General features: G+C 32.0%; 6 protein-coding genes across 7 annotated transcripts; 3 read left to right on the forward strand and 3 right to left on the reverse strand.

Annotated features, from left to right (window-relative positions):
• The first annotated feature begins 637 nt into the window (after positions 1-637).
• On the forward strand, positions 638-9,859 carry LOC109338294 (histone acetyltransferase of the MYST family 1-like). Its single transcript, XM_019575495.1, has 9 exons — positions 638-1,016; positions 2,104-2,192; positions 2,705-2,767; positions 4,262-4,471; positions 7,502-7,570; positions 8,348-8,509; positions 8,850-8,943; positions 9,049-9,191; positions 9,459-9,859. The coding sequence occupies exons 1-9, from the start codon at positions 725-727 to the stop codon at positions 9,660-9,662; spliced, it is 1,326 nt and encodes a 441-aa protein (XP_019431040.1). The 5' UTR covers positions 638-724; the 3' UTR covers positions 9,663-9,859.
• Positions 9,860-13,815: 3,956 nt separating this feature from the next.
• On the forward strand, positions 13,816-17,036 carry LOC109338287 (protein RESTRICTED TEV MOVEMENT 2-like). Its single transcript, XM_019575483.1, has 3 exons — positions 13,816-14,007; positions 15,634-16,185; positions 16,463-17,036. The coding sequence occupies exons 1-3, from the start codon at positions 13,875-13,877 to the stop codon at positions 16,957-16,959; spliced, it is 1,182 nt and encodes a 393-aa protein (XP_019431028.1). The 5' UTR covers positions 13,816-13,874; the 3' UTR covers positions 16,960-17,036.
• A 1,202-nt stretch (positions 17,037-18,238) lies between these two features.
• Positions 18,239-21,813, reverse strand: LOC109338286 (UPF0481 protein At3g47200-like). Its single transcript, XM_019575482.1, has 2 exons — positions 21,702-21,813; positions 18,239-19,859 (listed from the first exon to the last, which is right to left on the reverse strand). Exon 2 carries the CDS (start codon positions 19,831-19,833, stop codon positions 18,457-18,459), a length of 1,377 nt encoding a protein of 458 aa, XP_019431027.1. The 5' UTR covers positions 19,834-19,859; positions 21,702-21,813; the 3' UTR covers positions 18,239-18,456.
• An 8,579-nt stretch (positions 21,814-30,392) lies between these two features.
• LOC109338291 (alcohol dehydrogenase-like 7) lies at positions 30,393-34,048 on the reverse strand. The gene is made up of 10 exons (XM_019575486.1): positions 33,846-34,048; positions 33,352-33,488; positions 33,171-33,217; positions 32,209-32,534; positions 31,895-31,977; positions 31,738-31,813; positions 31,554-31,618; positions 31,095-31,190; positions 30,783-30,947; positions 30,393-30,656 (listed from the first exon to the last, which is right to left on the reverse strand). The coding sequence occupies exons 1-10, from the start codon at positions 33,895-33,897 to the stop codon at positions 30,540-30,542; spliced, it is 1,164 nt and encodes a 387-aa protein (XP_019431031.1). The 5' UTR covers positions 33,898-34,048; the 3' UTR covers positions 30,393-30,539.
• A 1,446-nt stretch (positions 34,049-35,494) lies between these two features.
• Positions 35,495-38,464, reverse strand: LOC109338295 (prohibitin-3, mitochondrial-like). The gene is made up of 2 exons (XM_019575496.1): positions 37,551-38,464; positions 35,495-35,761 (listed from the first exon to the last, which is right to left on the reverse strand). The coding sequence occupies exon 1, from the start codon at positions 38,390-38,392 to the stop codon at positions 37,556-37,558; it is 837 nt and encodes a 278-aa protein (XP_019431041.1). The 5' UTR covers positions 38,393-38,464; the 3' UTR covers positions 35,495-35,761; positions 37,551-37,555.
• A 6,383-nt stretch (positions 38,465-44,847) lies between these two features.
• On the forward strand, positions 44,848-53,382 carry LOC109338293 (ceramide kinase-like). Of its 2 annotated transcripts, none has more exons than XM_019575494.1 (12): positions 44,848-45,190; positions 46,282-46,401; positions 46,490-46,657; positions 46,761-46,853; positions 47,999-48,091; positions 48,928-49,153; positions 49,442-49,535; positions 50,138-50,287; positions 51,311-51,412; positions 51,697-52,074; positions 52,808-52,874; positions 52,944-53,382. In XM_019575494.1, exons 1-12 carry the CDS (start codon positions 45,005-45,007, stop codon positions 53,079-53,081), a joined length of 1,815 nt encoding a protein of 604 aa, XP_019431039.1. In that variant the 5' UTR covers positions 44,848-45,004; the 3' UTR covers positions 53,082-53,382. The 2 variants fall into 2 exon arrangements, with proteins under 2 accessions (XP_019431039.1, XP_019431038.1); XM_019575493.1 differs by having other exon boundaries at positions 44,849-45,190; positions 46,243-46,401.
• Positions 53,383-54,278: the final 896 nt, after the last annotated feature.

The following is a 54,278-nucleotide window of genomic DNA, read 5'->3' on the forward strand; positions in this document are numbered from 1 at the left end:
AGTATCAAATAATACACATTTAACCTGAATTAAGAGAAAATATAATAAAAACATAATTAAAATCCTAGACCCTAGTCACATGCTCCATTTTTACACCAAGAACTTGTGAGATTTAGGTTAGACTTTGGATATGGTGTTTGGTCTCTAAATTAGTCCCTAAAACATATTTTACTTACTAGTATTAGTTCTTAAATATCCTAACCTATAAATTATATGATGGATGGCTAATATGATAAGAATTATATGTCCTAATAATTGTCTAAATTATTAGGAATGTTTGTTAACATTTACTAACTAAAACCACACTTAAAACTTGAATAACAAGAATCATAAAAGATAATGTAATTTGTGGGTAGTATAATTTTAAAGGGAGAGAAATATTATTATTTTTATACTATCATTGTATTATCAATCATTTATATTTTATTATTATTAACTTTTAAATATAAATAATGAAAATAATAATATATTGATCACATGTAAATATTTATACCGACATTTCATATATATTCTATTTTTAAAAATTAAAAGTTGAGTAAAGTTAAAAAACAATTAAAATACATTAATGCCAAGAAAAAAAATCATTTCCTCTAGGTTTTGTTTTGTTCCGGTGACAGTGACACCGTTCTCTTCCTCTTCATACTCCATCTTATCCACACATCTTCCATAAGAAAAATAAATTCAATAAAAAACAAAGCATCTTCGAGTTTTTCCTACACCGCCAATGGGTTCGCTCGAGCCACCGACCACTTCAGAAAACGGTTCCGCCCATCCCGCCGGCATGGGAAAATCTCAGTTCACCGACGGCGGCGGCGCAACCGTCCATCCGCCAGATACAGTGCCAGATCCCGATGCGTTGAAGCGGCGGAGATCGTCGGTGCTTCCTCTCGAGGTTGGGACTAGGGTTCTGTGCCGCTGGAGGGACGGGAAGTTCCATCCTGTCAAAGTAATCGAGCGCCGCAAGGTTCACGCCGTTGGTCCTAGCGATTACGAGTACTATGTACATTACACTGAGTGTAAGAACCTTTAATATTTTTTGTTCTTGCTCATTCTCAATTTGAATGAATTCACGGTTAGGGTTTTGGTTTTGATTTTGAAATTTTGTAAAAGAGCTGAGAATTGGTTGATGTATGTGTTGACTGAGGGTTTGTTAGAATGCAATTGATTTCATAAAAGGGTTTGTTGAGGTGCACAGTATATTCATACATTTTAGGGTTCTCTGTGAATTTGGATTTACAGAAACAGTACTTAGTGCTAAATACTTGTACAAGTGATGCTTGGTAAGAACTTGGATTCTTGCAAAAAATTACTTTTGAGTGTGGCAATATGTGGATTATGTTTTGAAGCTTTGTATTTTAGGGGTGTTGTATGACTGCCTACTTCTTTTCTTAGTTTGTTTTCCTCCTATTGTAGAAAAGATGGTAGAATTGTGTCTTAGGTGGTTTAGACATGTATGGAAGATATCAGTAGAAGCCCCCTAAGGGGAGTAGATCAAATAGAGGTTAGTCCAATTCCTAGAGGAAGGGGGATGCCAAAAAAACCATAGGCGAAAATATTAGGAAAGACTTAAAGACCAATGCTTTGTTGATGGACATGATTTATGATAAAACATTATAGCAATTGTTTGATCCACGTAACCAACCCCACCTAGTGGGATCAAAGCTTGGTTCTCGTTGTTTTCCTCCTAAAATTTGAATCTTTGATTTTATTGGTAAATATTGTTATTATGATTGAATACAAGAGTTGTTTGTTTTACCATTTTCTAGTTTCAAACATGACCCGTAATATATCAGTCATTCTTCCCCTTTATAGTTTGTTAAGCTTCTCCTATTTATTTTCTGTTTATGTTGGGGATTTGGAGATTAAAGAGGGGGAGAAACATACATTATACTTACTTTCCTAGAAACAGGAGTAAGATAGTGCCAGTGGTAAGTGGCATTTTCTAGTATTCTTAACAAGTACTAGAATAGAATAAACTTCCACTGTTTTTTATTAGGAACTGTCCTATGCCCTTCTGTTTCCGTGATGATTTTTAATATGGCACTGTTTATTGTAAGCAGGGATGCTAATAGCTTAGTCTTTTGTTTTTACCTTTTTTGGCAGTCAATAGGAGGCTTGATGAGTGGGTGAAGCTTGAACAACTTGATCTTGATTCGGTGGAGGCTGTTGTTGATGAAAAAGTGGAGGAGAAGGTAATTATTATATCTTTTCCGAATTGCTAGGCAGCACTTGTTTTGGATCCTATCTATTTCATTTGAAAGATGGATATGGTGGTTTTGTAGAAACTGGTGATGTAGTCTAGACATGTTAAGTGTTCTACAACCGAAACTACAAATGCATTTCCCTAATGGGTGGAGTCGACTACATGTATCACACAATGCCATTGTGTTGTGTCAACTATACAAAACCTAGTGTTAAGTTTTGTATTGTTCTTGATAAAACTATTTGTCTTCGTTGGTTTCTCTTTTGGTTGGCGGTGGATAGATATTAGAAAGTTCTTATGTCCTAACAACTTACAGTTCTTGGAAAAAAATTATTATTTCCATTGAATTAAATATACAGTTCTTGGAAATAAGTTCTTGCATGGACATTCTTGTCTTTAATATCATGAATGATACTTTCCTTCTTTAGTAAGTTTACATCTTATTTCAAAATACACACTATGATTGAGCTCACTCAGAATATTGAACATATGGTTTCTCAGGGAGCTTCAGGCTTGAAGATGACAAGGCACCAAAAAAGGAAGATTGATGAGACACATGTGGAGGTATTCAATGGTTACTTTTCAATTATAACATGGGCACAGGCTGTTAGACACAGATACAAAAGAAAAAAACCTGCTAGACTTTATGCCATTTTACTCTACCTTTTTATGCATTGAAGATCGAGTAGGTGCTATTTGAACCTGTGGTAATGGCAATTTGACATGAAAATAGATTGAATGCCACTAATTTGATAATTTATGCGCTGGCACAAATAGTTGTTTACAATGCTTTGGTTGAACTTGTTGGTACCAAATTAATCAGTAGTGCTGTTTTGAGGCACTATAGCACCAATGTGGGGCTGAGTGGCCTTTGGATCCTAGAGAAGCTGTCATGCTGCATATTTCCGTTGTGGCCTTGTGGGTGGCAGTTGTGGCTGAGATAGCGAGCAGATTGTGACTTGATAGGTGTGAATCATGGCCACTAGGTTGCAGCGATGAAGTCTGTATTTTTTGAATAAATCTCCTTTATATAGTTTTTCCCTCTCTTAAAGTCATCAAAATTCTACTATACCCTCATGTAAACTTGGCTAATCTCTTTCACCCTCACCATTTTCCACCAATTGAAGAGTTTCTGTTCTCCCATTGCTGAATGGAGAACAATCCTTAGGTATGCAGCTTGTCTCCTTTCTCACACAAGCACTCTTCTTTCTCCCAATACCCATTGCACATCACAGACTGGCCCTTCTATCCTCACGTATGTTGGTCCCCATCCCCATCACTGTTTCAGTTTCATCCAACAAGCTAGGCTACACTCATTCCACATTCTGCACTCTGTTTCAGCAACGTCCTGGCAAGTGCCATCCCACATCTGTTTCGGCAAATTTCCAGCAAACCCAGACCTGTTTCACTCAGCTTCTTGCTCTGTTTTAAATTCTGCACTCTCTGTTTTTCAGCATCTGTTGCCATGCTCACTTATGTTATGTTATGCTTTTTGTTGTTATCTATTATGCTTCAGATTAATGATAACTGGATCTTTAACCCACATATGCCCCCTTGCATAACCATGGCTGGTTCTGATTCTAATTCTAATTCTGTTTGTCTAGTCATCTCCTCACAATCCAGCAGGTTGGCCCAAATAATAGAAGCCTGGAATTATAAGATGAATTATGGTAAATTAATAGTATAAAAACACAACCCAGAGCAATGCTCCTTCACAGAATGTCATCTCTACCCAGACTAACACAACTGGAATTGCAGAATGATAACTTACTCTTACCCCGACTGCCTAATAATATACAAACAGTGCATAACCCCTCCTTTAACTGGTAACTTCCCAAATTACAAAACATAACTTACACATAACTGTCCCTATAGTCAGTAATACCCAAATTACTAACTCTATTTTTGTTTCTCCTATAATACACATACGTAATTGCTGGCCTAACTCTAGGATCTGCATTTCTACCAATACTTTATGCATTAGCAGCATTACTTCTGTTTGAAGCTGCATTTATGTTCTGTATATTTTAAATTCATGTGTCTGTTGTTGAATTATAGGGACATGAGGAGCTTGATGCTGCCAGTTTGCGAGAACATGAGGAGTTTACAAAAGTGAAAAATATTGCTACTATTGAACTTGGAAGATATGAAATTGAGACATGGTATTTCTCCCCATTCCCACCAGAATACAATGACTGTCTGAAGCTGTATTTTTGTGAGTTTTGCCTCAATTTCATGAAACGCAAAGAACAACTTCAGAGGCATATGGTAAGCTCTGCCTAAAATAATATATTTTCCCTTTATTTTGGAAAGTAGTTATTTTGTAGTGTGCTTCCTATCCATGTTTGAAGATGGGTGTACATCCTTATTAATGTCTTTGCTATATTTTGTATTCATTGCTCTTGTTTTTCCTTCTATCATTTTAATGGTTGCTCCAATTGTTGTTTTGTACAGTAATGTTATATTATTAAGTTATTTTAATTCTTATCTTACTGAGACATTGATCATATGCTTCCTCGCAATTCTAGAATATAGTTTGTTGAGATTTCTGTTTCTTTTGACCCTACTACTTATAATCTTACATAATGATACATCAAAAGGAACCAAGTCTTATCCTGTTATCCCACTAGGCCGGGGTTAATTAAAAGGATCGGTTGATAATCTAGCATAATGGTTTCAGAATCCAAAAATTTAATGATCTAGCATAATGGTTGTCATTTTAGTATCTTATTTAATGTTTTGTTTGAAATGCATTGGCTATTCTTTTGATCCCTGAGCCTTAGTTGTGCTTCTATGAATTTTTTCTATTGTAAGGCTTTTAGGAAGCACACAACTTCCAAGTAGACGTAAAAATCATAGTTCAATGAGAAGTGCACTGGCAATAGTTTAGAGGTACATCGTAGTATGTAGAATATAGTTCAGCAATAAGTGCACTGACAATAGGTCATAACTTTAGAGTTAAAATTTGGAGATCATACAATAGTGCAACTCTTACGGTTAGGGTATCTTGGTTTTATCAAACAAAATGTCAGAATGTAAACCATAGGATTCAAGTGATAGTCACATTGAAAAATCCTCGTTGGAAGAGCTAGCCCTATCATGCTATGTATGCTCCGGACTCAAAGAGGATTGTCTCTTGTGGAGGATACTTATGATCCCAAACCAAAAAAACCATAGGATTCAAGTTCGGTGATGAAATGGAGAAGTGCTTTAAGTGTTATTTGTGATGGGAAGGTGCCCTTTACTAGACAACTGTAAAACCTAAAATGTTGTTAGAATGTATGAAAGTATCTTAGAATATCTTAAATTGTCTTATAGAGAATATCCTTATTAGATATAGAAAGAATATATTATAGTATGATGATTATATCTTAGATTTGTTATAGCTTCTTAGATCTCTTAGGATTGAGATTAACTTATCTTATCTTTTATGATTGAGATTATTTTATCTTATATTGGAATTCAAATCCTTTTTTATGGTTTCACAGTTTCACCTATAGCTTTCATTGGTGTCTTCGTCTGCCTCTAATTATTGGGCTACCCTCCACTTATCATTGGCAATTTGGGCAAAGCCCATGGGCCCCGCCCGCCTACACTTATTGGGCGGGCATGGCATGAAAAATGTGTCCATCTGCCCTAAAATGCCCATCCAACATGCCCTTTCGCCCCCGGGCATTTCCGACGGGCAAAACGGGCGGCCTACAAGCATTATTAGATAACATATTGAACATCCAATATGTAAAAGTATATGTATTTTGTTAAATGTGAGAAAGTTTGTTCCATTTGTTATATATATATTTGTATATCAAATGTAAGAAAGTACTTTCATTTTCTTATTATGTATATGTATATGTTGTATTTTGTATATTATATATACGCATATGTCCTATTCATTTTTTATTTTGTATGTAGATTATGTACTATGCATATTTTGTATTATATATTACATTTATATTTTGTTTGTATTATTCCATTTGTATGATTGTTTATTATGATAAATATATTTTTATATTTGTATGTAAAATATATATTGTTTATTTTGTTTGAAATGCATATAAATTTGTATATATATTTTTTAGTTTTGTTTAGGGCGGCCCGCAAGCCCGCCCTGCCCATGTTTAGGGTGGGCAGGGCATGATATTTCATGCCCTATTTAGAAACGTGCATGGCCATGCCCACCCTAATTTAGACGGGTATTGTCTGGGCATGGGCAGGTGGCCCTAATTGCCAATACTCCCTCCACTTTATCTATACTTCTACATGGCCAAACCAATGAAGACAACTTTCTATTATCTTTGCTACCCCCTCTTTCTTTCCAATCCACTCATTTGTCCTATATTTTCTTGCGTGTTCACTTAGCTAATGCAACATTCTCATCTCTGCAATGTTGAGATTTTGTTCTTGTTTGCTTTTTACCACTCAATATCATTAAGCATCTGTTGAAATTGTAGGGTTTAGGTATAGAAGGAAATGAATGCTCAAAATAGCATATCTGTATTGATAATATTGTGAAGGATGATATGATTATGTGATACAAAAGACATAATACTAACCCATATTTATATCAATACTAGACTCCTAATTAAAATAAATAATAAAAGATAAGATAAAGTCTATAAGATCTATTAGGATTAAGATTACTTTATCTTATCTTTTATGATAAAGTCTATAAGTCTATTTTTTATTTAAACTATAAAATAATTAAATATATTAATGGAGAAAATTTGTTTTCCTACATAAGTTTTAGCGACTGAACTGCAGTTGTTCTCCTTATTCACCATGCATGAATGAATTTCTATTGATCATTACAGTTATGTCCGATGTAGCATTCTATTAGAATCCGTGAGCATTGATAAAATGTGAGTAGTGTCGAAAATGGAAGAAAACTGGTAAAATGTGAGTAGTGTAGAAAATGGAAGAAAACTGGAGAGTAAGAAAGAGAACTTTGTGTAGGAAAGTGTATGTTGACTCGTCAGAATTACATAAGCTGACTTATTGCTACATACTCTAATACATAAGCTGTTTTCTTAGCCATTTAAATTTACCTCAAATTAGGCTTGGTTTAGTTATATTTAAAATTTATTGTTGCTTTTATATGTCATTATTTGGTTGAACATTTTGAGGTTTATAAAATTGTAGATCATATGAAATAGAATGCCTCTATTAATATTTCTTACTCTCTCCACTTAAACAATAATAAACACAGAAGAAAGATGTCATAGCTTTTTATGCTCAATGCCAACTACTTACATACCATTGTTAACCCTTTTTACCCCCATTGTCTTCCTGTTCATGCAGAGAAAATGTGATCTTAAGCATCCTCCTGGTGATGAGATATACAGAAGTGGTACATTGTCAATGTTTGAGGTACATTTTTAAATCATGTTGTTCTCATCATTACGAGTTCTTCCTTTATTATTTTTCTCATTCTTTGCTTTCAGTTGTTGGCTTGCCCATTATGTTCAAGTTTTCGAGGCTATATTGAATTTTCAAATTCACATCTCACTTTTTTGAATTGTCAGATCTAATGTATATTGAAAAAAGAAAGCAAGCCTTTCTGTTAACTTGTTTGCTGATGCCCTATACAGTTGTACTTCATTTACTGAAACAATGCACATCCATGCACTATTTATATTCACAATTACTTATGATAAAACGTCAATATCTACACAAACCTTCATTTTACCTGGATGTGAATTGGTTTGCTAGGTGGAAACTACTTTCAAATAACTTACATGTTGGTTGTGTAACTTAATTCCTGTTGTCTAAATTTAAGCTTATCTATGGTCTCATGTCACTTTCATGACCCAACGGTTTAATTAAAGCCTCTGTTTTTTTCTTTTCTCATTTGAGCTTTAGATTTTGGGCTTAAGTGTAGCTAAACCATTAAAATAATAATAGTAATGATGATGAAGATAATAATCATAATATTGTAGTTACATCTCTTGAGGAGGATACCTTATCCTTGCCCTGGTTAGTTTTCCTCTCTATAACAATAATACTTATTCTTATGAAAAAAATAAGTAATGGCCATGTCTTATAAAAATCATGGGTGGGGTTGTTTTTTTCTTTGATATTTGTTCATATTTTAAGTCTTTGTTATATTTGTTGCATTTTAAATTACTATTGTATGTCCAAAAACAGGTTGATGGCAAAAAGAACAAGGTTTATGGGCAGAATCTTTGTTATTTGGCAAAGTTGTTTCTTGATCACAAGACCCTCTATTATGATGTAGATCTATTTCTGTTCTATATTTTGTGTGAATGTGATGATAGAGGATGCCACATGGTTGGATATTTCTCCAAGGTAATATTATTGTGTTACATTATTTAGATTTTAGGTTACCAATGAGATATTTTAAATTTTAACATTTTATAGCTGGCAATCCTATTTAACTTTTGTCTTTGGTCTAAAAGGCCTAAGACAACCTTTGAAGGAGCAGAACCATTTATCATGCAGTTTCTATGTAATATTATTATTTTCATTTTATGAGCTTCTAGCCTTCTACTTTAGAGGAGCTAAGCTTATCTTGTTCATTAACAGACTTTGTATTTCAAATATCTCATATCTCCACACTTCTATTCCTTATTATACTTATTTGTTTTATGTGATAACCTTGTTGATATGAGTACTTTTTATCCTATAGGAAAAACATTCGGAGGAATCTTACAATTTGGCATGTATTCTCACCCTTCCACCTTACCAAAGGAAAGGCTATGGCAAATTTCTAATCGCTTTTTGTAAGCTCTCTCCTTGTCAAATAAGCGTCTTCATATTTTCTTTTCATTTATATATTATTATGATAATGTGACCAAAAATCATTACAAAGTTCAAACGTTGAACAGCATATGAACTTTCCAAGAAGGAGGGGAAGGTTGGCACACCTGAAAGACCCCTTTCAGACCTTGGACTGCTAAGCTATCGAGGATATTGGACCAGGGTTCTCTTAGACATTCTGAAAAAGCATAAGGGCAATATTTCTATCAAGGTAATTATCATATTCACATAATCATAATCAACATTATTATCACATAGTTGCGTCATTGTTCACAATAGTACGAATACAATTTACTACTTTTGACATTCCATTTTCTCCTTCCATATCTAAACGATATAATTTCAACAAAAACACAAAAAAGTTGAACATGTAGCCATGTAGGAGCGAATGTGGTTTCCAGTGCATGATGATAATAGTAAAATGATGTTTACTTGTTGATTAATTTTCTATGGCATTAAAGATGTTGCTAATCTGCAGGAGCTGAGTGATATGACTGCCATTAAAGCTGAAGATATATTGACGACTCTTCAGACCCTAGAATTGATTCAATACAGGAAAGGACAACATGTCATTTGCGCAGATCCGAAAGTTTTGGATCGCCATCTTAAAGCTGCTGGCAGAGGAGGTTTGGAGGTTGATGTTAGTAAATTGATCTGGACTCCTTATAAGGAACAAAGTTGATCACCTTTAAACCAAAATGCTATGCTCTAACATGTTTTGTATATATAGATTTATAGGCTAAATTTCTTAGTTGCTTAAAACTTCCCATTTGGTATATTATGGGATAATGTATCATCTTCGGCTTGCAATAGGAACATTATAACTAATTGTCTTATGTGCCAAACCTTTGATATGTATAATATTTTGGTTTCTAATGATGACTACTAGCAGAAAGATTCATTCATTTCTGAATAATTCTGTTTTCTACTGTCTGACATTATAAATAACATGTAGAAGTAAGTATTTTTATGCTGTCAAGTGTCAGCACAGGATAATCTCATTATCCTATGAGGCACTCTGGTTTTTGTTTTCTTTTCATTCCAAATTTCTATTATTGTTGGTTTTGGATAAACAAAGTTATTTAGTAAGCCTTAAATATGTTTTTTTTGTCTTGAAAGTTAACTATTTTGGTTTTAGTTCCTAATTTTTTTAATATTTTAATCCTTAAAATGTTTTAAAAGTTTAATTTTAGTCCTTATTTGCACTTAAATGATGACATGACTCGTTATAATGTTGATGCATCATTACTTATTTCATCTAAATTTATATTTTGGAACATGTCTAAATTGATATTTTGGAACATGATCTAAATTGGTAAAATCCATTCATTTTGAGAGACAGAAGCATAATTAATCCTTTGAACTCTTTACAAGTATGTTTGTAGCTGTAGTCTATTGTGTTCTAATAGATTGCCATTGTTCACTAAACGAGTTTATTCTAAAGAAAAACAACATCCTTAAAAAGGTTATATGGCCTTCCCAACAGCCAAATCATCATGAGTCTGATGGCATGTGACAGTGCTCTCTAACCAAACAGTGAAGAAATTAGGTTCCTTTCTTGATTAAGAATATATTAAATTTTGGGGTCAGTATCTGTTGGGTTGCGACGAATAAAACTTGTCTCTTACCCGACTTTAAATATTGGTCGTGTTATTTTTTTGAACTTGAATTTGACTCTAGATTTGAAGTTAACCTGATTCCACATGTCTATTGGGTCAGCCTTTGAAGTTGATTCTAAACCCGATTAGATACAATGTATAATCATTTTAGTTCTCAATATTACTTATTATTATGAATATGTAATTTGATATATAAAATAATATAGAGTTTAAAATCTGTGTATTGACAGTGTGAAGTTTTTTTACATTGTCGTCAACATGTCATCCACTATTGATGTGTATTACTTTTGTTTGAGAGTCAATGATGATTAATAAATCAATGGTGAATGATTTACTAACAGTGTAAAAACTTACACTGTCATTGTATATATATTAAATTCAATAATATATAGTAGATATTTGTTAATTATGTATATACAAAGAAAAATAAGTGAATCAATGACACTATGGGCCAAAGAAATGACATTACTCTATACATATTTAATAGACAAACATATAATATGATAAATAAATGACTATAGGATACGTCGAGCCAAGTCATGCATATCCCTTGTCTTACCCTAAATATTGACTATGTCTAATTTTTGAACCAAAACCATCCACAGACCTATGAAACCCAATTATATTATGTTCGATTATAATCTGACCAATCTGGGTGAACGAATAGGAGGTCCTGCTCATCCCTAATAAAATTATTAATATTAAAATTTAATAGATTTTAATGATTTTGTAAAAGTAGATGAACTTTAATCAAGTCAAATTAAGCTAAAAAATAATAATTTCAAGTTGATCTTGGCTCCAGCGCCACATTATAGAAACTCAATTATACTCATCTTTAATAACTAGTGTTGGTTTAAGTGGTACAGACTTGATTTCCCTTAAGCAAGGTTTCGAGTTCAAGTCTCTTGGATAAAAAATATCAGTTGGGAGAGTTAGTCTCACATACATGTAGATATTCTTGGCTCGGACAGAATTTCTTCTAGTGCAAGGATACATGTGGGAAACAAAAAAAATTAAACTCATCTTCATCCGCTAAAAGTAGAAAAACTACGGTATTATATATATATATATATATATATATGTATATATATATATATATATTGTGTGTGTGATGATGAGAGATCGTTTATACCAAATTAAGTTACACTCAATATCATCCATTCATTTTCTTAAATCCAACGGATCAAATGGGTGAGTGAAATAAATGATGAGAGAAAAAGAGAAATCTTAAATAATTTTTAAGTTTCACCTATTTGGTTCGTTGGATTTAAGAAAATGAACGACTGAGATTAAGTATAACTAATGCAAGTGTGCAACTTAACTCGGGTATAAACGAATCTCTAGTATATATATATATATATATATATATTAGAATGAAAGAAATAGGATAATAAGCAAGGCTAAATATTCTCAACTTGTTCAACGACTTTAATTTGGTGATGGTGAACATTAGTGTTGTCCCCTCCCTGAGTATCTTGTAAAATTAGTGATATATATATATGTATGTTACATTATTTTTATGAAAAATATCTTACAAAGAGTATAATATCTATATACTATTAGTAAAAAGTTTTGTATATAGTCAACGAATTATTTATTATTCATTTGTATTATTTTGTTGAACAATCAATAATGATTGAAAAAGAGTGGTGGACGATGGATTGAAAATGTATAACATTTTTACACTGTATATAATTTTTCACAATATAACACATATATATATATATATATATATATATATATTTATTTATTTATTTAGAGCATTCATAATGATTGTTCTTAAAAGAATAAGAACATTTCTACTCTCTTATCCAATATGACATTTTTATTTCTTAAATTTTATTTTTAAAAAAAGAATAGTTCTTGATAAATAAGAACAATTTTATTCTCGGTGGGGCGAGATGACATTTATGTGTTGTTATGTACTTTATCTATTTTATGCATTTTATTTATCTTTTAATTTATTATGTTGTAATTTCTGTTATATTTTAAAATGATCTATAATATATTTTAACTAATGCAATATATTGTTTTATTTATTCGTGTCCAGGTAAATTAATTTTATAATTTACAACAAAAACATATATTTTTAGTTATAGTTTTTTATAATATATTATAGCGATTTTAATTTATTAATCGATAAATAAATAAATAATCTTATATTTTGTTATATTTATTCTAAAATATAAAAGTTTGAGTTAGATTGTAGATCTAAATAAGAATAAGAATTATGTTTGTCTTTACGTCAAAAATAGATATTATTCTTATTTTATAAAGAGTTATAATAAATTATAAAATAATATGTGAGACTTAAATAAGAATGAAAATTTTGTTTAATGATGTTTTTATATATTCCCTTTTCTATGTTTTCTGAATTTGTCCTTGATGATGATAGATAGGGTAGGCATTAGAAATCCTATGAAAAGCAGTGTTGTTAAAACTGTTTTATACCGGTCAGTTGAACTAGTAAACTAGTCATAATACCAGTACGATACAATAATTATACCGGTCATGTAATTGTACCGATCAAAATTGACTAAAATTAGTTATACCGGTCAGTTTTCAATTGAACTGTACCGGTCGTATAAACCGGTTTTTATTTAAAATTATTTTTTTAATGAAAATAAAAAAATAGTTTTTTATTGATTTTTCAACATTAATATATATATATATATATATATATCTAATTTCGTCGGTACGTGGTTTAATTAGTGAACCACCAGTTGAATCACTATACCACTGTATCAGTACTCTAAGCAGATTGATGACCAATATAATATTAATATTATTGATGAAAAGTCAAAAAGAAAAAAAAAAGATGGCATATATTATTCCTTAAATAGAAAAGTATAAAAGATAAAAAGTCAAACTATAAGTGTTCTAATTTCTCCACGTGAACCAAAACTGAAGTTGCCAAATTAATTAGCAACAAAATCTATATTGATAAGCAAGCCAATTTCTTTTCACATTGTGGACTATTGAAATTCTACATAAATATTATCATGGCTATGGCATTCCCAAGTGTATGAGCAAAACAAAGAACAATTGCTTTATTTGGCAAAGAAGTTATACCGAGACATGTGAAAAATCAAACCTAATTACATAACAAAACCAAAGAACACAAAAAAAGAATAGTCTCTTTAACAAGAAAACCTTAATGTATATATATATATATATTACCCAAATTATTATTTCACATAGGATTCTATATCTAAGGTGTTAAATAAGGGTTTGTACAAACCTAAGGGTACATAAGAATAAAGCATCAAAGGGTTATGGCTATGAGACAAAGATTACCCACTTTTATAACTCAACAACCTTCACTTCATCCTATGTATGAAAATGTTCTTCCTAAATCAGAGATGAAGGAAATAGAGGAAGCATATCTATTGCATATTCAACTTCCTGGTGCGTATACATATTTTTTTTTTTGGTTACATGCAAACCTAATAAATAAATATGTAATTAGGAATATTAGTAAATAAAAGTATAAAAGATAAACACTAAAAGTACAACTTTAGTGTATCATGTATACAATTGAAAAAATGTTATTATCATCTCCATATTATTTCTGCGATTCATATGTTGCAATTACGTGAATATATGAGGTTTTATTAAACTTTATGCACGTTGGTTAACCCTTTAAAATAAATTAAGTTAAACTGTTGTTAAAGGTGTTCACATAAGAAATATAAGAGTCCAATTTTTGGTAATATCAAGATTATCTCCCCACCCTTCTGGATAAGGAACTAATCTTTTTTGAGGTTTATGATCGCTTCTCTCAATAAGTATCGTTTTCATGGATCGAACCGTCGACATTTTGGAATCTTATATCACTAGATCAATACGTAATCTAATAGTTATGTGAATGTGATTTAACTAGGAGTATTTTATTAGAAATATATATTATTTTGATTCAAATCCAATCGGTAAGGATTAACTCAGCCTTTAAAATTGTGAATTCGATAGACATGAGTATCTTATTTACATTGACAGATAGTTTAATTCATTGTAAGGATTAAATAAAGTGATATTTCATATAATTAAACAATATAAGTTGTGGAAAAATATGAGCCAATGTGTGAGAGCTGATGTATTAGACCAATTTTCTTATAACAATAACTAAACCTTAATTTTATCAGCTAATAGTTGCCAAATTTAGGACTCGAGACAATGAGTGCAAATTATGATAAATGTAACATTATTAAACTCAATTGAACTGACTGGTTTGACCTAGAATGAACATTTAACTGGTTCGAGTTATTCATTTGATCAGTCATGAACTAAAATCATTATAAATCTGTTCAACTTGATTATTTTGCACATAAAGTCGGTTACTCGATCTGTCAAATCAGCCAAATCGACCGAATCAATCAATTTAAAAAATATCAAAACAAGATAAAGAACTTATGCTTTTAACTTATTTGTGATTAAGTTTTTTATTATTGAATTTTTGTTTGTAGTTTGTTAGCTTATGTTGTAACCAAATTATATTTGTTTAATTAAGATTTAAACTTATTTGTCCGCTTTTGTTGCGAAAAAACGTAAAAACTATGTTGTTTGACGATATTTTTTAACTTTTTTGTCGATTGTTTGATTAGGTACTTATATGATAGTAACATTTTTAAAATTGAAGTATAAAATTATTAAATAATATTAGATAATATTATAATTATTAAGATAAATTGATATAACTAGTCTTCTTAGTAACTTACTAATCCGATCATTGACCCGATTGACTCATCCCAAATTAATAACATTGATTTAGTATAAAATGTATCAGAATATAACATGTGAGTGATTGATGCAATTTTATATAGGGGTGCAATAAATTTTAGCTATTAGGAGAATATATACAAATGTGTACATTAATGCTATATGAGTGCATTCCTCTTTAGATAATGTTGGCTACATCTAACGACTACATAATGATACGTCATAAATCATCTTTTTATAATTCTAAATAAATACATTTTGCTCTCTAAGATACAATTTGTGACATGCATTTGAAGGTTGATGAAAATGATTGTGCAGGTTTTACAAAGGAGAGAATAAGGATCACATTTGTAGGCTCCTCAAGAATGTTGAGAGTTGCAGGAGAAAGACCAATTGTTGGTGGCAACAAATGGAGCCACCTCGACCAATCATATCCCATTCCTGAAAATTGTGAAGTTGAGAAACTTCAAGCCAACTTTGAGCAAGGAATTCTAACTGTTACAATGCCAAAGAAGCTTTTTTCACAAGTTACAACACCTAAACCACAAGTTAAAACAACCCAAGAAAATGTTCCAAACCCTTCAAAGAAACCTGTGGCTAAGGAATCTATTCCTCAAAAATCTACAACAAGTAGTGTGGGAGAATCTTACGGAGACATGAAAAGTCCTTCATTTCCAAGTACTGTGAAAGATTTGAAGGAACAAAAGGGTGTTCAGAAAGACACTCCTACAGCAAAGCCTGAAGATGATAAGAGATTGAGATATTTGGTCCCTTCAGAACCCTTCTTTAGGGATCCTAGACCTCAAAATGTTGAAGAGAAAACTTTGCAAAAAGCAAAAATAACAGCTGCTACCCCAAAACAACAAACAGGTATGATAGGGATGTTTGCCCTCTTGTCGATAAAAATGCGCAGCCTAGTATATGAGGCTCCCACTTATTGGGGTATGAGAGGGAAGATGTACACAGTCTTACCCTCACAAGCCGAGAGGTTCTCTCTGGGGTTTGCCTTCTTGTAAATATATTTTGTAAAATTAGTTGTGTACAACTGTTCGCAACCACAAATGCGGTGCAATGTCAGTTTTTTACTGTCTCTGTAACTGCATCGCGATTGCAATGACGGTTCTTATCAATGCATTTTGCCATGCAGGTAGGTCTGAAAAGGGGAAAAAGGAAATTGAGGCACAACCCACATTAATTATGGACTCCAGAAAGCACATAGATGAAAAGTTTGAAGAGGAAATCAGGCAAAAGACTATATTAGCAACAGTTAAAAAGCAATTAAGTGAAAAAGAAGAGAAGGAAAGTGTAACAAAAAAGGAAGTTAAAGAAGAATATAAGATGCCTTATAAGTCAAGAAATGTAGAAAAAGATATGGATCAGATGGCACTTTTTAAAGGAAAGGAAATCAGGACAAGAAAATATTCACCAAAGTCTTCTGTTCCAAAAGCTTCAGAGAAGGACACAATAGGGAAGGGAATCAGAGAAGTGGTTGCTTCTGCTTCAAAGATTCTCACAAGAATAGGAGAAGGAAAATTGAATGATGAAGAGAAACCTTTGGTTGCAAATATAGGTGCTGCAATTGTAGTAATTGTAGCATTGGGAGCTTATGTATCTTATAAGTTTGTCTCTTCTGGTAGAACCTAAAACAAGAATCATGGATGGTTTTAACTTTTAAGTATACATCATGGTAATAAATAATAAATAACTTGACACCTTTATTTATTTTTGTTATCAAGATTGACAAGTGACAAAAATTGTGAATGAATTTATGATGGAAAACAAACAATATAGAAATGAACACTAGACCAAAATCAATTTATGCAGTAAAATAGCTGCACAACAGTGTTTGTGTTGCATGCAGAAGTTATAATTTGCATGTAAAATTTGTAAAACCATTATTTACTTTCACATTTTAATTACTCACAACACTTTTATGGCCTACCTAATAGATTTTGGGCTCCTTCCTACGTGGAAAAAGACTAGTTTATTGAAAGCTCACTTGTACTACTTAACCTAATAGAGGGGGTCATATTAGAGATAGAGTGTGTATTAGGTTTAGGCAAGAGAGACAATAGAAAGGTGAGAGAGAAGATAAGAGAAATCAATACCGTTGGAGCTCAGAGCAATTGTTTTAGATTCATCACTACATCTCCGTTCACCGTTGGATCAGGGATAAAATTGGGCAGTAGGTTCACAACTACTGATACTTCATTATAAACAATTGAATCGGTTATAGTAACTACTCGTAAATTGAGGAAATCATTATTCGATGTATATACTATGTTTGAAGCAATTCATTGTTAGTACAAGTGTACAACACTATGTTCCATCCCACAGTCAAAACACATTGGATCGGCTTGGACCGTCCAACTAACAAAAAGTCAACTAGACAAAAAGATCCAAGGTCCTTACTAGTCAATCCGTCATATAAGAGACCATTGATATTTAGTAGCCTGACCTAGATTTTGGGCAAATAAATAATAACTGATAGGAAAATAATAGCAAACAAGCATTGATAACAACTAAATATCACACGAGAAATGCCAAGATTTTAATGGTACAATAATTAACCCTGATTTACATAGAAAGGTTAATGAATGACCAAGTTTTTAAGAAGAGAAATTATCATATCTAGTTCAAACTTACTGACTCACACATCCAAGATGATGGCCAATGTGTTTTATAAAAATGTATCAATATCTTTAAGGCATAAAAACCAACTCCAATACTACAGAGAAAGAGATTCAATGTGCAAGGTTGAATTAGGCATGCATCTATGTAAGATAACATAACTAACATTAGAGATAGCCAACACATTAACATGCATCTATTTAAGATAACATACCTTCCATTGAAGATTAAAGAAATTTACATTCATAGAAGATTTATATTCACATTAACATACATCTATGACAGGTTTTCTTGAAGTGTAAATGAATATAGGTAGGAAATCACAACCATTTATTTGGATTTGAGAGTTCATTTTCACCACTTTCAAATGGAAGAATGCAGTTAAAAGAGTGTTTTATACTCTCTTCTTTATCATGATTTATAGAACATAAACATTTCTTTTGCTTCTTTATCAAAATGAAAAAGGGCATTACAATACAAAATAAGATCAGAGTGTGCAGGAGTTTTGACTTAAAATAATGATATGACAGAACATATGGCTTGAATTAGTGTAAGCAGAAGCAGTAAAATCGCAGCCACGAAAGATGCTATCTTCCATGGAGAGCTGAAGTAGTCATGTATAAAGGATGCCTTATATTTGTGGAAAGGGTCCTCATAAAAGCCGTTCAACTTCTCGCAGAGCGGGATATAACCGGCGTTAATATTTTCCTGGACAACATTTATGCACAAATTGTTAACCATATTAGCAACTGCACTACTATCACCCAATGTGTTAACCATGATTCCGTTGTCAACAAGTGTATCAACATCCAAACTTGTATCAATAAGAAAATCTAGGAGGATTATGTAATCAGTAATGTAGGTCTGAAAAGGATAATGACACTGCTCAAATGCAATAACATTTCTGATAAGAATCTCAGTCCAGTGACAAACTTCAAATCTTGGTATTGTAAGTACACCCTTCATAAATTGTAACTCGAGTATATTTTTGTCGTCACCAACATGAAGCTTCACACCTGCTTCGACTAGCTGGCTTGCACTATATAGATGCTTCACTGTTTCTTTTCTTCTTCTTGGAAGCATATCGGGTGGTAAGTAAAAGATTCTCAAAAGATCTGTGAGGTTTTGAAGTTGCATGCTAACTTCATCAGGCTTCATTATGTATTGTTTGTAGTGCTCGTGAAAATAATGGAGTGTGAACTTTGTATTATTTGTTCCACTTGGGAAAATACTTTGCATGAAATTGACCCGAAAGTAGTGAAAAGCAACATCAATGAATGAGGAAACCTGATCATGGTCTTCACCATTTAAGCAACCCGGTTCTGTTAGGTTGAATAAGTCTTCAAGAACAAACCATGGAAGCTGATTTTCGAGTAATATCAAGTCAAGCTTTACATCACACCTCAGCCATGGTTTGGATAATAAAGGATCTTCTTGTGGCCACTCTAGAGATCGAATAAAATACTCGATTATGAAGCAGGCGTCAATTAAAATGATCCTGACAAAATCATCACTGCTTTGTTCAATGGTCTCTGAATAACAACATCGAATAACTTCTTCTGACTTTTTGATGTATTCAATGCAATCCTGCAACCCTTTCTGAGTCCTTTCAAGAAAACTCTTGAGGTATCTCAATTTAAGATCTTCCATTGATTCTAATCTCTTGTCACCATTATGAAATGGACCAATGGAAACAATGCTAGGAGTGTAGACTTGTTCATTCAGTTTTCGGATTTTCTGAGGTACTTTGTAGATACAACAATGTGACACTAGGGGAAGCTCCACACTTTCTAACATGGCTTCCATGTCAATTATCAAACTTTTGTGTTCATTTTCCCTTTTAATTGAGCCATTCTCTTGTAACTCAATTTTCTTCATCTGTTGCATCTTCTTTATTCTTTCAGATCACATAACTGAGTAGCATATAAGTGCCAGTTTCAAAATGCAAACTCAGGAAGATTCACACACAAAAAGGGAGAATAATATTCAATATGAATCTTAGTGAGGGACAAGAACAAATTAAGAAAAACATGTAGTGAAAATATCAAATAAATACATAACATATTTCTTTGAGTGAATGCAGTATGCATCAACCTTCTCCCAAGTACTTTTTTCTTCAAAACAATGATGGGTCGCAAATGGATGGATTCTAGAACTGGATTTTAATGGATGGATGAAAAGTCATCCACCAATCCGTATAAATTTATTTAAATTATCCAATTCATTTGTATGCAAACTTAATTGATGAATCACAGTGACTTTATTTTCATGGATTTGGTTGGATGGATATCCAATCTATTTGATTTTTTAATTTAAACTAAAAATATTTTTGAAGAAAATAATTTTTTAAGAACCATTATTTCAATAAAACATTTTTTAAAATCACTTTTAAGAAACATTTTAAAACTACTTTTTAAAAAAAATAATTTTTTGAACTGGTAAGAAATAAGTTTTTTTACGATATTAACGTTTAAGTTTCTAAGTCTAAAGTTTTTAACATATATTTATATATGTTTTTAAGAACAAACTTTTAATATTAACTACATTAACATATCTTATAATATTAATTATATACACATATCATTTAAGAGAATAAATTATCTCTTCATAATTTATCTCATTAAATTCATTAATTGTTTGACACAGGTCTTATTTTTTCTTTTATAATATATTTTAAAATGAAAACTTCTAAAAATAAGTGAAATAAGACACGTATCAAACAATCAATAGATTTAAGGAGATAAGTTATCTCCTTATATAAGGAGATACATTATTCTCTTAAGATAATGCATGAAATTGAAAAGCAAATAACATCATCGATGGAGATATCCATTGGATATAATAGATTCAAATTCATCCATTATTAAATTTTTCATTGAGTTATATCTATTTAAATTTATTATCTTTAATAAATGAATTTAATTTTCTTCGATTTGGATGGAAGGAAGATTGTGGATAATTTTGTCACATCTAAATAATTAAACAAAGTGGAAGAAGATCTTATTCCATTTTATTAAATGGAAGTAAATTTGTTGTCCTATAGTTTGTGCCACTATATGTGTCGTAGACTTGTGATTGGTGAAAAAAAAATATTTAAGTTAAAATTTAATTATTAAGTATTTTTCTGACCAATCACAAACTTATAACATATTGAGTGACATAAACTATGAGACAGCAGATGTGTACCTTATAGATGCTAAAAGATAATCTTGTCTCTACCAAGACTATGGATAGATATAAAACAAAATGTATCAGGACAGTATATAATACTCTGATAAATGTTATATTTGTGAGCTTTTTGTGTCCTATGTTCTGTTCTTAGAATGTAACAAACACAAGCAGAGCCCATATATTGAATTTGATCATGTTGTGTCTACCTAACACTACACACATAGTTTGATACTCTGTTCTTTGAGCTATAATGATAGTTTGATACATTCAATTTAGCCTTTTATTTTGTGTGAACAATAATTGGATTGAAAAATGTCTGAATTCTTTTGTCTGGGCGAGCTTCATAACAACGATAAAGTTGTTTGAGCTAATTATAGGTTCAAATCCTATAAATAATCTTTTCGTTTACGAGTTTAAGATTGTGTAGATCTATCATTCCTATATTACACTAAGTAGGAGCCCGTGCATTGGGCATCCCTCTTTTATCGGATTTATGACCCCAAAAAATCTAGAGCTCCAAAACAGAAAATAAGTAATAATAATACAAAGAAAGAGGTAAAGGCATAACAATAGAAAGATTGAACCTGAAGCTTTGGTTAATGTAAGAATCTATGAGAAAACCAGAGTGCAACAATCATAATTCATCAACAGCATAATCAGCTCCACAATTTGTGATCAGATTCTGTGCTTCTCAAAACTTATGTGCTTCATTCAACCTGTGAAATTAATTGTTCAATGCAAACAATATTACTAAATTACATTATTCCAATGTAATATAGTATTCAAGTCTCCACGTCTCTCTAGCCTAAACCATATTCTCCATGTCCCACTGTATATTCAAGTCAACTGTGTAATGTTCAAACGAAGATGTCCTATATCATATTCTCCATGTCTCTCTAGTCAGAACGAATAAGAGCGTGTTAACAAATAAAAAATAACCCTTCATTTTAATTTTATTTTAAAAAAGTGATATATTAATCTTCATATGTCTAAATTTGAATAAGCAAAATAGGGAATGGTATAAGAATTGGGGACAAATAATTTTATTCCTAATATTCAAGTCAATTTAAGAGAATGGCACAAATAATATCTAGTGTATCTATAGTTGACTTAATAAACTATTGTTTTACCAACAAGGAGTTATTTAAATAATGTAACGTTTCACTCCATCCCTCTGTATACTATATTAATCAAATGTTCAAGAGGAATATTAATGGGGGAAAATAGCTACATATTTCCGAAATTGATTAATTTGATAGGATACATGTTATACCCAAAAAAATTGTTACTATTCTTTCACGGTTTTTAACGTTTTTTCCTTTATTTTATTTCATACCTTTCAACACCAACTTTTTAATTCACATTCACACTTAGTTTCAAATGATTTTTTTCCAATGTTTTGATTCTTTTTGAAGGACACTCCAACATTTATTTATCCGAAGAATTTTGGGTCATGGGCCAATTGTCCAGTTTTTGCATTTATATCTTTTTTATAGTTATGATTTATTTATGGATCACCACATAATATATTTAATGACATAGATCAAATATGTATGAATGACGTAAAAATTTCATGTAATATAATTTTAAACATATTTATTTCCAATTGGTCATTCTTTATTCTTCAGTGAGATCAATATAAAGTCTTTAATTGCAACACAATAGCTACAATGCACAAGTTCAAAATAGAATAATAAACTATCAACTTTATTATGCATACAAAACTGTATACAACTCCAAAGTAAATCATAAAACATATAGACTCCCAATAAACTAAGATATCCTAAGGAGCAACTCTCATATGAGCAACATGCTCATGAAATACTTTATGTACCAAACTCTAGTTAGTGAATCAGCTAACATAAAATTTGTCATTATATGTTCTACAGAAATTTGTCCATTTTGAACATTTTCTTTAACAATAAAAAACTTATGTCAATAAATTTTAACATTGTACAACTCCTATTATTGTTGGAGTAAAGAACCGCGGACTTGTAGTCACAATAAATTCTCAATGATTTTTCAACACCATCGACCACACGTAATCCACTGACAAAATTCTGCAACCATATGTCATGGTCTCATGTTTCAAAACAAGTCATGAACTCCATAGTCATGGTTGAAGGAGCTATAAGCGTCTGTTTTGTAGACTTTCAAGATATAACACATCCGACCAATATAAACATATATCCAGAGGTGGAGTGTCTATTGTCTAGACATCCAGCAAAATCAGAGTCATAGTACCCAATGATCTCTAAATTCTCAGACTTCCGATAAGTGAGCATGTATTCCTTTGTTCTTTTCAAGTAACACATAACTCATTTGACTGTCATCCAATGATGCATTCTGGGATTACTCTTATATCTTCCCAAAACTCCCACGACAAACGCTATGTCTGGACGTGTGCAAACTTGAGCATATATTAGACTTCCTACTACATATGCATAATGAATCTTTTGCATCTCGTATCTTTCAAAGTCTTTTTTGGGGCACTGTTCAAGACTAAACTTGTCTCCCTTAGTTAAAGGGGTATCCTCTCGTTTACTATCTTTCATGCCAAATATATCCAGGACTTTATTTATATAGCTTTCTTGTGGCAACCTTAAGATACCTTGAGAGCGATCTGTCATTATCTGAATACCTAATACAAAAGAAGTTTCACCAAGATCTTTCATTTCACAATTATTCATTAGAAATATCTTAGTCACGTGCAATAGTCTCATATCACTGCTAGCAAGTAGTATATCATCAACATATAATACCGGGAATATAAATTTACTCTCATTGAACTTGTAGTACATGCAATCATCAACTTTATTTGTCTTAAAACCATACAAGATAATAATTTGATGAAACTTGTGATTCCATTGACGAGAATCTTGTTTAAGGCCGTAGATGGATTTCCTTAATTTGCATACCATAGGCTTTGAGTCAACTAACACAAAGTTTTATGGCTGCACCATATAGATCTTTTCTTTAATTTCACCATTTAGAAATACAGTCTTAACATCTATCTGATGTAGCTTTAAATCAAAATGAGCTACTAGTATCAATATTATTCTAAAAGAATCCTTCGAAGATATTGGAGAGAATGTTTCTTAATAATCAATGTCTTATTTCTGAGTGAAGCCTTTAGTAACTAGACGAGCTTTATATATGTCAATATTACATTTTGAATCCCTCTTGGTTTTAAGTATCCATTAGTCAATATGTTTTGCATCTTCAGGTAATTCGACAAGATCCCAAACGTCATTATCATGCATAGACTTCATCTCATCCTTCATGGCATCGATCCACTTTTGAGAGTTAGAAATTTTCATGGCTTCACAGAAGTTCAATGGGTCATCTTTTGTTAACGCGATGTCATCCTCGTGTTCTTGAAGAAATATAATATAATCATCAAGAATTGCACTTCTCTTCTCTCTAATGAATCTCCTTAATGACACTTCTACTTCTTGAGGTTTTTGAATTTGTTCTATAGGTACTTGAGGGATAACATCATTGTTGTCTTGTTCTGGAATATTGTGAGGAACAATATTCTGAATATTATTTTCTATTACCAAAGTTATTCCTTGAATGGTAATAGGCACAAGAACTTGTTCACCATTAGTGACAAGTTCTTCCTCAAAAACAACATTCTTTATGTTTTCTTCATTCCCAAAATCAAATTCCTCAAGAAATTTTGCATTTCCCATCTCAAAAAAAGTCTTGAAGTGGGATTATAAAATTTATAGCCCCGAGAGCATTCAACATAGCCAACAAAATAACATCTAATTATTCTTGAGTCCATTTTTCTTTCATGCAGCCTATAAGGTTGCGCCTTAACTGGACAACCCCAAATGTACAAGTGTTTTAAGCTTGGTCTTTTATTAGTCCAAAGCTCATATGAGGTTTTGTTAACTGTTTTATTTGGCACCCTATTAAGGAAGTAAAATGCGGTCTTTAAAGCTTCCCCCCAAAGAGACTCTGGTAAGGAAGAATGACTAATCATACTTCTCACCATATCTTTAAGAATTCAGTTTTGTCGCTCAGCAACACCATTCATGCTAGGTTTGCCTGACATAGTGTATCGTGGAACAATTCCACTCTCTGAAAAAAAGCGCAAATGGCCATGGACATTGTTCTTCTGATCCATCATATCTCCCATAGTATTCACCATCACGGTCAAATTTGTAACCCTTAATTTTCTTTCCAAGTTGAAGTTCAACTTCAGCCTTGAAAGACTTGAAAACATCCAAGGATTGAGACTTCTCATGTATAAGATATGGGTAGTTGTACCTAGAGTAATCGTCTATGAACGTAATAAAATAATGTTGTTCATTCGAAGAAGCCATAGGGAAATGAACACATGTACCCATATGTATTAGTTATAAGACATCATTAGCTCTTTCGACACCTAATTTCCTTTTGTTTGTCTGTTTTCCTTTTATCACTCAATATAGACTTCAAAGTCTGATAAATCTAAACGGTCAAGAATTTCATCCGACACAAGTCTTTCTATTCTTTGTTTAGATATATGACTTAAACACTTGTGTCATAAGGTGGCTGAATTCTCTTTCAATTTTAGTTTTGTATCATGTGAATTTATTTGCAGTATTTCATTATTGGAACTAGAAACATCAAGCATATATAGATTATCAATTAAAGAAACAGAACCAACAATATTTGAATTTTGATATAGACTAACTTTATTATTTCCAAAAGAACAAGATAAACCAAAATTTTCCAAGCTGGAAATACTAATTAAATTCCGCATAAAAGACGGTACAACAAATGTCTCAAATAAATCCAAATGAAAATCAGTTCTTAAACATAATCTAAATGTTCCAATAGCCTCAACTACAACCCTTTTGTCATCACGCACAAAGATGAATCTTCAATGAACTTCCTTGCACTTTGACCCTCACAGATAGAGCCTCGAAACGTATCTAAAATAGAGTGTTTCATGATCATCAGACACATTCGGTTAGAGCGTTCTCACTTCTCAACTTTAGCATCATCGAGATTTTCCGCAGTAGAAATGGATTTCTCCACACGAAGTGTCAGATCTAAAAACATACAATCGATAATAATTTCTATGGCTTCCTTCCAGACCTTAAAGTTTGTCTCATTCAGCAATGAGATGTTATTAATTTGAGGAGAAATATTTGTAGCATTGGTAAAAGACACTGAATACACAGAACAAAGAATTAATAACATGTTCACATTTAAATAAACAAGTCACGTAATATATATAAAACAAGACATGCTCACATAATAGACTCATCACAAGATACCTAGCACAACATCGATTTCTAGTATTTGGATAGAGAAATTAATTTGAAAGTGCTACTCTCAATGTAATGATCAAATATTAACAATTAGTTTTGTCAAACAATAGTCTTTCTGTGGATCAACTATTATTCACATGAAATTTTTTTATAATTGTTACGTATTTATCATCTCAGGTATGTTGTTATTTAGCCAAATTGTGTTTTCCTTTGGGCCGAACACAATTTGCATAAATAATCTCATACTCATATACTAACTTCAATTAATTTCCACAATAAATGTTACTTTGACAACATATTGCATCAATCAATTCAAAATAACTACCAAACAAAAGAAAAACAATATGAGTTCATTATAAAAAAAATATAATTTTAGAATTAAAACCTTCAAATTTGATATATTTTACGATTAACAAATCTAATCTCATAATATAATTTCAAATCAAGTATTTAAATGCAAGATTATCTTGATATGGACAAAAGATAACAGACATATATACACTCCATGAAAATTAATCGCACCGAAAAACCAACAACATGTATGTATATTAGTGCACAAAAAATAACTTAAGAGGAAAACCAAGAATGTATACATTATATATGTTCATTCATGCATATAATATATAAATAAGTTTCAATAGTAATAACTTGAAGCCAAAAAAAACTACAGTAGAAAATGCATAACATCAAAACTTAATTCATATGAAATATACATATATATATATATATATATATTATTCTTCCATAAATTCAAAATCTCCAAAATTGAGACGAAAAAAATATGAATTGTTAAGCATAGAAAAAAAAAGGACGCAACTCATAAAATCAGAGAGAAAACATTAGTTGCATACATTAGGTATGATTTGGACAATAGCATCCTTAATTCCATATGAATTCAAACTCCTTCGACACACGGCGGATATGAATTGTTCATGACAGTATCTTCGATATAACATAAACATTGAGTTGTTTTAAAAAATTCCCATTTTTTTATAACATGATCGCATAAACATAAAATCCCCAAATTATAGACTTCTCATTATCCCCTATAGGTCAACTGTTTGGTTATTCATTTATTAAGCTCATATCTGTTATCAATTTCAGAAGTCTTATTGGTTGCCAATAATTAGATCACTCATTTTGTAACCCAAAATAAATGACCGATATAATTGTAATAAACATACGATGTCTACCTTAATTAGAAATTATGAATTTCTAATCCAAGCTCCAAGAATTTAAGAAACTTGAACATGTGATGGATAAAGGTAAGAAAATCAATGGAAAAGGTCCTTCCCCCATATTGACAATGCTTTCTATAGTATGTGTTGTTGATGTTCTTTCGCATCGTTTTCAACAGTGTCGTTCAAAATTGCAATATTAAATGACAGTTGTTTATTACAATATCTGGTGTAGGGAAAACAATAAAAGATCTTTCATATGTAAAAATCAGCTTATTACTTAATACCTTTTGGAGACTCAACTCCATATGACATCAAATTGTGTGACATAAAGGAAGACATTACCTTTCCAGAAAGGGGCTATTTCACAAAGAGAGATAAGGCACATTTGCTCTAGGATGCAAGGAGAAGATGCAATGCCATTGGCACATAAAAACAATAGAATAGATGGGTTGAATTATGTTTCTTTAAGTTTTTAGAAAATAATTCTTTATTAAAAACTTTTTCATAAGAAATACTAATATTGAACACTAAAACAAAATTGATTGGAAAAGTTTGGCTTACAACAAGTTGAATTCCATACCGTTACTATAATTATCAAAAAACAGTAAATAGTTTATCTCGTTCACATAATGGTTTATCTCGTTCACTCTAAGAGCTACATCAAAGTCCTTTTACAAGAAAGATTTTCTACTATTTCACAAATAGTACAAATATTAAATACATTTTTAGGCAAATGTTCTTTCTATATCAAGCTTCTTTCGTCTATGAACACTCTAACTATGCTTTCACTTATCAAGTCTTTCAAGGATCTAAGTCTCAAACTGAAATTTTTCGAATCGATCTTTTGCAAGGCATTGAGATCATTTCAATCTAAAACTCAATTAAAAAATATCCTAAATTTAGAAAGAAAACTCACAAGTATATTCTCTTTCATTTGTTTAGTTTACTTCTATGCAAGATATATGAAAATATATACTTAACTTAATCCTTTGATTCTCAAATATTAACATAGAATTAATCTTTTCATTGCTCTAAAATTACTATGAATCACTACTTCAATCTTTAGAAGCCTTTTCCTTTTATAAATGCTCTTTTAGGTCTTCACAAATGATTCATCAAGCCTTCAACTCAGTATCCATTTAAGAAAAGCATTTATTTAGATTATTATGTTGAGATTGGCATCAAGAACCACGTAATTCAAGGATTTGGATGTGTCTTCAACTGAGTTTAGATATGTAATTAATGTGTTGTTTTCATTTGGTCATTTTTTTTGTTTTTATTTTCAATAAAATAAAATAAAATGTGAAAATATGTTTGTATTAGTATTTTCATTTTATATTTCAGAAAATATAAGCTTCTTTCCCGGAAATTTTGAATATTGATAACATTTCCAACATTTTCACTAATGATGCAATAACATTTTATTGAGATTTTTAAGAATTTTTTATTCCATTTGTTTTATATCTTTTGATGTTTTAACTTTTTATGTATTCCAAATTTTTTGATGTTTTGTAAACTCACCTTTATATTTTAATTTCCAACTCTACCCTTATGTATTACTCGTCTTTTAATCCTGTGTTTATTCATTTCTTTTTTAATACATTTTTCTATGTGCATTAAATGTGATTATTTTAGTCAAAATGTACCAAAATTTTAATTCATTTAATAATTTATTAAAATATGTCCATAACTTTAAACATCAAAATATATGAAATGAGGGAAGTATATTTTTCAAATACTCTCCATTAATTAATAAAACGCCAAAATCAATCAAAGCATGATAATATATAATTTTGTATGAAAGTTGATGCCTTTTAAAATTACTACAACTCTAATTATTATTTTTACGTTACTAATTTATTTTAAGTTTAAATTCTTTGGAGGCACATGTAACTGTATAATACTCATTATGATATTTCACATATCTTTGTAGTAGCTATCGATGAAGTCCAGGAAATAAATATGTTCCATGTATTGCTCACATAAAATCTTTTGGAAAAGAAAACATAAGTATCTAATATAAAGACATCCTAAGAATTCATTGGTTGATTACTTTAATGATTAATATTTAGAATTGAATTAATTGTAATGACAATTGTTCTAGTTTGTGAAGTTTAGAATGAGTAGTTTTAAAATTAAAAATGATAATAGCAAATCTGTTTTGAGGAAATGAAAATTATATTTTGAAAATAAAAATGAGAAATAGAGATAGAAAACATCTCTTGAAATCAAATACACCTAAGATCTCTTACCAAGAAACATATAATTTAATATAAGAATAAATATAGAATATTTGAAATAAATTTAAATAATTGGAAGAGTAAAGAGTCTAAATATCATATATAATGATAGAGTAGAAAAACAATTAAAGTCACTGAATGAATTAGTTATTGGACACGAATGCCACTCAGACACAATTGACTTAGATGCACGGGACTTTAAACGAACTTGCTCCTGGTCACAATAATCACTGAATGTGCTCGGTCTTTTGGATGATATACCTTACTTGATAAGCTTAGTCAACAAATGTTTTGACTTCACATTTCAAATCAATTTTTCTAACATATATAATTTTGGACGTGTGTGAAAAACTTTTCCTTGAATTATTTTTTCCTTCTCAAATTTAATTATTTGTTATTCATCAAAACATTATACAAAAACTAAGACTAATTTAAAATAGTTGGCTTTAGTAAAAAATATTTATATAAAAAACCACTATGTTATTATTCCAAGTGGAAGTTAGATAATGGTTTAATTCATGACTAGCTACCATAGAATAGGAAATACCAAATGATGCTGTTTCAGGAGTATATAGACTAAAACACTTTGGAGTAGCAAAAGTCACCATAGCCTCCCCTATTAATTACTTCACAACTTGCATTTGCAGTACAATAGAGTAGCACCTCTATTTCATTGATAATGTCTCAATCAAATACTAAACAGAAGAACACTTACCAATATAAGAATGTACTCATTTGTCCATCCAAATCACACATTGAAGGCACTTTCCATTCTTCAATAAATCAAAAGCTTTATTGACATCCTTAAACTCCACCTCATGAGTCACAAACTCATCCAACTGCAGTTCCTGTTTGTAAATGTTGCAAAATTTAACATACTAGAATTGCCCCAAACAAGTTGATATTTCGGTATTTCACCGTTACTATTAACATGCATCAATGTATGGGAACAGAAAACATGATTCATATAGTACCTTGTCCATGTAACGTTTAAGCAGAATCGGTACGTGAGACTTAGGTTTGAGTCCTCCAAATAAGGCTCCCATCAAGGTCTTCCCATCATGAAGAACCTCACTAGAACTGAGGCTCAACCTAGCTCCTACCTTGCACAATCCTAAAACAATAGTTTTCCCCCAACCCTGCAGGCAAAATCATCAACATTCCGCTTAATGATTTCGTTGAGTATTGATCTGATAAGCTCATAATATTAACAAGTTCAATCAAGCATATGTTTCTATCTTACTACTACAGCGTCAATTTTCGTAAGGATAGAGAGAGATGTGTACCTTTCTACAAGAAGCATATGCTTCATGCACCAATGATTCTATACCAACACATTCAAAGCAATAATCTGCTCCTCCACCAGTAATCTCTATGATAACCTGCACCAGAACCACATTTAAGTATAGTTTTGAAGACAATTTGTAAAGAAATTGAACTCAGGAATATGCATATGGTAATCACATATTTCTTTTAATCTTTGCTTGATCTCAAATGCAAAGGAAAGTGTCAACAAGGCATTGGTCTAGTGGTGTAAGGTCACGCTAGATCCCTAGAACGACCAAAAGGTCAAGGGTTCGATTCCTGGGAGTGACACTTGTTCATACACCCCGAAGGGGATTAGTTCCTTACCAAAAGGTGAGGGGAGACCCTTGGTAGTACCCAAAAAAATGGAACGGAAAGTATCATATCTACATCATTGGAAACAAAAGGGAGTTTCAAATCAATGTCTTCAAAAGGTAGACCTGGCTCACAGGTTTTTTTCCACATTCTCTAGGATTGACAAAGTCTGTGAGGCCAAACTTTTTTCCTGATTAAACAAAACAAACAAACCCATGAAATGAAATTCAGAGTTTCTGCATAATAATAGTCACATCAAAAGAAATCATTAAAACATATATTGTTGATCTTAAACAATCATTGCATTACCAATTTCATTTTTTTCTGGGTTCACATCCACACCTATAATCCTAGTTGCTCCACAAAGTCTAGCTCCTTCAACAACCTAGGAAACCGATCAATAGCAATGAACATTTCAGAACAGATAACTTCCAAGAAAAGAAAGGAATGTTATAAGAGTCCATACTGCAAGTCCAACATATCCCAGCCCAAAAATAGCTACTGTAGACCCTGGCTCTACACCTGCTCTTCTCCATGCAGCACCTATCCCTTAAAGTCAAAGTTCAAAATATCGAAATCAGATGATGTTTTGAACATGAAATATAAGAACAACCACGTACTTATTTATGCATGACCATAATTTAGAATCAACATTGTTCTTCTACACTCTTTTTATAGTTGGTGTAAATGATAGAACGTTATATTGTAGTTTGATTTGTGTGGCCGATCCCACTTATTGAGAGATGGCTTGGTTGTTGTTTGCATGGTTAATGAAATTACCAGCTGCTATGCCACAAGTGAGAAGGCATGCCCTGTTAGGAGGAATTTCCGGGTCAATCTTCATTACATTGGCAATGTCGACGACTGTGTATTCGCTGAAACTTGAAATAGACATGAAATGGTATATGATCTCTCCGTTTAGGTCAGTGAATCTAGAGGTACCGTCTCTAAGCATCCAAGGAGACACCTCAAAAGGGAAATTAGTACAAATGTTGCTCTTGCTTGATCTACAATCTATACACTCATGGCAATCTGGTAGAAAAATTGGAATAACCACATCTCCTTTCATAATTCCAGTTACATCCTTCCCTATACTTTCCACAACCCTATATCATAGAAAAATTGGTTCAACATTATCAGCTCCTATAGTCTTCAACATATGAATATGAAAAAATAAATTAATAGATGCAAAATGGGGAAAATAATGCACAATAACATAAGATACATCAAATGGAGTAACATAAGATATATATTTGTTGCACTGCAAAAAAATTACATTTGCTGAACCATCAAAGTAATTCAAGATACCCTTGCTCAAATTTTAGACATTAAGCTCAGTCTCAAAGGTAGAGCTTGTTTCAGAGAACATTTTCATAAATAAATAAAAAGCACTAGAAATTGTGGTTTTGTTTTTCAAGATTGCTTTTGGAACTACTGAAAAAATGTCTTTTAGATCATGGACAACCTATTAATTTTACCATTAAAAGAAATGTTTTTACATTCTTGCAACCAACATATAATGCAAAGAACAAAAAAAATCATGTTAGTACAAGAAGATCATAACCTAAATACACCTCTTATGTATTGACTATTGAATAGATCATTTCTCAAAAAAACTCACTCCTTTAATTCCATAATCATGCCCCTTATAGCACTAGTTAGTATCTCCCATTGAGGCAAATGTGAAACATATTTCAGTAAATAAAAATCATAACCAAAATGATATAAATGCAGAAACTCACCCAATTGCCTCATGACCCAGAATTCTTGGAAAAAATGCAGGAGGATCCTTTAAAACATGGAAAATGTATAAATGGAAGAAAAAAGTATGAATCAAAAAGTTGGTGTGGGAAAAGTAAGGAGTAAAATAAAGGAAAAAACTTCAAAAACCCAAAATAGTAATTGAAGGAATAATATATATACCCGCATCTTCCAAAAATTGATGTCTATGTTGCAGAGAGAGGTACATATAATTTGAACCCGGACTTCATGAGGCTTTGGTGGTGCTACAATGATCTCCTCAATGACCAATGCCTCACCGGGTTTTCGAGCAACCGCCGCTACAATTTTGCAATGAAAACACCAACATAAAATGCTAATAGCTAAGAAGAAGGCTATTCAAAAACTCTTAAAACTTTAACAATACAATACTCTTAGCACATTTATCAGGAAAAAAACTAAATGTTTTAAATTGCATGTTAAAGTGAGACACTTAAACAAATGCCGAAACTGGATCCCCAATTATGGTTGTGATACAGTTGCATACCAAAACCTTAATATCTTAGTTGTCATCACAGTTGCGGAATGAAATTTAAAACACTGATTACAACAACATGGACTAAAACCTTGGCCATAAGAAAGAAAGTGAAAGTAATAAATAATAGTAGAGTAACACATTTTCATGAATCATAATATACCTTTGCATCTGATAGGTTGCCCTTCACTACTTGTTGGTAGTTTGATTTCCATGACAGACCAACAATACCAAGCTGTATCTTCACTAATAGCAGATTAGGAAGAACTAGAGAGAGACTTTGGGCATACATATATAATATGTAATGAATGGTGATTGAGACAAGACAAAGACATTGTTTAAGGTGTGATTGAACATGACAAACGTGTTTTACTTGGTAGTTGGCATTAGGGGTGAGCAGGAGCTAGCCCTACTGCTCATTCACCCGGCTTGGTCCAATCATGATTGGACATGAATAGGATCGGGTCTAATGTCGGGTTCAAGCTTAAAAATCACACTCAGACAATAATATCTAGGGTTGGTTAAGGACAAACACTACACGAACCAAACCCGTCACATAGTTACCCGGTCATCATTTTTTTATGTGTCTCTATTTAATTATATACATTGTAATGACATCTCTACCTCTTTGGTCGAAAGTAATGATTCTCTAATTTTTTCATCATACATAGACGATTAAAAATATATATACATATATTATTTCGTATATCAAATTATATATCCATGATAATAAATAATATTGAGAATACTTTATATAAAAGGATATGTATTATATTTAATCGGGATTTATGGTCGAGTTCGAGTTCAAAAACTGGTCCGATTGACATTTAGGGTCGGGTTAAAGGACAAACCTTACCCAACCCATGTGCACTAGTTGCATACATGTCCATGATGTCATTGAGAGATGTGATCAATCACTCACAAAGAGTGGATACATGTTAATGACTCTTCGAAAGTTAAAATGGTGTATCATGTAAGAGAGTGATCAATTGCATTTAGCAGGATAGATGAATAAAACCTAACAAATGGATAATTTCTACGATTAAAACTTATGACCACTAGAAAGCAGACTAAATAATCTTGTCAATGAGTCAAATCTTCATAAAAAATTGTACACATATTAAATTCATAACTAAAATGGAGAGTATCCTTATCCTTGAAATGTAGAAACCAAATGGATGAATTAAATAGTATATAAACGAATTTATAGATTTACTATCATAAGATTTTAATGAAGATATAGTGTCAAATTCAGTTATAATTTTTTTACTTATCCTATTGATAAAGATCTGTCTTTACTTAGACTTCCAATCAATAACATAATGGTGAAACTCAGATGGCTCATGGGCACATCATTATCAATTTTTGCATGGTGGCAAGCATGTATAGTGTGGTGGGAGTTGATTCTTAGACGCGTTTTTTAAAAACCTTCATAAAACTAGCTATAATGTGCTCAAAAAAAATGTAATATGCATCAAGGATGCAGAGAAATTCAATCAAACAAATGTATTATGCACCGGGGATGCAGAGACATTCAAGAATTTATCCAACAAAGGACAGTAGAATTATTCATATAAAATCTCATAATCATCTTAAGGTGTTTGCAAGTTGATTATTGGAGGACAACAGAGGGAAGGGAAAAGCTTCAGGACCTTAAAATACACTTGTGACATGGTTTTCAAGTCTTCCATTTCCTTTCTTTCTCCAAAACCAAGTCACAAACATGCCTTAAAGAATTGCATCCAGTCTATATCCATGCAAATGATACATTGAAACGTTTGGGGTACATTAGTGATAAACGACCTGCATTAGTCACACAAGCATGTTTTGAATTTCATTTCTCAACTTAAATGTTTTATGGGTTATTACACTGAAACATCTATCATCAAAGACAGAAGTCCAAATTCATTTCTTATATTTTTCTTCTCAAAAGCATTAAGAGATTGTGCTCAGATGAAATAACTAAGGTCTACAAGGTTTCAGAACAATTAAAAAAATCATTTAAAATAAATCCATTCCAGCAAAGGAGAACTGCAAGACAATGCTCCAAGCAAGCCACATACACCATATCATTGAAACCTGAAATGAAGAAGGAAATGTGTTAGGAGTTTTGGCAATGGTGAAATACTTTCAGGTCCAGATTGGTGAACATTGGAAGAAGGTTCAGTTGAGTGAGCAAAGTTAGCTGGTGCATCAAGGATAAATTTAATATCATCTGTGTATTACTATTATATCATAAGAAAAGGTTTTGTCTAGTGGCCTTAGCTCTTACATTTGACTGAACATGGACTACTTCAATTAAACTTGCAAAGATCTTGTCAATTTAAAAAGTGAAATTAGACACAGGATGGCATTCAAATGTGTGTGGGTGACTGTATAAAAGTGGGTGCAGGCATGGTACTGCATGTGAGTCTCAATGTGTTATGGACAATTCAACTATCAAAGCTATTTTTGAAAGTCTAAAGCTCCTGATAAGGTCGAGGCGTTTGTTTGTACTATCATACTTAATAGGATTAACGTTAATGACTTGTTGCAGGTGCATAGACCTCCTAAGGCTCATAGAGCCCTTTCCCATGCCATCTTTCAAGCTCCCCAAGTGCTCAGAAACAAATAGTCATATGTTCTTGCACAGTTAGTAGCTTTGAAGAAGTGAAGTGAATTGGTTGGGCTACTCAGATATGTCCCCCAGATTTGAAGGCTTTTTTCCTCTAACCGCCTTCTTCAAAGGTTTTGGGGAGTAAAAGTAAAAATAAGATGTCCATTGAAATTGTTCAGTTCATTTAGATAGAGTGCTAATGAGCCATACTTGTTTCATTATTCTCAGTAGGTTTCAGTTTTGTTTAGTGCAGAGGATCGTGTTTGATCCTCATAGCTGATGCACTTCTTTTTTCCCTGACTTTAGGAGGATTTTTTATCACCAATCTATATCGCTGTTTTCTCTTAATGGATTATCTTTCCTGGCCCTAAATGGGAAAGCACAATAAATGCTAAAACACCTTTAACAACAATTAGCTACACGAAGCATAAGATTTAATAACTGAATCATACACCACTAAACGAAAACCAATTTCTTTGGCGTAGTTGCAAGGGTTATTCCTCATTTTAAACTCAACTAGAAAGTAGAACGCAAAATGCAGAATAAAAACTAGTATCAGGTTGAGTCATGTCAAGAAATCAAAGGTGATATTCTACAAGTCATAACTAAAGAAGAAAAGTAAAACAAAGCTAATCTGTCTAGCCTGCCTTGAATATTGCAACAATAATTGCCATGCCATGATCATTCCAATTCCATTTTTTACTCTAACAGTATTTTTTTGCTAACTGTCTTTTTTAACTGTATACACTAGTACATTATTGGACAGTCATCGGCTACTTATCAGCCAACCCAAGCCTCCAGGTTTTCTACCCTCACTCTGTGCAACAGCTAATACATGCAATTGATACACATGACTACTATCAAAGGAATCAAACATTTATATCCACTACTCGCTAACATGAAATCCTTAATTAACAACAACTCTCCAACAAAGTTTTCTTAATCGAGCAATTGGTAACCATTTTAAACACTGTATACATTATCAGCCATGGTTTTAAATTGTGACTGCAGTTCCTAAAGTTGCCGACAAATGCAGCTACTGTGCTTACAACTGTGGTTACAAAAACTACCAAAACCATAATATTACAGTAGCAATTATGATTGTGAAACACAATTCCAAACCATGGTTATCGGTCTATCAGCACTTTCAAGCAAGTGAGACAAACAAATATTTAACATTAAAGCAATCTCATGTGTGCAATAACCAAAATAATCAGCAAATCAAGTTGAAGCAACAAATCTAACAATGAGAAAACAAAGTAAAGTAACAACCATAATCAACGCGAAGGGTTAAGAGCCATAATCAAGTTCTGTCCACCAGGAAGGTAAGACACATTAGGAGACTTAGCCAATGTAGCAGACACTTCCCTTGAAGCCTCAATCCTCCTAAGCTCAATCAAACCATTCCCAGCAGCCGCGGTCGCATCGGAAATCAACTTAGCAGCATCACTCTCACCCTCAGCTCGAATAATTGCGGCTCTTCGCTCTTGCTCAGCCTTCATAACAACAAACTTAGACCTCTCAGCCTCTTGTTGAGCCACCTGCTTCTGCTCAACAGCCCTAGAAAACTCAATTCCATAAGATAAATGCGTGATCGCCACGTCATCGAGGACAATGTTGAAATCTTTCGCTCTTTTAATGAGGCTCTCGCGGACGAGGGCCGAGACCTGAGGTCGATCGGTGAGAAGCTGATCAGCGTTGAACTGCGCGACAACCGATTTTAAAACCTCGTTGCCAATGGAAGGGAGGACTTTCTCGTCGTATTCGAGACCGAGGTTTTGGACGATGGTGGGGAGGCGTTGGGTGTCGGGACGGGAGAGAAGGCGGAGGGTGAGGTTAACCATTTGAAGATCCTTGGTACCGGAGACGGAGGAGAAGGTATGGGGACGAGTACGGATATCGAAGATGTAAGGTTTTTGGACCCATGGGATGAGGAAGTGGGTGCCTTCGCCGACGGTTTCGTCTAAGATGCCGCGGAAACGGTCGAAGAGGACAGCACGTTGGCCGCCGTCGACGGTGTAGAGGGTGGAGTTGAGGACGGTGCCGGCGACGCCGAGGCCGAAAGCGGCGCGGGCGAGGTTAGAGAGGAAGGAGACAGCTTGTTGGGTTCCCATTTGGAGAAAGAGAGAAAGGAGAAGGGTTTAGGGTTCAAGGGTTGAGGGTTTTACTTTGATTTCTGATTTTCACTAATAGGATCTCTATTTTTTTTTTTTTTTGCTTTAATAAATGAGCACATGAGAGGAACCTAGGGTTCGTGGGTTCTAAAGTCTATTTTGCTAATGAGTATAATTTATTTTTTATGATGAAGAAATAACTTATTTTTATTTATATTTATCTCCTTAAATATATCTAGTGTTTGACATTTATCTTATTTTTTATTTTATGATATATTTTAAAATGAAAATCTCTTGAAGGAAATAAAACACAATTCAAATATAGAGTAAATTTAATGAGATTAGTTATCTCATGATATGAAAAGATGTTTTATTCTCTTTGCTAATAGTCTCATTTGGCTAGCAAATGGTTTTAAAGTGTATATTTATCTTTAGTTGGTATAAAAGATTTATAAATATTCAATATATTATTTATCATTCATTTTTATTTCTTTTTTAAAAGTAAATAATCAATAAATATGAATGATGGATAATACAATAATATTATATAAAACTCATTAAAAATATTTTTCTCATGTTTTTTTGAAATTAGAAAAATATAATTTATATATAAATTGCTAAGAGAAATGAAATGTCTTGTAGTATCATCTGATATATGGATTCTTAATAAAAATATTCATATTTAATTTTGAAAATAAATATTTCTTTATAAGGTAATTTATCTCCTTAAATTTATTTATTATTTGATATGTGTCTTATTTAACTTCTTTCTAGAAGATTTCATTTCAAAATATTTATAAAAAATAAAATGAGACACATGTCAAATAATGAATAAATTTAAGAAGATAAGTTATTTTTAGAGGAAAAAATTATATATTAAAAGTGTAATTGATTTTATTAAAATTCATAAAAATAATATTTAGTTTTATATTTTACCTGTTAAACTATTCTTATCTTTCAACATTTATGTGCATTTATTTATTTTTTAATACAAGGCCATTATTCGAAAATATTTGTTTAATACTCTATTGAAATTATAAGTAGATATATTTTTAAACATTTTTAATCTCTAAGTGGGCGATTATTTTGAATTGAGTGGAATATATATGTAAACAAAAAAATCTTACATATGTAACTAGATAGTACATAGGTATGAAATATATGAATGACATAAAAAAAGTATCATATTAACAATATTAAACATATTGAAGTATTCTTTATTCCCCCGAATGTAACTTAAAAGATATATAAATTTTATTTTGATTATGTTTTTTTGTCTTAGAATGTAAGATCAGTAGAATATTTAGTATCGTGTTAAAGATGCTTAAAAGCAATAAGGAATATATCTAAAAAAGTTTTCCAATGAAAGTCAGTAAATGAAGAAAATAAAAAATATGAGAGAATAATATCAAGAGATATGCTACAACTAAGAAAGAGTGGGAGAGTATGAGTGTAAGTAAACTTCTTTAAGGAGGAAATCTCTCTAAGAATGAGATGACAATTAAGAGAGGGTGAATTAGTTGTCTTAAATTTATGATAGATTTTTCTGCAAATTTTAGAGTTAGTATTAACGGAAAAGTTATATAGAAAAATATCAAGTAAATTTAAGGAGATAAGGGAGAAGTTACATTCAGTACTCTTGCAGCACAAGAGATTTATTCATTAGACGTTAAGAGTAGTAATTACAAATTCTCACCACAAGACGTCTTATGTCACTCTTTGGAAAAATACATTTCCAAGTGACTTTATCTCCTTTCTTATCACACCCTTGTGAAAGAAAGTATTTTAGCAAATTGAATGAAAAAAGCTTTAACAAGGGAAGGATTGCCTTTACAAGATTTGAACACTATAATCTCTTGCAATCCGGTAACTCTTTATACACTTAGTTATAATGCTTAGAAGGTTTGAAAATCTTTGAAACCACACTTAAAGCAACTTCAAAAAATTTAATCTGAAAGTTAAGAACAAGTTGCAGAAAGTGTAAAAAAAGTGTTTCAGATTGTGTATGTGAGTTGTATTATTAAATTATGAGTTTCAATGTCTTTAAATAGGCTTTCCAATCAACCATAACACATTTATGAAAATGTAGAAGTTGATTGGAATGAAACCATTTTGTTTAGGGTGAAAGCTGTGCAGTTTGAATATGAAAAACTGGTGTAAGAGCTCTCAATAACCGACTACAGCATCGATGTAATCGATTATCCAAACATTTTGTCCAACTGAGCAATTGATTATCATACTGTGTAATCGGTTACTCAATTATACTATAACCTTGTAATCAGTTAGTCAAATGGAGTAATCGATTACCCTCTTCAGTTTTTGTGGGTAACTCATTTCTTACTCATGTAACATGTTACTTAGTTCTGGTAATAAATTACTTAGTCACAATAACCTGTTACTTAGATCAAGTAATATGTTACACAATATTTTGAAAATTGTTTTCATCTATATTTGTAGTTTTCAATTTTCTTTTAAAATATTTTGAGCATTACTACTTATTATATATTATATAGTATAAGGATAGAAGCTGAATTAGTTGTCTTAAATTTATGATAGATTTTTCTGCAAATTTTAGAGTTAGTATTAACGGAAAAGTTATATAGAAAAATATCAAGTAAATTTAAGGAGATAAGGGAGAAGTTACATTCAGTACTCTTGCAGCACAAGAGATTTATTCATTAGACGTTAAGAGTAGTAATTACAAATTCTCACCACAAGACGTCTTATGTCACTCTTTGGAAAAATACATTTCCAAGTGACTTTATCTCCTTTCTTATCACACCCTTGTGAAAGAAAGTATTTTAGCAAATTGAATGAAAAAAGCTTTAACAAGGGAAGGATTGCCTTTACAAGATTTGAACACTATAATCTCTTGCAATCCGGTAACTCTTTATACACTTAGTTATAATGCTTAGAAGGTTTGAAAATCTTTGAAACCACACTTAAAGCAACTTCAAAAAATTTAATCTGAAAGTTAAGAACAAGTTGCAGAAAGTGTAAAAAAAGTGTTTCAGATTGTGTATGTGAGTTGTATTATTAAATTATGAGTTTCAATGTCTTTAAATAGGCTTTCCAATCAACCATAACACATTTATGAAAATGTAGAAGTTGATTGGAATGAAACCATTTTGTTTAGGGTGAAAGCTGTGCAGTTTGAATATGAAAAACTGGTGTAAGAGCTCTCAATAACCGACTACAGCATCGATGTAATCGATTATCCAAACATTTTGTCCAACTGAGCAATTGATTATCATACTGTGTAATCGGTTACTCAATTATACTATAACCTTGTAATCAGTTAGTCAAATGGAGTAATCGATTACCCTCTTCAGTTTTTGTGGGTAACTCATTTCTTACTCATGTAACATGTTACTTAGTTCTGGTAATAAATTACTTAGTCACAATAACCTGTTACTTAGATCAAGTAATATGTTACACAATATTTTGAAAATTGTTTTCATCTATATTTGTAGTTTTCAATTTTCTTTTAAAATATTTTGAGCATTACTACTTATTATATATTATATAGTATAAGGATAGAAGCACCTATAGACTTAGACTCTAAATTCCTTGAAGCTTTATCTTCATAAGTATTCTTCATTTTCTTCTTTATGTGATGTTGGTGTCTTCATCAAAATCGTGGCAAGGTCAGGAGCAAGATCTTCTTCACAAACTCTTATTTATAATAGAGAGGTTAGGGGAATATTCATTTATAGATGTTGTTAGTCTGACCGATCAAATGGCTTATCAGATCTGCTCCAGACATACAATGGTTGATTTTTCCGTGTCAAGCGACTTTGTAGATTTGTACTCTATGGACAATTGACTTATAATTGTATTAGTTTGTGTCATCACGCCATAGGTCCCTTATGTTTTCTATTGAAAGGTACAATAGGGTGTAGATAGCATGCGACCAGTGATAAAGATTATGCGATCGGTGATAGAGATCTCTATCATTCAGCCAGCGTGAAAATAAGATGTCAGAGATGGTCTTTGTAGTATCTTGTCATTTTTGCCCGGTCAACAACTCATTTGCTTGGATTGTTCAGTTGCATGGCTAGGGCCTTGGAATGTTCGGATCGTGCTTGTCTGGCTCAATCTCGAGTTGATGGTTGTCGCCCAATTCTGGCTGTGATATGTACTTTAGAATCAAAATGGAATAGTTACCCCCAATCTAGTGGTATGATCGATAAGTCGGGGGTGCTGGTAGACTTCACTAAAATTAACGATTTCACTATATGAAGTTCTTGCCTAGGTTCATGGTGTCAAGATTGTTCCCATGATAGTCAGTATCTTGCAATCCATAGTTCAGACCTTAGCTTCAAGTGTAGGGTCTTTCTCTATTCACTAGACATGCTCAAAAGTGATTCCGAGTATCAAGATGTAGAATTGACCCACAATACTAGAAGACAAGAAAAAACATACAATTCATTCACTTTGTAAGCCTCTTTTACATCAATTCATTCATTAATTTTTTAGATTTGTTAGTGAAATTGCTTCAAAATTCCCATAGGCTTGAAGCTCTTATTATTCACGAGGAAACACATAAATATACAAAGGGACAATATTCAAAATGGAATTATCCGTTGCATGTTCATGATCGCCTTCGATTTTTCATTGTCATATTTTTCTGTTTTTCTTTGTTTTGCGATTGTGTGGGATATGAAGACAGAGGAATGTAAACAACAATTTGAATTTCATTCAGGTCCAACACTTGATGTTTATTGGTGCAACAATGTGCCCTTTGCCTACCACCAATTACCTTCATTTCATTCATACCCTGTTTCTCATTTCTCTTTTACAAACACAACACATCAAACTGTGTGTTTTATAACAACAATGAAGTTTCACTCTCAACAATATAAAGTCAAAGAAATTAATTCCATGGAGAAATGGTTAAGATTTATAACCAAGAAGATTAATAGAAGTCATTGGTCCCAAATATTCAATTCTTGCTTCAATGTCAATTAAATTGAAGTCTTGTGGCATTCGGGTCAAGATTTATGACAAAAAACATAATTAAGTGCTTAAGAATCCAATCACATCAGGATCGAGATTCCGATCCATTTTTATTTCATTCATCATTAATGGATGGTTTGCTTCTATACATGGTGGTTAATCATTTTTATTTATTTTAATCCAGACTCAACGATTAATTCTTCCTTCAAGATTCAATTATCATAATCATGATTCAAATCAAAATTTCAAATTGAGAGTTATAATATTCACTTACTAGCTTGAGGGGTATTAAAGATATTGTAGAAGATGGTTAGGAAGATAGTTAAGTTTCTAACCATTTTGATTAGTTGTTTAATTTCCAAACTTCCTTTTTCCTTTGTATAAATAAGTTATCATTGACTTTTTTTCAATCAATGAGAATGATGTAAATTTCCAAATTCTAACTCTAATCTTGCTTAATAATATTTAATAATATGTTTATATCAATATATTAATATTTCATAATGTATTGGGTTCATATGGTTATACTTCAGGATAAAATAGATATATAAAGAATTTGCATTATTAATGTAAATTGTTAAGAAATTACTCTAAATTGACAACGTGTTAAAATAAATAATATATAAGAATAGACAAGAAGTGAGAGAAGAGGAGAAATTATATTCCACTATGAGGACATAGTTTACAATATTATACCTGTCTTATATAGAAAGTAGAATTTTAATTAAGAAATAAATATACTCTTAATTTAATATTAGAATAAACAGAAACTAAAATTAAAATAAAATATGAACAATTATCCACCAAAAGATAATTACAATATTTTAAAGTGGTTAATATATATACTGATTTAGTAAATATATTTTTTACAAATGTACATTAATATATGAATGCATATATATTAAGATTGTAATATGAGAAAAAGATGTATACTCCTGACAGTGTAAGAGTTCTTTACACTGTCACTACATGATTCAACATTCATTGACTTTTCAGAGAAAGTAATCCAAATGAATGGTAGATGATGCATTGATTGTGTATACATCTTTACACTGTCCATGTATAGATTTAATACTCTTGTAATATTTATACACTTTAGTTATAAAGATTTACTCATAGTCAATACATCATTCATCATTTATTTATATCAACTTTTAAAAAAATGGATTATAATAAAGCATGAATGATACACTATCTAACAACAACGTATAAAACTTATATACATTATTATACACATTTTTTTTTCCTTCTCTGTATTAAACTCTACTTTAAAAGAATCTCACATCATTTTTTTTTCGTTGGAAATATTTGCAAGAAAGAATAACCATCCACATCTGTATAGAAATGTTTGGTAAAAGAATATGAACTTCAATTTTGTGGTCAATTTTTTGTGATCCAATTACTGGTTTGTTCTAAATCTAGTGAATGGTTATTTATTCTCCAAACATGTTATGTTCTGTTCCAACCCAAACAAAACAAACAATAAATAAAATACAAAAACATAAACCACTTTTTCTTCATTTTCCTAAAATATATTTGCTGAAAATCTTCAACCTTCTTCAGATTTTACTTTTCAATCTTCCCATAACTTTGAAAATTTTCAGATTTAATAGAAAAAAGTCAATCTCGTTTCCTTGACTCTTCCATTTGTGAATGGAGAGAGAAGGAAACGATTGTGTTATGCCACACAATTCTAACATGACTCTTCTTAATGATGATGTTGATGATGATCAAACAACAAATTTGAGGTCAACTTTTTGGTTGGATCGTGTTGGTGAGGTTATTCTCACCTTCAATTCAAATGGGTTGTCTTGGAAATTGGTTGAATCATTGGGTAATGTAAGTCCCCATTTCATTGCTTTTACTATATTTCTGTCAAATTTTGATTTTTTTATGGGTCCAAAATGAAAGATTCTGGCTTTATTCATGTGGGTTTGGTTATATATCTTGTGAGTTATGAGTATTCACCCTTATGTTTTATTCTGTTCTATTTGGTTCAATCCTTTTAGTGGAATCCAGAATTTTAACCCAAATGTCTTTTCTGTTCTATTTTTAAATTTTATGCCAAACACATAGCAAATTTGTATGCTTTCTGTTCTGTCATGTTTTTCATGTCTATCAAAGGCTATACCTTTCTATGTTATGGATTGATATTTTCTGCTGTGAGTGCTGTTTGATAATTTTGATGCTTGGTTTTGTTTATTGTATTGATTCTCTTGTTATATTGAATGGCATGTGTGCGTTTCAAGTGTTGGTAGTTTTGTTTTTCTTAAAAGTTTGGTTTTTTCTAAATATTTTTTGTTTCTGGCAGCATTCCTTGTTTTTTTTTTGCATAAGTTAAGCCACGAATGTCCAATTTGCCATGAAACAATATGCTTTTGGCTGTAATAGTTCTAGAATTTTCTCTCTCTCTGTCCTTCATTACCTATTTGCATTGAAAAAGTTAGGGCTGTTTCTCTAAAGTTTTAATTTTATCATAGTCTTTGCATCTTGTACATTTATGGGCATAGCTTGGGTTTTGGAAGTCAAAATCATACACTGTGAAGTTACATATGAAAGCTAATAGATTGGGCTTTAATTTGTAAAATCCTTGAATTTTAACTCCTATCCAGTAAATATAAGTTTGCATTTGAAATCAGCTCCTTTTCTGGATAATTTCTATGTTAAAACCGTAGTTTTTGTGTGGCTGTAGCTTGACCTAGGAGCTTTGAATTCGGGAATCCTTTTCTTTTCTGAAAACTAAAATATGCAATCGTGCTAAGTTCACACATGCGCACAAGATGCCTTAATGTAACTTTATATGAGATAGTTCCCAAACTGTCAATTTCCAAAATGAGCATGTAGTTTTGATTTCATCTCATACTATTTATCCCAAATGTTCAACGGAACAGGATGATTCAAATTGTTTAGGCATTAAATGTGTTTCTAAGGTTGCTACCGAGATCAAGCTGTCTGATGTATATGCTGTTGAGTTAACTGATCAAGGTTTGGTTCATATATCAAATATTCCTCATGCTACTGAGCACCTGCTTTTAGGTCACGAGAAAAAGGTTTGTTCTTGTCCTCGTTATTGGTTACGTAATTCTGTTCCTTTATAGGTTTATCAGGTTTCATAGTTTCTCTTTTACAATATCGCAGATGTACCGCTTTACAGTGCATGGTTTTACGAGGAGCAGGAGTCAGCCTTCTCAGATGATCCTTGCTGAATATACTTTCGGCCATGGAAATTTGCAAACATGTCAGATGTGGGTAAATCAACTTAGTGCTTCCTTGAATCTGGAAGTTGAAAGGCCAAAGAATCTTCTGGTATGCTCTACAATTGGTCAAAAACCTGCTTTATAATTTTGATTTTGATTTTAAATTGATCAATTGAAATGAACTTTCCCCGAGATAATTTCTGATTCACTAGGTTTTTGTTCATCCAAGGAGTGGGAAAGGTACTGGCTGCAGAACCTGGGAAGCGGTGGCTCCTATATTCTCACGTGCTAAAGTAGAAACGAAGGTAACTAATTTACTAGCATCTCTAGTGATTTCCAAAGTCGATAGCTGCTGACAAAAAAATTAATGTTATGTTAATATTGGTCCAACTCTGATACGCTGTATTTTTTTAAGAAGCTGATACCGATTCTTGCTATAGGCCGTCAAGTCCTTATGGTATAACTTAGTAGAATATTATTAATTTTGGATTGTGGTTAGTGGTTGAAGTTGAAATAATTTGTTTCCATTAATTTGGTGTTGGTAACTTGTGGAGTTTAATTAATCACCCGTTTTCCTACTTCCTGAGCTTCATAAAAGGATTAATGTTGTGTCAGATCCTCTGTTCTTTTTTAAAATAATATCGTGTTTTCTTTTATTGTACTTATATGGGCTAGTCAATCTTATGTTTAGGACTAGGACTATAAAGAAATAATACCACTAGTGAGCTATTTGAGCTTGTTTTGTTAAAGGTTAAGGTTGTGTTATACTTGTATGAACAATTAAAGAAACAAGTACATGTATCATGATATATATTAATTGAGAACATGCTTAATTCATTAGCTCATGAAATGCTTAACTAACCTGAGGCCGATTTGTTGTGCATATTTAAGAATTAAGAATATAATAACAAAAACGGCATGATTCTGTTGATAATTAACAAAAAAGAAATTTGTTAGATGAAAACATAATATATTAAAGGAGAGGAGACACTGAAGTAAAATGAATTTTTTCTGTATTTGTTTTCGCAGCTGAGTTTGACTGACCTGAGCTCTATTTTTGAAGCATTAGAAAGAATGATAGCTTGATATATGTTTGGGCTTGAGTTTAAGTTTGGTGTATTTTTATTGAGTTTGCTTTAGCCGATAAGTATTTGACTTGCCTCACCTTAGTTACAGCCCTACTTTTGGATTTGCATGTATTTATGTTTAACATGTATCCAATCCACAGATGAAGTTTTTCTTAGCTCCAATTCCAATATTGCAAATTAGAGCAAGTAAATTTCAGCTTAGCCTTACACTACTGACATATATACCTATCTCTCTCACTTTGTAATACTATAATGAGAGTTCACAATATTGGACAATAGAAAACAGTTAGAATTTTGGCTTCACTCTACTTCTGTATGTTTTCTCTTTACACATAGTTATCAATCTTGCTTTTCTTCACCAGGTGATTGTGACTGAGAGAGCAGGACAAGCATTTGAGGTGATGTCATCTATAAAAAATAAGGAGCTTAACTCATATGATGGTGTTGTGGCCGTTGTAAGGACTTATCCAAACTCTTGTACACTTTTACTCTGGTGACTACTTAATATAAGGCTGTTTTAAGGATGAAATTGTAAAACAATGTTTAGTTATGGTGAAATGGATGCTACTCTGATAACACAGAGTGGCGTTCCTGCCTAGTTTCATGTTGACATACCATGTTAGTTGTTTTATACTGCCAAAAAAGGGCGGCCCAGTGCATGAGGCTTCCACCTAACAGGATGTGGGGATGGTAGATGTACGCATCCTTACCCCGCTAGCAGAGAGATTGTTTCCAGAGTTTGAACCCGTGACCTTATGGTCACTAAGCAACAACCTTACCGTTACGCTAAACTCACCCTCTTTGTTTTATACTGCCAATGAACCTTCAAGTGTAAAGCAGTTTTCTGTGTTTACCTCCCCTCTATATTTGGGGGAAAACCCATTGAATGAAAATCCTCTTTCTTTTGTAGCTGTAGATGAATAGGAAAAAACTACCTTTCTAATCTAACATACTCTAACAAAATGCAGTACCAAAGATTTCTTCTCTAATATGTGCGTCATTTTTTCTTCTCTAATATGTGCAACATTGAGATTGTTATTTTGATTTGTTATTTATTATAAGGTTTTGTACACCATTGCAATTTACATGAACATTATACAAATCTTCATATTATGAATCTAAATTTCTCATCATGATTTTCATATGCTTATATGTTTTATATTAATAAAGTTTTAATCCTCTTCATATTTTATAAGATGGATCCGTTTAATCTCTTTCCAAGTTCCCTTGCGGATTTCAAGTGATTTTATTCTGTTCTTTTCGATTATTGTTCTAATTTAAGTGGTTCCAGGGTGGTGATGGATTTTTCAACGAAATCCTTAATGGGTTTCTTTCTCCCAGGCTTAAAGCTCCCAACCCGCCAACTCCACCAGACTTTCTTCATTTGGTTAAAGATAATGGTGATTCGTTGGTTCTTGATGAAAAAGAAACAGTTGAAGAAACTTCGAATGACAGTGAAGACCAGTTTCCTCTTATTTCCAATCTTGAACAATCTGGGTCTAGAATATCATATTCTTGTAAGTAGAGTTTATCTATACTTCATTACATTTCCAACAGCAAATGCTTTCAATTTGTGATTGGTAGCTGACTTATCGATTTACACATTTTCTTGGATACTGAATGCCTCTTAAAATTACAGTACTAAAAATGCTTGTGAAAAATATGTTAGTTTTTCCATAGTAACTAATGTTATGAAATATTAGTTTTTCTAACCACAACATTTTCCCCTCTTTAGACTCTCTTGTTTACTTTACCGGGGGGAAAATAAAAACAAATTAATGATGATTGTTATGTGGCTTTTGAAGGTTCAGAAGATATGGATCCTGAGTTTCCTGTTCCCAACGAACGATTTAGATTTGGGATCATTCCTTCAGGTTCAACTGATGCCATTGTAATCTGGTAATTTTTTCCATTTCTAATATCTTTTAATTTCCATTCTGAAAACGAAACGATTTATCTTTCATATCTAAAACCAATTTCAATGAACTGTACGTAAGAACTATAATCTGTTTAGATTTTCATGGGTTAAAAGTATAACCATTTCTGCAGTATATTCTGCCAAATATATATTTCTAAGCCTTGTGCTGCACAAGTTACATTTGATAGTTATGATTATCTTTTTAAAACAAACAAACTCAGAAGGTAGTATTGTTGAACACACTGAATATTTTTCTGTTTGCTGATCATTTTCATTTTTGAGGAAGTCGATGTTCATATCATCTTGGTCCATAATGTATAGAATGTTATTATAATATTTATTGATAGAGACAGCGATGCAGAAGCCATGTGTTTCATTCACACACGGGGAGATGCATATATATTATTCATATAATAAGTGCATGTTAGATGCATAGGAAGCTACAATTGGGTTTTACTATGATTACGTCCTGATCTCTCTATAAAGTTGAATACTTTAACAAGTTACATGATATTTTGTTTGTCTAGCCATATTTGCAATGCGTCCTTATAGTTTTATTATATTCTTGTGATGTCTTTTGTAGTACAACTGGAGTTCGAGATCCTATAACATCTGCGTTACAAATTGTCCTTGGCAAAAGGGTGAAACTCGACATAGCTCAAGTTGTTCGGTGGAAAACAACTCCTACGTCTGAGGTTGACCCTTATGTGCGCTATGCAGCTTCCTTTTCAGGGTAATTTTTATCTATTGATTGTTGTTTCCTGGTGAAATGCTTTAATTTTCAATAGATTTTTTTAGAAAAGGAAATAAGAGTTCAAAGAAAGATGATAAGGCATCCTTGCAAGAAGATTACAACTGAAAAGACCTAGACCCTAAGATTGAGTCATGTAACAATTATCAATAGAGTTCAATCCAAACTATCTCCTTTTATGCTTACTTTAGTTTCAAATTATTGTACTTTAAACATCTTGTTTTGGCTTCATTTCTAGAAATTGAAGGATTCTAGCTTATTTTGTCTCAAAGAACTTGACACGGGAAATTGTCATCAGTCTGATGAGACTTTTTTTAAATGTCATAAGCTCCATATGGTTGGTGTTATGCTAGGTTTACCATAGATTTTTGCTTTAATATTTTTTTGTCAACAGTTATTTTCTGTTAACCAAGAAACTCTTCTCTTGCTTCCCCTCTCTCGGACTGAATTACACGTGTGGAACAAATAGGGAAAACAGATATGTTCAGTTGTGCAGGCTTTAAATTAAGTGCTCACAAGTCACAACTATGCCCTGTATGGCAGTTGAAGAAATTAAACAGACACACATTTCTTAGTCTGATTCGTGAGAATCTTCAGCAATGTTTCTTTCTAATCTTTCTTTGGGCATTGGCTCATTTAAGCATGACAAGCAGGGATGAGAATATATTGCACAAAATTTATGAAACCATAAGAAAATCACATTTAATCTGCTATTCTCATTTCATTCCATCTTGATTGGTTTTTTCTTAAAAACTAGTCAAAACTTTATCCATATACATCTTTAAATGTACATCATTTTCCTGCTACATGCCAGAAATTAAGGTTCTTTCCTTGTTACCAATTAAGATGTAGTGCTTTGCTGCTTTTTAGAATGGTAATATAAGCCTATAGTAATTGGAGATTTTTGTATACTACTTTTTTTAATGGAGCATATACTACATATTGAACCTTAACGATTTTAGACATTTCTTCAGTATTCTTATATTCTATATTAATGACCTTCAGGTATGGATTTTATGGTGATGTCATCACAGAGAGTGAGAAGTATCGCTGGATGGGTCCCAAACGTTATGATTATGCGGGAACAATGGTATTTTTGAGGCACAGGTATTCTTCAATTATTTCTGCTCTAAATGTCATTTCCCGATTTCCAGACTGATCTTGTATACCTCTTCGTCTTCATGTAGCATGTCACATTTTTACATTATAATATTAGTCTGGTCTTATTTGATGTCTGTTTTACATGATGATGTTAGCTTCTGCATAGAAGTCATTTTTGTATCCATAGCCATGACTAGTAGTATAAGTACAATTCTGCTTTACTTATTTCAATTATTGGTACTTGACGTCATGTTTATTTTCCTTTAACTTTCTTTCGGGTTACAATTCAGGTCATATGAGGCAGAAATATCTTACCTTGATGTTGAATCCGATGAAACCAATTTCACTTCCAAAAGGAATCGTCACGGCAGTCTGTTACGGGCTCTGAGAGCTCCACATAAACCAGAAAGATATATATGCCGTGTCAATTGCAAAGTTTGCAATGAAAAGCCAGATCTTACAACTACCGGAGTTTCCGGCCTAACACCTCATTTATGTTCAGAAAAAAGATGGGTAAGATCCAAAGGGCGTTTCCTTAGTGTAGGAGCTGCAGTAATCTCTTGCAGAAATGAAAAAGCACCTGATGGTCTGGTGGCTGATGCACACCTTTCAGATGGTCTGCTTCATCTTATATTGATTAGAGACTGTCCTCATGCTTCTTATTTATGGTACATTGTTTCTTTCCACATTATCCTTGTGAAGTTTATTAAACCTTATAAGTTTCTTGAAAATCTTGCAAATTCTGCTGTATCAAGCATAGAATCTTTATCTATCTTTTGTTGGAAAGTAAATTACTATCATATGTTATGTGGAATGGCTATGCAATGTCATATCAATCTGTCGGAAACTTGGACTTAAAACACATTTAGGGTCTGCTTGGTTGAGTTATTGGAAATTGGAAATAATATGCATCTCATTTTCCAACATTTGACATTGAAAGATGATGTTTCTTGACCAGTCAGAGTGCAAAGCACAGGGTTCTAGCACTCATTGTGGGACAACAAATATTACCCCATGCCCGTGTAGTTCGATATCTACCCTTGGAAAAACATATCATTTCTTCAAATATACTCTTGATGCCTGTGTCACTAGCAATCTTCCTTGTAACAAATAGGGTAATGATTTGTTGCACCACCATGTGAAGAGTCTATGCAGACCTTAAATCATTCTGAAAATGTTTAAGTGGGGTATACTTGGATTCACTAAGAAGGGTTATTGAAGTGTGAAGATTTGATTTTTGTAAATAACATTGTTCTTATGATAATCTTTTCTGTAGAACTTTTTTGTAATTTCCTTTTCTCTCACTCTCTAGTTTATTAAAATAGTTTAATTATTGTCTTTTTATGTGTTTTTGTCTTGCACATTTTGTTTATTTATTTGCTTACTGGGTAATAATTACAGGCATCTAACTCAACTTTCAAGAAGAGGGGGAAGCCCCTTGAATTTCAAGTTTGTTGAACATCACAAGGTTAGTTTTCCTCGAATCTATACCGCCTTTTCTCATGGACAGCTTCCTAACTTCATTTAGCATCTGCAGACCCCGGCATTCACTTTTACTTCTTCGGGCACCGAGAGTGTATGGAATCTAGACGGCGAGATCTTTCAGGCACATCAACTATCAGCTCAAGTGTTTAGAGGCCTTGTATGCATGTTTGCATCTGGTCCTGAAGTTTAATTGAAGCCTTGTATGCATGTTTGCAACGAATCATGAAATTTTCCAATTCAGTGTACTATAGTTATTTTTAGTACAAACAATTTGTGTTGTATATATATGTATCAATTCCAAGCTTCCATCAAGTGGGAGATTTCAAGGGTCTCTAAAGCCATGTCTAGGACTAGTAAAGCATGGAGGGGAAATTTTGATGCATCTGAATAATTTTTTTTAAGCTTAGCTCATGATTTTCTGTAATCTTTTTTAACATATTCTGGAAACTAATTTTTCTCATTATAAATACTAACGGAATTATTGGATTATTGGTTAACCTAAGATCGATTATTTGTTATTATTAAAAAATCGATGAGAATACAATAGAAATAAGGGCAACAAATGGATTTTGTAGGATAGGCCTGCCAATTTAGTATGAGCTTAACGAAACCATTATAGAGAGGACAGGCTTTGTTTTGGGGTTTCTCAAACCCTTCATGTGTCTATTTACAAAGTTCCCATAATTTGGGGTTTTTTTGAGATAAAATATCAAAATAGCTAAATATGTTTAGTAATAATATATAATTACATATTATTGTTCATTTCTCATTGTTAATTACATTTTTAAGGAAAAATAAAAAAAAGAGTCTTACATTATTATTAGTTTATCCTAGTTCATCTAAATTTTTTACTCCCAAACGAGGGAGAGGATTTCCTTCCTTTTTCCTTCCCTTCCTCCCCCTTCCTAACCCTTTGATCCCTCTTCTTCCTTTTCCCTCTTAACTCCCAAACAAAGCCTAAGGGTTAGTTCGCGAGTTATATTTTGAAGGGAATAAAAATGGAAGGCTTCTGAGTTATTAAATATACTTGTGAAGTGACTTTGAATTAGTTCCTTCCCTTTTTTCTCTTTTTCTCCCTCAAAAAACCAACTTCAAATAGACCTAAACAATACATTAAAAACCAATAAATTGAAGCATGAGTTTTTCAAGATTACAATTTTAACTAGTGAATTACAAAATAAAAAATGCACAATATAATAAGAATATTAGTTCAAGGGTTTGTATGATTGGAGTACAGATATAACATTTTTAAAATGTGCATAAACTTAACATCAAGTTCAAGATCTCTGATGTAATATTTATTGCCATCCAGTGTAGTATTCCAGAATAATTCAGAGGTACATAAACATGTATCTTGTATTTTTGTTTTGCAAAGAAAAGACAAACT

The sequence above is a fragment of the Lupinus angustifolius genome, unplaced genomic scaffold (assembly GCF_001865875.1).
Source record: "Lupinus angustifolius cultivar Tanjil unplaced genomic scaffold, LupAngTanjil_v1.0 Scaffold_21_120, whole genome shotgun sequence".
In the NCBI taxonomy this organism is placed as follows: domain Eukaryota; kingdom Viridiplantae; phylum Streptophyta; class Magnoliopsida; order Fabales; family Fabaceae; genus Lupinus; species Lupinus angustifolius.

What these genes read in the sequence shown, in the direction of transcription:
- LOC109338294 (XM_019575495.1), top strand. Translation starts at nt 725, where the DNA reads ATGGGTTCGCTCGAGCCACCGACCACTTCAGAAAACGGTTCCGCCCAT. An exon ending in TTGATGAGACACATGTGGAG is followed by an intron (nt 2,768 to 4,261) that starts GTATTCAATGGT and finishes GTTGAATTATAG; the next exon opens with GGACATGAGGAGCTTGATGC. An exon ending in TGGTTGGATATTTCTCCAAG is followed by an intron (nt 8,510 to 8,849) that starts GTAATATTATTG and finishes TTTATCCTATAG; the next exon opens with GAAAAACATTCGGAGGAATC.
- LOC109338291 (XM_019575486.1), bottom strand. Translation starts at nt 33,897, where the DNA reads ATGGAAATCAAACTACCAACAAGTAGTGAAGGGCAACCTATCAGATGC. An exon ending in CCCAGAAAAAAATGAAATTG is followed by an intron (nt 31,619 to 31,737) that starts GTAATGCAATGA and finishes TTGTTTAATCAG; the next exon opens with GAAAAAAGTTTGGCCTCACA. An exon ending in GAAAAAAACCTGTGAGCCAG is followed by an intron (nt 31,191 to 31,553) that starts GTCTACCTTTTG and finishes GTTCTGGTGCAG; the next exon opens with GTTATCATAGAGATTACTGG.
- LOC109338293 (XM_019575493.1), top strand. Translation starts at nt 45,005, where the DNA reads ATGGAGAGAGAAGGAAACGATTGTGTTATGCCACACAATTCTAACATG. An exon ending in GTGCTAAAGTAGAAACGAAG is followed by an intron (nt 46,854 to 47,998) that starts GTAACTAATTTA and finishes TTTCTTCACCAG; the next exon opens with GTGATTGTGACTGAGAGAGC. An exon ending in TATGCAGCTTCCTTTTCAGG is followed by an intron (nt 50,288 to 51,310) that starts GTAATTTTTATC and finishes AATGACCTTCAG; the next exon opens with GTATGGATTTTATGGTGATG.
- LOC109338295 (XM_019575496.1), bottom strand. Translation starts at nt 38,392, where the DNA reads ATGGGAACCCAACAAGCTGTCTCCTTCCTCTCTAACCTCGCCCGCGCC.
- LOC109338287 (XM_019575483.1), top strand. Translation starts at nt 13,875, where the DNA reads ATGGCTATGAGACAAAGATTACCCACTTTTATAACTCAACAACCTTCA. An exon ending in ATTGCATATTCAACTTCCTG is followed by an intron (nt 14,008 to 15,633) that starts GTGCGTATACAT and finishes ATGATTGTGCAG; the next exon opens with GTTTTACAAAGGAGAGAATA. An exon ending in TACCCCAAAACAACAAACAG is followed by an intron (nt 16,186 to 16,462) that starts GTATGATAGGGA and finishes TTTGCCATGCAG; the next exon opens with GTAGGTCTGAAAAGGGGAAA.
- LOC109338286 (XM_019575482.1), bottom strand. Translation starts at nt 19,833, where the DNA reads ATGCAACAGATGAAGAAAATTGAGTTACAAGAGAATGGCTCAATTAAA.